Here is a 72,089-nt window from a genome sequence, read left to right on the forward strand (position 1 = left end):
CAGAAATCCATTTCTGGTGACAGAGATGAAGTGAGAACAGTTTCTTCCAACCAAAAACTTGGAAGCTTCAATTTCCAATAGGAAAACCAATACTGAAGGGCGTAAAGTAAACTGGTTGAAAATGAAATGGCTAAGATACTGCAAAAACCAAGAAAATTCCATTTCTACAAAGAACCGTTACTGGAAGCTATCGTATTTTATTGTATTATTGTATTGTATGTTATTGTAATTAGATCAATATTGTTCGAGATCCCCTGTATCCAGATCATCGGCCTGTTAAAGAGCTGAAAAAAAAGCATTTGTTGGAACTTTTCCAATATATTCCTCCACATTACCACTCATTTCATCGATGGCAGCACTGGTGCAGATCGCACACGCTTGAATATTAAGTTTGTGAAGATTAGTAATTAATTCTATAATAACTGTCAATTAAGTTAATATTACACTGTAAAGAACTCAATTAGAGTCTGTTTTATGTTATCTATTGAAAATTTCACTCGTTACAAAGTATTTCTCGAAAAGTCTTGTAATCTGTAGTTAATAGAATATTACTGTTAATGCCTGGATAAGTTTTCTAAAAATATTGTAAACAACCATGAGAGAGCAGGGTTTGAGATGCTATAGGAAAGTCAGTTCTGGCTCTCTGTGCAGCTGTTGTGGCAGATGGTTACATTGGGGGGAATGTAGTGGCATAGGAATGAGAGAAGTAAATGGGTCTCTTCCATGGTATTGCAGATTATGTTCAAGGGATAGGAAAATAGCGGAACAGGAAGGGAGGATTAGAGCCCTTCAGGCTGAACTGGATAGTGCTAGGGAGGAACTAATGAGGTTAAGGGAGGAGAAGAGTGAAGAGCAGTGGGAAGTGGTAGCAAGGAACAAGGGGCCACAGAAAGAGAACAGTATCTGACACTTTCATTATTGGCACAAACAATAGATTTGCATTGCTGTCTCAGTCAACTAAGGAAAAGTCTCAAGTGGATGTGAGTGTAGTCAGCACTCAACAGACTTTCACTAGTAAACCACTGTTGCAAAAAAAGTAGAAAGTAGAAGGAAAGTTCTGTTGTTAGTTAGCAGCCATGGAAGAGGTGTGGGCCAGATCTTGCAGGAAAAATCAGGTGATAGGTACCAGGTCACAAGTATTTTAAAGCCCAGCGCATGTCTCAGCCAAGTGGTAGAGGATGTAGGATCATTGTGCAAGGGTTTTACAAAGCAGGATCATAATGTGGTAGTGGGTGGAGCAGAAAACAGTATTGATAGATATTAGGGCTAAAATATTGAGTATGACCTGGTAAAAATAGCATCAGCAATGAACCATAAAACTGTTAGCTCTGTTCCTGATTTCATGTGGCATGGTTGGCCCAAATTGAACAGCTTTGTCAGGAGGGTCAACATGGAGCTAGATCAGCTGCTTCAGGCAGCTACTTTATCAGGCATAGGTTTGGTTCCTGTTGATGGTATTGGTAGGCGGGACTTCACAAGACATGACCTGCATCTCAGTACAAAAGGAAAGGGTAAACTGGCTGGGATGGTACCAAAATCTTTAAGGGAGGCACTGAAGGTCATGGAAGTACTTTTTTAGGCTTTGATCAGTGTCCAATCATCCTGCATTGATTGAAATTAAGCTTTATGAGAAGTTCCGACAGGCAGGTACTAGAGATATGAAAATATCGTAAGATTCTCATAATAGTACACTAAAAAATAATGTTAGTATGTGATAAGATTCACATAAAATCACAGTGAAAATCAATGTTAATATATTGTATAAGAATATCAGGGGATTAAAAAACAAAGTTGATGAGCTTCTTGTTTGTTTAGGAGATTTAGAAACTGAGGGTGGAATAGATGTACTATGCCTGTCTGAACATCATATAGTCACTGGTATGGAAATGGTAAATGTAGGTGGATACAAGCTTTCACCACATGTAAGCAGAGACACTATGGAGAAAGGAGGAATTGATATACATGTTAAAATCTGCCATAGTATGAAAAATTTGGAAACTAAAAAATTTTGCATTGAGCAACAAATAGAAGCATACACATGTGAGCTTAAACTAAATACTGACACTGTTATAATTTTATGCATGTATCGGTTCTATTGGAAAATTTTCAACTATTTTTGAAAAACTTGGATTCTTTGTGGCGCTATCTGTCAGACAGAGGAAAGCAAATTACTGTTTGTGGGGATTTCAATGTAGATTTTCTCAAAGAGTCCGTTAGAAAGCTTGACTTAGAAGTATTACTTCGTTCTTTCAACTTGACATCACTCACTGACTTTCCTACTCAGGGGGTACAGGAAAGCAGCACACTGATAGATAATGTTTTCATAGACCAGGATAAATTTAATCAAATAAAAACTTTTCCTGATAAGAATGGTCTGTCTGGTCATGATGCACAGCTAGTTACAGTATATGATATAGCTCCATACAGTAATGCAAAACAGTCCTCCAAAATGGAATGTTCAATTAACAAAATAACAATTAAAAATTTTAAGGAAAGCTTGCAACGGTTTGACTGGAATGAGATGTACAGGGAACAAGATGCTAATTTAAAATTTAACCTATTTCATGATACCTTTGCGAGTATATTTGAAAAACAGTTTCCCCAAGAAAACAGTGAAATATAATCGTAAGAAACTATGTAAAAAGCCATGGCGTACTAAAGGGATAAAAATATCTTGTAAACAGAAAAGGGAAACGTATCTCATAGCTAGGAGGAGTAATGATCTCAAAACTGCGAAACATTGTAAAAGCTACTGCACTGTATTAAAAAGTTATTAAAAAGCCCAGAAGTATGTCCATTATGTCTGAGATTAGCACATCTGATAATAAAATTAAAACAATTTGGATTATTGTTGAAAGGGAAACAGGGCAACAGAGAGCACAGGAAGACTGTATTTCTATGAAACACAATGAGAAGTTTGTTAACAAGAAGTCAGAAGAGGAAAACATTTTTAATAATCATTTTTTAACTGTTGTAGAGAAAATAGAATCCAGTTATTCATTAGAAAATGCAAGGCAGTATGTGGAAGAGGCAGGACCTATGAAATTTGATAAAATTGAAATTCAACCCACCTCTCCTACTGAAATTAGGAAAATAATAAATTCACTCAAAAATGAAAGCTTGCATGGAATTGATGGAATTTCCAACAGAGTACTAAAAGCTTGTTCCCAACAAATAAGTAGGATTCTCAGCCACATATGCAGTAGCTCACTGTAACAGGGCATTTTTTCAGAGAGAGATGGAAAAACGCTGTTGTTAAAAGCATTGCATAGAAAAGGGGATAGAACCAGTGCTAACAACTACTGCCCAATCTCACTTCTGACAGCTTTATCCAAAATTCTTGAAAACGTTATGTATTCAAGAGTAGCATCACATATTCGTAAAAATAAAGTACTAACAAAATGTCAATTTGGTTTTCAGAAAGGCTTTTAAACAGAAAATGCAACATATGCCTTCACTGATGAAATATTAAATGCATTGAATAACTGAACATCACCTATTGGAATATTTTGTGATCTCTCAAAGGCTTTTGATTATGTGAATCATCAAATTCTTCTATATAAGCTTAAGTATTGTCATATGAGTGGGACAGTGCACAAATGGTTTAATTCATACTTAACTGGAAGAATGCAGAAGGTTGAAAGTCTGCAAAAACCAGCAGAGTCCTCTAACTGGGGAGGTATGAATAATGGTGTCCCACAGGGTTCAGTCTTGGGTCCCTTATTGTTCTTAATATATATTAAGGACTTGCCACTCTGTATTCATGAAGATGCAAGGGTAGCTCTTTTTACTGATGATACAAGTATAGTAATCACACCCAACAAGCAAGAATCAGCTGAGGAAACTGCAGATAATGTCTTTCAGAAAATTGTTGAGTGGTTCTCTGCAAATGGACTCTCACTAAATTTTGAGAAAACACAGTTTATACAATTCTGTTCAGTAAATGGCATAACACCATTGATATATATAGACTATGAACAGAAGTCTGTTGCTAAGGCAGAATACTCAAAATTTCTGGGTGTGTGCATTGATGAGGAATTGAATTAGAAGAAACACATCAAAAATCTGCTGAAAACGTTAAGTTCAGCTACTTATGCTATGATGGTTATTGCAAATTTTATTGATAAACATATCAGTAAGTTAGCCTACTATGCCTATTTTCATTCACTGCCTTCATATGGCATCATATTTTGGGACAATTCGTCATTAAGAGGCAAAGTATTCATTGCACAAGAGCGTGTAATCATATAATTGCTGGAGCTCACCCAAGATCACCTTGCAGACATTTATTTAAGGTTCTTCGGATATTAGTAGTACCTTCACAATACATATATATTCACTTATGAAATTTGTCATTAAAACTCCACCCCAATTCAAAAATAACACCAAGTGCATAGCTTCAACACTAGAAGAAAGGATGATCTTAACTATTCTGGATTAAATCTCACTATGGCACAGAAAGGGGTGAATTATACTGCCACAAAAATCTTTGGTCGTTTGCCAAATAGTATTAAAAGTCTAACAGATAGCCAACCAATATCTAAAAGCAAATTAAAAGAACTTCTGAATGACAACTCCTTCTACTCAAGAGATGAATTCTAAGATATGAAGTAGTAATTGTAAAAAGAATTGTGTAAAAAAAACTTATGTTAAAGTGACGTGTTTCACATCATTACAAAATGTCTTATTCATGATTCATGGATCAAGGATTAATGTATGTACGTATGCATGTATGTATGATGTTTACCTTCAATAACCAAAGCACACATGCATCATCCTCAAAAACAAAAGAAATCGAGAATACTGCAGAGTATGGCAGCAATAATGATGAACATGTAGATTAAATTCATCAAAAGGTACAGTAGGCAGTGACCATAAGTTACAGTTTTTGTGTTAAATTATAGTTATGTTGTAAATTATTTAAGTCACTTTCTTCTGTATACTCAGAATAGGTGAGTAGTATTAGGTTTCGATACAAAAAGTCTTATCATTGTATGAATCAGCTGTATTTTTCTGTGTTATGTTTTGAAAACATCTAATTATCTTCAGTTTCATTGTGGACTGACATAAACTGATTGGAATCTGGACCTTCCAAATATCAAACATTGTTCAGTTGTGGTTTCCTGTGAGACCTCACAACACGAACACAAATTCCACTATTTCTACAGACTGAAACCAGGCTCCAGCTTTTGTAGCAACCACTATCAACTATTCTTGCAAAACAGGACACAAATTTTCTACTCGCTATTTTCCTGCTGAGAAGTTACTCTTTTCGATAAGGTAAGGTGCTGAAAGTGTGTGAATGATGTTACAAATACCACCACCAGAAGTTAACTTTTTGTAAGACTACCTAGTATGGCAATTTCGTTCAGTGTGGTATGTACTTATTCTAATTAATTGTTTCAAATTAGTCAAGCTAGGATAGTATTTCTAGACTTGTTCAGTTTCACAGAGTAGCAAATGATTCTCTTTTAAGAGTATTCAGAAGAAATGTTACTAGATTCTATGTGAGATAAGATACCATTGATGGTGTAGCAGTGGTGGTGAGCTCTGCGTAGGGTAGACAATGTTTTCGAGGAAATGGAAGAAGCCCATAATGATAAGGAAAATTCCGACATGTCATCCTTGGCGTTGTCCAGCAGCTCAAAATGGCTCTGAGCACTATGGGACTTAACTTCTGAGGTCATCAGTCCCCTAGAAATTAGAACTACTTAAATCTACATAACCTAAGGACATCACACACATCCATGCCTGAGGCAGGATCCGAGCCTACGACTGTAGCGGTCGCGCGGTTCCAGGCTGGAGCGCCTAGAACCGCTCGGCCACTCCGGCTGGCTCCAGCAGCTCATTCAGAAGTAAAAGGAAGTTTGCTTTCAGTTCTCTTTTAGGCCTGTGAAAAAGTTTACTGACGTAGGGAACATAGACTGAAAAAACATTCAATCAGTTTCATCAGCTGGTGGTTCCCAGTTTTTTTTTATACCAGTAAGTTTTTCATTTCCAGCTTTAGCTTCTATCAGCAGTGAACGAAAAAAAAACCCAAGGCTTTGTAGCTCCAGACACAACCATAGTGTCGAACAAGGCATGTCATAGCTCATCGCTGCAAATGTCAAATTGTATCACTCATTTAGACAAGACTGGAAAGAGGTATTACTCTCCTTACAGCGTTCAAAACAATTTACATATGTTGGCTACATTTAGTAGGCAGAATTATATGCCCTAATATTTTACTTTACTTCGAAGTATCACAATAACTATACGTAATAGCAAAAAACAGGGTCATTATCAAGCTGTGATATCAGACTATAATATGTGAAAAAATCAATTTTTTACCCGATAGTTTCTTCAAAATCAAATGAGAAAGATCACATTGCGAAGAACACACATGAATCCCAAAACACTGGAGAAGCGGGATATCAAATTCATTATGCAAGGTAATTAATTGATCAAATAATTACCCCCACCCCCTGATGACGTCATGGGTTTTCCCCAGCCAGCACATGGGTCCCCTTCAGGGAACTTCTAGCCCCCACCTCTCCCCTCCCCTCGAATGATGTAATCCAACATGGTGTCCCAGGGAAAAAATGGCTGGAAAAGGACACAGTCTTTGTCAAACTGCTGGACAGGGAGCACCTCATGATGGTAGGCTAATATAGTGTGCAAAAGGCATTGTTTAAACAATGGGCGCTGATGACCACGCTGTTTAGCGCCTGAAAACCTCAAACCACACACACACACTGTTTAAACAATTTGTTTCAGAATATTGTTTATTTATTTCTGCAATCACAATACACTTTAAAATAGACGCTGGTGTTTAAACAATTTTGATTATGTTAAACAACTTTGGTTCTTGCAGTATGCGATTTTCACTCTGTAGCAGAGTGTGCGCTGGTATGAAAATTCCTGGCAAATTAGAACTGTGTTCCAGACTGAGACTCGAACTTCAGACCTTTGCCTGTCACGAGCAAGTGCTCTACAGACAGCTACCACAGCACGACTCACAACCTGTTCGCATAGCTTCAAATGTGCCAGAGCCTCGTCTCCTACCTTCCAAACTTCACATAAGCTCTTCTGCAAACCTTTCAGAACTAACACTCCTGGAAGAAAGCGATTTGTGGAGACATGGCTTAGCCACAGCCTGGGGGATGTTTCCAGAATGAGATTCTCACTCTGCAGTGGAGTGTACATGGTTATGAAACTTACTGGCAGATTAAAACTGTGTGCTGAACTGAGACTCGAACTCGGAACCTTTGCTTTTTGCGAGCAAGTGCTCTACCGACTGAGCTACCCGAGCACATAGTGATACACACTCCGCTGCAGAAAGAAAATCTAATTCAGGAAAAATCCCCCAGGCTGTGTCATGTCTCCACAATACCTTCCCTTCCAGGAGTGCTAGTTCTGCAAGGTTCACAGAAAAGCTTCTGTGAAGTTTGGAAAGTAGGTGACGAGATACTGGCAGATTTGAAGCTGTGAGGGTGGGTCGTGAGTCATGCTTGCGTAGCTCAGTCAGTAGAGCACTTGCCCACTAAAGGCAAAGGTCCCGAGTTTGAGTCTTGGTCTGGCACACAGTATTAATCTGCCTGTAAGTTTCAACTCTGGTACTTCTTTTTTTATTCTGATAGCGAAAGGAACCATGTAATTACACTGTCACAGACCACACTAAAAGTATCTGAAAACTTCCTTGCGCGTGCTCCATCCACCAGTGCTGCAGCTGCTGGAAGGAGCCAGGTGCTGGGCTCACGGCACCGGCCAGTGTCCAACAAGTGGCACCCACAGGGCTGTGCTAAGAACTTCATGTCACGCAGGGCAATACCTCTGCCTTCTGCCTCTGTGGCACAGTTTCTTCATTGTGGCACACGGATACCCCTTGTCATTGAACACAAATGGCTACAGGAATTATTAAATCTGGTGTTTAAGCAGTGTGTGGAATATTGTCACATATATATCTTGAAGAAGTCACAAAACTCTGCAAAAAGCTGCTGCTTGAGAAGATATGCCACAGGAAATATGAATTAGACAATTCCCTCGACAAATATGAATACATCACAAAAGTACTCGAAACACAATTGCACACAAAACACTGTGACAGCCATAGTGAAAATGTTTAAACAAAAGGACTTTGTGTGGAATATTTCACACAGTTGATAAATTGAAGATGTCACAGGAACTAAATGCAACACTGTACAAAGAGAGGGAGCTTTGCATATGACAAGAATATTTAAACTTTTTATTCTGAGGAATAGCGCCACACTTGAACACAGACTCTAAAAAGATTGTGGCAGGTTCTGGCACACTTGTGAAACGTCCCAGTCTTCATCCAGACTTCCTCCTGAGACACTTCACACTCTTTTGTGGGAAATACCACAGCCTTCCCTTGTCTTTGAGCACAAACTGTTTCAAGAGTTATTAAACCCAGTTGAATATGTCTCTAAATACACTTTCAAAGTGATCGCTTCACAGTAATGCGCATCAAGATGTGTCATAAATAGATCGTTAGACAATCTGCCCAGATGAATTTCACAAATTCAATATATAGTTGCATAGTAGGATATATTAATTACAACTACAGGTCGACACTGCTTTGGAATATTTGCATGCATAAACAAATTAGGTAAAGTGTTTGATGCCTCAACACATATGCAAATATTGCGTTAAACAATTTGTTTCAAATACACTTGCACACGAAACACTACATTGTCTTCTCAGATGCACACTGAAAGTAAATACATCATAACAATAAATGAAAGCAAATACACTCGAAAACACATCGTACAGGAATACGGTTTACAAACTGAAACTAAAGTAAACGAGCACAAATATGTCGCGACGAAACTCTAAATACGATCCTATATCTCATAACAATATTGATAAATACACTATCACAGTAGTTTGCTTCTTGGGGCATGGTTGTAACCTAGGACCCACAAAGCGGCGCGCCAATCAGTGGCCAGAGCTCGAAACAGAGTGAACCAGCTACCGGAAGTGGGCTCTCCCGCTGGATCGACGAGCACGTCCGGCACAAAGAACGGATCGGTGGAAAAAGTGGGTATTTGCAGAGTGCAGTAGAACCCTCATACAAAAGCTCGCGAAATCCATGGCAAGCAGAATAACACCAACGTTTCCTGCGAGCTCACACCAGAATTCATCAGCAGGAGATGAAGAATGTTCGCTGCCGGCCGGAGTGGCCGTGCGGTTAAGGGCGCTATAGTCTTGAACCGCGTGATCACTATGGTCGCAGGTTCGAATCCTGCCTCGGGCATGGATGTGTGTAATGTCCTTAGGGTAGTTAGGTTTAAGTAGTTCTAAGTTCTAGGGGACTGATGACCACAGCAGCTAAGTCCCATAGTGCTCAGAGCCATTTTGAAGAATGTTGTACTCATTGGCTGTCTGGGTGAAATGGTAGGTGCCTGGAGTAGAGGTTATATAAACCATCAGCGTGGTGCAGTCACTGTAATTCTGCTATCGTCAGTTCGCCTGTGTGGTTGCTTGTGTGTTCTTATGCCAAGTTTCATTTTTTTCAGGAAAAAACAATGAAGTGCGCAATTTCCAACAACAGCATCAGCAGCGGTAGCAGCAGCAGACGCCTTCGCCAGGACAGCCTGGCATTTAAATTAACTGTTCTAAGCACTCAATGTTCCTGTGAGCCTCATAATTTTAGTATCTCACACAGCAGCTGTTCAGGTCATAGTCGGTAGAGGCTTGCCTCTGTAATACTGAGCTTTTGAACTGTTTGCTGCTGTAATTTTAGTGTGTAACGAATTTTTATTCAATAGCAGGTATTACAGTCCTCGTTTTTTTTCTTGTCATTGTAGCCTTCATCTCTGAGATGTAGGCAGATCTAGATCGGCAGGTGGAACCTGAGAGAGTATTGCAGCAACAACCTCCAATTGGGGCCGCAAGAACGTAAGTGCAGGAATGAAACAACTGTTACAGAATTTTTTTCATGTAAACCACTGCAGTTCTAATGATGAAGACTGGGGAATGTACATACTTTTATTTTTCGTAATATGTTTTGTTCAGTTGTCTGAGACATATTCTTTGCTTTTCTGGACGAGGAAGGAGACGTAGAAGTATGTGTCGAACCTGAGAGCCAGCCTTTTAAGTGACAAAATACGATTTTCAAATTCGGTGTGTGTGTGTGCTATAGAATACGATTTTCAGTGTGCATGTCACTAACATTTTCACAAAATAACTATGTTCAATAAATTATTGTTGGAGGTAGTGTCAGTGAGCAGATAGATGGTCCCAAGGCGAGGGTGAAATGCCACAGTGTATGAGATGGCGGATTCTGAGGAAGCTGAAAGGCAGCGCCCTTGTGGCGGCAGCACCGTCCAACGCATGAAGGGCTGAACTACAGCATTGCCGACACAAGTAGGGGCAGCTGTAACGTTATGCAGAATTTCGGCAACGTTGCGTCGCACACCGGACCGCACGGGAACAAAGCAGGCGGGCAGTGCGAGCTAGTCGACGCGACGCGACACACGTCTCCCAGTCCTTCCGCTGCGGACCACGTGCGTCGAGTCAACGTGACTCCGCCGTAAATGCGTACGCGAGGTCGTAAACGCAGTCGCCGTTAAAGTGTCTTTCGCTTCTACGCGGACGTTACGGCGCCTCCGGTTGCACCAGGAGCAGAACATTCAGTGACGCGGCCTTTTGTCTCGCTGGGTCCACGCGGTCGCGCCACGGCTCGTCACTGGATTGTACACCCTCCGGGATCGGTGATCGAGCCGTGCCGCCAGGGCAACGCACCTGTATGGACGGACATTAGCGAAGAATGTTATTTGTCATTTATTGTAACGGTAGGAAAAATAAATGTGTCCTGTCCCGAAATCGCTTTAATCGTTTGTTGCCACAAAGCCTCTCCCTTGAGCATAGTGCGTGGGCGCGGCGATAAAGCCGGTTCACTGCACATGAGTGACTGTAAGCGGAGATACAACACGTTCCCGCTTCACTGGTGACCCCAAAGTGATCTGAGGCTAAAAAAAGACGTGGTGACGAACGTTCGTCGGTACGAGAGACGTGGAACCGCGAGTAGGCTTGCGTGTATACGCCCACGTCGACCAGTGCTCCGTAGTAAAATTTTTTTTTAACTAACTTCTTTTGTATTGTTTTTGTGCGCGTATGTTTTGATCGCGGACTGCTTAGTGTTACTTTTTTTCGTGTGTTTCCCTTGCCATGTTATTTTCACTGTGTACTTTCCTCTAGTACGAGGATTCGACTCTGAACAAAGATGGCGACACTAGAGGAGTTGCAAAAGACCGCGAAGAACTGCTCGCACGCAACACGAGGCTAGAGAGTGAGCTGCAGGCACGGACTACACGCGCGGATGCCGCGCAGCCACAGACAGCTCAGGACAATGTTGGCGCGCAAATCCCCGCCACACCGACGCCTCCTACGACCGCCGGAACGCCGACAAGCGCTGGCCAGGCATTGATCAAGCTGCCTCCCTTTTGGCCGCGCGACCCTGTAATGTGGTTCAGCCAGGTTGAGGCGTTATTTATGAACAACCACGTGACCTGCAACCTGGCGAAATTTGGGCACGTAGTGAGCCAGCTGGACCAGAACTATGCGGCCGAAGTGCGGGATATAATCCCCGCCCCGCCAACGCAGTCAAGCTACGAACGGCTTAAGGAAGAGCTGATCCGGCGGATTTCGTCGTCAGAGGAACAGCGAGTGCACCAACTGCTGCAGCAAGAGGAATGCGGCGATCGGAGGCCCTTGCGGAGCCTCGCGCAGTCCGATATGGTGCCAGATTTGCTGTTATGCACTATCTGGGTGCGCAGCCTCCCAGCTCAGGTGCACGCAGTGAAAGCCGCACAGACGTAGATGCAGCTGGACGCCGTCGCTGACTTGGCCGACAGGGTGCACGACGCGCTGACAACGGCGCCTAGCACCGCGGCTGTGGCAGCTTACGACTCTGTCCCCCCACCTTCGTGGTGACAAGCGCCTCCCTCACCCGCATCGGATGCCGACCTGCACCAGCTAGTGCAAAACTTGACCACACAGGTGGCAGCTCTCTCGACGGAAGTCGACCGGTTGGCGCGCTCACAGCAAGAGGGCAGCACGCGCCGCAGCAGCAGCAGACCGGGCAACAGGCGGCGCGGCTCACGCAGCCGGCAACGCAGCAACAGCCGCTCCAACGGAACCCCGCCGACGCCACAGCACGCACAAAGCGGCTACTGCTGGTACCACGCTCGCTTCGGCAACGTAGCAACCAGGTGCCGCGCTCCTTGCTCACACCCAAACGCCAGCTGCGACCGGACCTAGGCGCACCTGGCTGCAATACGATATCGAAGTGTCTGTTTGTTGCGGAACGGGGGGCAGGCGTAAGGTACCTCGTCGACACGAGTTCGGACCTCTCGATATTCCCCCATTCTATGTTACGAGACCGCAGGCGGGCCGAGGCACTCTGCCTTACAGCAGCGAACAATTCCTCTATTAAAACTTACGGCACACACAGCCGCAATATAGATCTAGGCCTACGGCGCACGTTCTCGTGGTCTTTTACCATGGCCGACGTCAATGAGCCGATCCTGGGCGCAGACTTTCTCGGCCACTACGAGCTGCTAGCCGACATCGCAAATGGCCAGCTCATCGATGCCACAACGAGTTGAAAGATAGCGGGACAGTGCCGGCAGGCTGCATACTACAGCGTTAAACCCAAGAAGTGGCCCGGACCGTGCGCTGACATTCTTGAGCAATTCCCCGACCTCACACCCCCCAGCCGGTGCACCGAGAGACATCAAACATTCGACGGTGCACCACATAATAACCACACCCGGACCCCCAACATCGTGTCGCCCACGTCGACTCGCGCCGGACAGACTCGCAGCAGCAAAGGCAGAGTTCGTGGCCATGCTGCGGCAAGGCATCGTGCAACCATCGAGCAGCCCATGGTCATCGGCGTTGCATTTAATGCCCAAAAAAGACAATTCGTGGCGCCCGTGTGGGGACTATCGTGCCCTTAATTCGCGAATGGTGCTGGACCGATACCCAGTCCCACACCTTCAAGACTTCAGCTACGCCTTGGTGGGCTGCGCGGTGTTCAGCAAGATTGACTGCGCAAAGGCGTACACCCAAATTCCGGTGGCGCCCGAAGACATCGAAAAAACAGCCATCGTAACACCCTTTGGGCTTTTCGAAAGCCTGTTTATGACTTTCGGTCTTCGGAATGCTGCCCAGACTTGGCAGTGGTTCCTGGACAGCGTCTTGCGAGGCTTGCCATTTTGCTTCGCTTACCTCGACGACATCCTGGTGCATTCCAAGTCGCCTGAACTCCACCGCCGCCACCTAACGACCGTCTTTCAGCGCCTGAGTGAAGCCGACATCGTTATTAACCCTGCTAAATGCGAGTTCGGTGTGACGGAAATCGAGTTCCTCGGCCATTTAATTACGCCCACCGGATCGACATCGCTACCGGAGAAAGTGAAGGCAATACTGAACATGCCGCGTCCGCAGAGGCACAAAGAATTACGACGTTACCTCGGCATGTTGAACTTTTATCGTCGACACCTGCCCAACGCCGCAGCCGTGCAAGAGCCGCTGACTAAGGCGTTACAAGGTCCTACCTCAAAAGGAAAGACCCTCGTGAACTGGACAGATGCAATGGAGCAGAGCTTCACAGACTCAAAAAGGAATCTCGTGGAAGCGACGCTGCTCGCGCACCCGGTACATGACGCAGACTTAGCTGTAGTTGCGGATGCCAGCCAGGCAGCCATCGCGCGGCGTTACAACTGCGTGTCGGCAGGAGTAGGCAGCCTCTCGGTTTTTTCTCTAAAAAGCTTTCCGATTCGCAACGTGCTTGGAGCGCTTATGACTGGGAGTTGTTTGCGGTATACGCGGCGGTGAAATACTTCCGACCGTCCATAGAAGCCCGACAATTCGTCATTTTCACTGACCACAAACCCATTACACACGCATTCGAGAACAACCACACTAAGTGTTCACTGCGCCAACTCCAGCAGTTAGAATACGTATCGCAATTCACGACTGACATTCGACACATTTCGGGGATAGACAATATCGTCGCCGATTGTTTGTCCCGAGCGTGTGCCGTTATTTCACCCCCTGTGAACTTTGAGAACGTGACCCAAGTACAGGAGAGGGATGAAGAACTGCACCGCTTCCGTCACGACACTTCCAGTGGCCTGCAACTGGAGCTGGTGCCTGTCCCCGGCTCTGCACGGAAGATTTGGTGTGACACCTGAACCGGCACGCACCTACCGTTCCTCCCGGGGAAATTCCGGCGCAGTGCCTTCGACCATGTCCACGGACTGTCACACCCCGGCACCAACACCACAGCGACGCTCGTGGCTGCGCGTTTCGTCTGGCCCGGGCTTCGGAAGGACTGTCGCGAATGGGCGCGCACTTGCACCGCATGTCAGCGCGCCAAAGTCTGGAGGCACACCCACACACCCGTGGGCACCTTCCCGGACGCGACACGCCGATTTGCACACGTTCACATGGACCTCGTCGGCCCGCTTCCTCTCTCACAAGGCAAGCGGTACCTCCTAACTATGGTGGACCGCTTCACTCGCTGGCCGGAAGCAACGCCCGTCGTGGACGTCACAGCCGGGACCGCCCCCACCGCATTCGTCGACACCTGGGTGCCACGCTTCGGATGTCCCAGTCACGTGACAACTGATCGCGGCCGCCAGTTCGACTGCGCGTTGTTCACGCACGTCGCCAGACTGTGTGGCACCCGGTTACACAGGACAACCAGCTACCATCCGGCGTCGAATGGCATGGTTGAACGGTTCCACAGGAGTCTCAAAGCCGCTCTAATCTGCCACGACACCTCATGGCCAGAGGCGCTCCCACTGGTGCTGCTCGGCCTGCGAGTCACGCCGAAGGAAGAGATGGGCGCGTCATCCGCCGACCTCGTTTACGGGCAATCTCTGACAATCCTGGGTGATTTTGTCGAAGATGTAAGACTCCTACGCGACGCCGTGGCACCCACTCTGGCAGAACGTCTGCTCAGTCACATGGCCGGCCTCCAAGCGCACGCACTGACGTGGCACCGCACCGGGAAGATATTCGTCCACGCTGACTTGCAGCGCTGCACGCACGTCATGTTGCGTACCGACGCAGTACGGCCACCTCTCCGACCGCCCTACAGTGGACCGCACCGCATGATCGCCCGAGGAGACAAAACGCTGGTCATCGAGTGCAATGGAAAGCCATCGACAGTGTCAGTCGACCGCGTCAAACCAGCCTACATCTTGCCCGCTCCATCAGCCACGCATTTCTTCGACCCGGCAGAAGATCTGATTATGGACGACACTCCCTCTGCCAGCGGTCAGACGGAATCCGCACCCGGAGCCGCTGTCATTGCGCCGCCACGTGCGCCTCCCACCATCACACTCAGGCAGCTGGCACGGCCACCTGGACCGCGCCTACCACAGGCGCACCGGTCGCCCCCACCACAGCCGCCAGCGGACAACGTCACGCGCGCCGGCAGCCGCGTCAGATTCAAACGGCCGTGCTGCGTCGCCAGCGCGCCACGACACCCAAACCGACAATCACGCACTCGACCCGCTGAACGCCGTCAAAATTCGGCGCCCACGAGCCGCCGTCCGTTGTAGAGACCCGACCTCCAGCTGCAAGTGCCTTCGGCCGGTAACTCCAGTTGAGCCCCGGACACCGTCTCCTGCATTCGTCACAGCTCCCGGACCCGCGTTCGCGTCGTTTGCCTCCGTCGCGTCGGGCGTTGAGTCCGGATCGGCATCCACGCCAGCTTATCGCATTCGCTTCTCCGTCGAGCTCCGGACATCTCGCTCCACACCGCCCGGCTTGTCTGTAGTAGCTCCCAGACCCGCGTTAGAGTTCCAACGGCAACGCACTCGCGCAAGCGCCTTCGAGACGTCACCACCAATGACCTACAACACGCGCCTTCACGCGCATCGCTACGGACAGTCGCAGCCAGTGCCTGCTGCCGCTGTCACTAGCCGCCAGCGCGAGGACATGCCCACCGCACGCTCGCCGGTCCGGCGCGCTGACGTCACGGGCCGCCGCCCTTCCGACGCCGACCGACCCCCACCAAAGCTGCCGCACTGCCATCACGCAGCGCGCGAACTTCAAACACACGCGCGCCACTGAACGATCGCCGCGTTTTCGCAGCTACGGAGCCGGCTCTCCAAGGGGGGATCTGTGTGGCGGCAGCACCGTCCAACGCACGAAGGGCTGAACTACGGCACTGCCGACACAAGTAGGGGCAGCTGTACCGTTACGCAGAATTTCGGCAACGGTGCGTCGCACACCGGACCGCACAGGAACAAAGCAGGCGGGCAGTGCGAGCTAGTCGACGCGACACGACACACGTCTCCCAGTCCTTCCGCCGTGGACCACGTGCGTCGAGTCAACGTGACTCCGCCGTAAATGCATACGCGCAGCCGTAAACGCAGTCGCCGTTAAAGTGTCTTTCGCTTCTTCGCGGACGTTACGGCGCCTGCGGTTGCGCCAGGAGCAGAACATTCAGTGACGCGGCCTTTTGTCTCGCTCGGTCCACGCGGTCGCGCCACGGCTCGTCACTGGAGTGTACACCCTCCGGGATCGGTGATCGAACCGTGCCACCAGTGCAACGCACCTGTATGGACGGACATTAGCGAAGAATGTTATTTGTCATTTATTGTAACGGTAGGAAAAATAAATGTGTCCTGTCCCGAAACCGCTTTAATCGTTTATTGCCACAAAGCCTCTCCCTTGAGCATAGTGCGTGGGTGCGGCGATAAAGCCGGTTCACTGCACATGAGTGACTGTAAGCGGAGATACAACACGTTCCCGCTTCACCCTCTCACCATTGGTTGCGATTATCTCAAGTAATAAACACAAAATTCAAATATTAAAACAAACACGAAATACAAGTGATTATCGTCCACCACCTCTATCTCAACAGTTGGTTATATCATCCACAAAAACTTCCATTGTTTATGGAGAAAAACTTGATGTACTTGAAGAAGCGCTTATATCACTGCTGCGCATATTTTTGACAAATGTGCAGGGTACTTGGTTGACTACATTAATAGTAATAGAATTTCTGTGGAGATTCCCACTTTCTCCTAAAAATATGATGTAATTAACAAATTTTTTTAGCCAGTCTTTTTTGGCCACTATCCATACTTTGTAGCTTAATGGCCTAAGCTTTTGTTAACAGAGTGCTTTCAATTTCCATGTTTTTGATGTGTTCCTTTGCCAGTTGCATCAATTCTTACTACATATCTTCTGTCTACTTCTTCTTTCTGTGTAGCTGTGTAGTGTCAGGAACTTTGTTGATGGCTCTGTTGGTGATTCCTGCAACAATAAATCAAGAAATTTGTATGCAATATATTCATGCATCTATTAATTTATTTGTGGATCTATTTGTTTCAGCTACCCAAATCAGGAGACAGTTGGAAGAATATATCGAAAGAATTTAGAAGTTGTTGGAATTTCTTTAATTTCGTTCGAGCTATTGATGGGAAACATGTTACTATTACGAAAACTCAACATTCCGGCTCCTATTATTATAATTACAAAGGGGCATACAGCTTTATAGTAATGGGTATACTCAACGCAAAATGTGAGTTATGGTGGATGTTGGTGCTAATGGCAGAATATCTGATGGAGAAGTAATAAAAAATATTTAATTTTGGAATCTACTGGAAAACAATCAATTGCAGAGTCCACGGCCATCGGAACTGCCAAATGCAGAAAAGATGTTTCCATATGTGTTTCTTGCGATAAAACCTTTCAGTTGCCTACAAATTTTATGAAAGCATATAACAAAAATGTGTTAAATGACAAGAGAATAATTTTAACTATCATTTGTTTCGTGCTCATCTATGTATTGAAAATACTTTTGACATCCTCATAGCAAAATTCAAGAGTTTTTAAAAAATCGATTAATTTGTCACCAGAGAAAGCAAAAATTGTCGTATTTGCTTGTTGCCATTTGTACAATTTATTAATAGCAATTTGTTCAGCATGGAGAGGTAGACATGGAAGATTGTGATACAGGTACCATTACATCTTGTGTCTGGAGGAATGATCACAGTGTGATGTTTCCACAGTCATCCAAAGCAGGGAATTCTTTATTGCTAGCAAAGCAAGCACGGAAAGACTATTGTGAATATTTTGTGACAGATGAAGAAGTTTCCAATTGTGTCATTATACAATGAAGAGCCAAAACATTATGGCCACTGCCTACCGTGAGATTGAATGACTCTTGCTGGTGTTGCGGGCATGTGGTGCAGTAAGAAAACAATGTAAGCAGAGCAGAGACGAATGGGCTGTCGTTATAGCAAGGTATGAGCCACAAACGCGGAAATCCGCTGATATAAGCGTTTTTGACAAAGAGCACATTGTTGTGGTGCTGCGACTGGAAACGAGAATCTCTGCAATGGCGAAGCTGATCGCTTGTTGCTGTACTACTGTCGCCAACACATATGGTAAGTGGGTGAAGGATGGTGAAATAAAGAGTGGGCAATAGGCTTTTGGCTGACCACCTCTCATCACAAAATACAGAGGTCAGAGGATCCCCCACTGTGTGATCCAGGATATGCAGAGCTCTGTGGCAGATCTGACAACAGGGTACAATGCTCGTGCAGGCATAAGTGCTTCAAAGCACACCATTCAAAGGTCGTTGTTGACAATGAGGTCCACATCACACAACCCCTACATATTCCTGCGTTGATCCAACATCATCAGGTATGATAACACTGGGCACAGCATCACTGAGGTTTCACCATGAATCTAGAAAATGTGTCGCTGTCGAATGAATCCCATTTCTTGTTACACAAAGTCGTTGGTTTGGTCCTCACACGCCATCATCCAGGTGCATAGGTGCACAAGACAAGTACTGCACCACAGATGCAGACAGTGAAGGCAGAAATATACTATGGGGTACACTGAGTTGTGCTTCCATGGGTTCTGTGGTGGTAATCGAAGGCATCACTACAGCAGTAAACTATCTAAACATTATTGTGAATCACGTGTATTGCTTCATTCTTGAAGTCTCCCCTATAGCGGTGACATCTTCCAGCTGGATAACTGTCCATGTTACAAGGTCAGAATCTTGCTACAGTCGTTTGAGAGGCATTTAACTCACACTGACGTCTTGGTCAGCAAATGTGCCTGATTTACACCGATTGGAATACAAATCAGCCGCTGCTATGTGCCCCTAAATCACCATCCCATAATTTGTGGGAATTGCTTGGCCGGTGTGTAGATACCTGGTGCCACATACTTGTGGAATCCTGTCAAGGACTTGTAGAATCCATGCCAAGCGGAATCTTTGTTATACCGTTTTTTGAAAGTTAAACAACACGCTGTTAAATGGGTTGTCATAATGAGGTGTAGAAAATGTGACAAAACACAAATAAACATATTTGTAAAATATTAGTTATCTGATTTTCGGGTGTGGTAATTCCAACCTACTCTTCCATTTGGTCTTCTAAAGAAGATAGTTCATTATAGTATCACGTGAGAGAACATACACATCGTCAGCAGAACACTGGAGAACATTTATTTCATCATTTTATTGTTCTTTTGCCTGTACGATGTCTGAAGAATATTTCTTTTTTCTTCACATCTGCCTGCATGATGCTGGTCTCCAAAAGATGCAACACCTCCACCATTTTGTTCAGAGCTAGTATTCTTTTATTTTTATCCAGATAATCACTCGACCTTACTTTCCATAACTGTGGAAACTCTCGATACAGTGATATAAACTGCAGCACTAATTCTTCGAATGTTCGCGAAGAAACATCACTACCATGGTCTGTCATCTTCGAAACACGTCATTCAACTGCTATCTTTTCGGTGTTTGTTGCTGCTTGACTAATATAGGCATACACGATCAAACATGCTAATCACAACTTGTCAAACTTCTTTTAACGGTAACACTGACCACCTTAAACGGCAATCAGTGCTAACATTAGACCTCTGTGAGGAATTTTTGAGAAAGTTGTGACTGTGAGATAGCCTAATCAGACAAAACAATCAGACTGGGACTTGTTTTCGAAACACTCCAGCAGAGTGTAATCAACAGTAAACACGTGGGTCAGGAAAAGACGTTCTCCCAGCACAAAAGCAAGTTGTAATATTACATATTAATATTGGTCACCAGCCTAATTAGGCATTCTTGTGTCCAGCAAAACACACACACACACACACACACACACACACACACACACACACACACACACACACACACACACACACACACAAAAACTCTCTCTTTATATCTATTCACACTGCAACATAGTAACCTAACTTTGCGGATAAATTAACTTGGAAGACAAAAAAACTAATGACCAATGACATAGCAAGCAGTAACACATGCCTCTCAACAACACGTATCTTAAATGAACTAGATGCAGCAATTTATCGAACCAATCACCAACACAAGTGAAACTAATATCAGTACTAAACAGGGAAGAGCATGAAATGATTCTGATTTAAATCAGGGGCTATTAATGATCATACTCTACAACATCATTCCCTAGTACAGGGTCTCTATGCCTGTGCACTAACCAACTTGCATTAGAATAGCTAACACAGTAAATATTTCTTTCTTAAGCCAAGTTTGAAGCTATTAAACAGAATGCAAATCTAACTACACTGGCTCTGAAGGAGGCTTTGCTTTGCTTTGTTTACTAACTAGCCTAGCACATGAGGCCCCTTAAACTTTCATGGTTTGAAGAACCTTGCTCATGCAGAAAAGTAGACAAGTATGTATGAGAAATGGTAAGTATTCTCATAAATAATTATTAATTAAGTAAAGCACAACAAACCTTAACTTTTGAAATAACAAATGTGCTTTGATAAGGAGTCTTCAACCTACTCAAGATATAGTTGGCTGTGGAAATGCCAACACAACATTGAATTTAAGTTCAAACCCCTTCTCATGAAATGAACACTGATAAAACTTTGTAATTCTGATCACAGTGCATAAATGCAACAATTAATTATTGTTTTCACTTCAAATTTTAACTAACAACTTTACTATTTTCAGGTAGCCTTTCAAGTAAAGCAAATTATTTAAGAAAAGACTGTAGATTGATTTAAAAATGCACTAGAAGTGGAGAATTTCTCAAACCATAAAACTGAACTTTAAACATTATAGCTCCACACATTAAAAACCAATCACAACTATTTTTACAGCTGCTGAGTAAGCCTTTCCATAAAAAGTTAGGACACTCGGAATTAAATTCACTAGGATAGGATTCCTGTTCAGGTTTGTGATTTGGGATAATCACAGTTGTAAGATTCAGTTTTTAGTAACACCATGATTATTTCGCAAATACCTGGTTCATTTACAGAGTGCCAAATATAAACAATTTAGTGGAAGCTGGTGGCACTGGTGGTGTAATTTGCACTGGTTGTTAACATGGCAGCGATGCAGTCATGGCATTACTGTTGGCCTCGCCCTGTTGTGGATCTTCTTGGCGTTGGAATCATATTTTTACAGGACCTAAACCCAAGCCATGATAATAGTATCACCAAATGTAGCATCTGAAGCCCATATATGCTGCGCTTAAGGTCCTCTGGCCTCAAAACTCCAAGAATATGAGCCGCAACGAACCGCTATTGCTAACGAAATGTTATCCACAGCACTGTTCAGCCCAGACTCCTCACCTGTCACAAAAGAAGAGTTGCCACGTGCGCACCAACCACACCTTTACCACTCTGCCAGGTTACTCCTGCAGCTGCGGGACTTCTCCACATCTTTTACATTCAACCCTATGTTCCCTAACTATGGACCAAGTCATTTACAGTACATTATATAATAATCATTCCAGTAGTTATTTAAATCCACAAGCACAGCTTAAACAACTTCATTCAAAAAGTTCAAATAACTGAAATATTTATACATAGTCAAAGATTTCCATGACAGATACAACATTCTACATAAGCAACAGTACAAATTGGCACAGAAATATAGCTACAGATACAAAATAGGTCCAAATAGATGTTACATATTGTCAACCAGAATTCGTGTCAGACACCTCAAAAACGCTCTATGCTTGACAAGCACATCAAACAACACCATGCATGATAAAATATATGGCAATCATAGTTAAGTATGACAAAATTTTTGATCGTTTGTGGGATGCTTAAAGGCCTGTCCACACACAGCGATGTGTCTGCACAGATATCTGTGCAAATGTCTTCTCAAACAATAGATCGCTGCAAATGTTGTGTTATCACAATTTACTGTGCGCCCACAAGCTGTCGATGTAGAAAAGAACTTTCAGTGACAAGCGATTATGTTCTCACAACCGCAAAGTTTATTTCATTCATTCAGAAATGGAGGAAACTCTACAATGGTTTATATTCGCAACTTGTTTTGTAAAAAAAGTAATGGAAAACAACATGTAAGAAACAGGAAGAGATATCAATATGGTCTACGTAGGTAGTTTTCGCACATAAATTTACTTCATGAAGTGCAGGGGAAAACCCAGTGACTGGTGTAATTATATGCAGATCTTTTAACACTCAAAAGTCATTGTACAACATGGAAACGTATTTGTATGCGCATGCTCCGCTCTTAGTATTCCATAAACACATATAACATTTGTACATTTCGAAATGAAGGAAGGAAGATTGGATTTAGTGTCCCATCTACACTGAGGTCATCAAGATGGAGCACCAGCTTGGATTGTGTAAAGCATGGGGTAATGAAATCAGCTATGCCCTTTGAAAGCAACCATCCCAGCATTTGTTTCGAGCGATTTAGGAAAATCACGGAAAACCTAAATGTGGATTGCCAGACACAGGTTTGAACTGTCGTCCTCCTGAATGCGAGTCCAGTGTGCTAACCACTGCGCCACCTCGCTCGGTATACATTTCGATAAATTCGGAGATGAACCCTCTACACCACTGACATGTATCTGCCATTTTCCAATTCACTGTTCACACACAGACGAGGAACACTAGACTGAGCAAAACGTTGACTCAAATACGTTTCTCGTGCGCCATATCTGAGATGATCTACTGCCCACACGCTCCAGCTTGTTTGCGCGGATGTGGTTTGAACTTGCAGAATTCAACAATTTCGCTCAAAGCTCCAATCCCAACATTCGTGTTTCCACACATCTCTCATCTGCGCAAATATCTTGTTCACGCTGTACGATATATCTGCGCGGATGTGATCTGCACAGACATTTGCTTACAGAGATGGCTGCATATGGACAGGCAGTAAGCCAATCAGCATCGAACAGCTAGTCTCGTGGGAGACCCTCGACCAGGTCGAAGGGGGAGACACGTTAAGCCCGGTCCACACACAACGATCTGTCTGCGCAGACATCGGCACAGATGTCTGTACATGCAAAAGATCGCTGCAAATGTGGTGTGTTCACACGACACAAACCCCAATCTACTACTCGCCCGCCATCTGTCGGTGTAGAAAAGAAATATCAGTGGCAAGCGACTACGCTCTCCGTAAACGTCAAAAATTTAATTCAGTTATTTTGAAATATAGAAATGGAGGAAGTTTTGTTGTGGTCTGTGTTCGCAACTTGTGTTGCAAAAAACATTCAGACCAACCGCAGGAAACAGAGAAAGCCATAAAAATGGTGTAGACAGTGGCTGCTAAAGCGAAAGCAGTTTTGTCACGTAAATTTACTGCGAGAGTTGCAGGGCGAACCTAACGACTGTCGAAATTATTTGCGGATGGATGTCGAAACTTATAATTATCTCTTAAAGCTTGTAACCCCTCATATTATGGGAAAAAATACTTCATGAGAATGGCAATTTCTCCTCATGAACGGCTGGCAGTAACGTTAAGATTTCTAGCAACAGGAAGGAGCTACAAGGATTTGGAATTTTCAACTGCAATATCGAAACAAGCGTTTAGTGAAATAATACCCAACACATGTGAAGCTATTTACGCTGTCCTGTAGGATGAGTTCATGAAGGCAAGTCAAGTAAATTAAGTCTGCCAAGTTACAGATAATATTTTTGATGTTGTAGACGTGTTTGAAACACAGTAGGCCTATATTATTAGAGATTATATACCTACATGACCAATGAGCTATGGTTTACTTTGTTTCTGAGTAGGGATTTTCAGTTCGCTACTGTGTAGAAGCAACCTGTTACAAACTTTTGTTACAGGATGCAAAACTCCACTCTGAATTCTAGACAGAGTTCGCAACGATTTTTTTAATTTTTTTATTACTGTTTCTCTGTTTGCCGAGGCATCAACTGCCGGCAATTTTTCAATTACAGCATTGTATGCTGCTGTCTTTTTGTCTCCGTCACTGTATTCTTTACTTTTAATCTTCCACAAACATGGGTGGTTTATATATATTTCAATGAATTCATTTACAAACTCTCGAGAACACTGGCGAGTATCAGCCATTTTAATGCCCTGTGCGCACAAATTCAAACACTAGACTGAGCAAACAGCTGTTTCGCGCCAGATTTGCGGCGATCTGCTGTCCATACGCTCCAACTTGTCTTCGCAGATGTGGTTTGAACCCACAGATTTGAGTGGTTTCGCTCAAACCTCCAACTCCAACTTCGAGGTTTGCACACACCTCAGGTTGGTGCAAAACTCCTGTCCACACGCAACGATCTGTCTGCGCAGATGTGATGTGCGCAGACATTTGCGCAGACATATCGTTGCGTGTGGACGGGCCTTTATAGGGGCTGTTGCATCGTATACGTTATCGTTGCAGTACACCCCGGAATCTGTGTTGAGTGAACCTCTTTGGTGTTTGTTTTCTCTTCACGACGATACGAAAATCTTTGGTTAGAAAAGAAAATAATGCTTTCGTTGGATGCGGCTTTATTTTACGCTAGAGGTGGGCCAAACGGTTATTCTGGAGTAACCGTTATCACAGTTCCAGTTATTCTTTGATAACCGTTATCGTTAACGGTTATTAATAACTGCCAAGTTATTTTTCGCTAGCGAATACCGATAACTCAGACAGTTAAATAACGAGTAACGACATAGTTGGAATCCATCAGTTTAGTTATCAGTATAACTGCGAGTAGTGTGAAATAGCAGGAATGTCGTATGAATCGTGTCATAACCTCAGCTTATTAACTCCGGGTACATTTTAGTTGATGTTAGAACGATTATTAGTGTTTCATATTAAATGTATGTAGGTTATCGGCCGCTATAAGAAATATTATCTTCGCAGCTGCAACAGAAAGTACGCGGAACTTCGCCACAGCACTGTTTAAGTAAAATGTTAACAACGTGCGTTTTTAAGTGTGAAGAAATATGTAAACTGAATACTTTAGGTTAAATTCGGAGCTTAATTTCTTGTGTTGTTTACTTAATAGAATAAAGTGTACTGCCTTGTAATACAACACAAAAATATACGTAATGTGAAAGATTCGTTTACTCCTCTAAAAGATAGTCATATGGTTGAAAGTGTGAGTACGCCAGTTGGAAAACTGCTCGATTTCTCCAGCTGCAGCATGTGTATAACATAGGATGAATGGAAGCGTCCGATTCCACCCGTCTGCTTTGACCTGTGACGTAAGGTTCGGTAATCCCATAACATATAAAGACATGCAGATCGAAAAGATTTACAGTGTTAAATTTCTGGGATTATAACTCGATAATAAATTCAGTTGGGACGGGCTTACCACAGAATTGCTAAAGCTCCGAAACAAATCTGTATTTGCAGTTAGAATGGTGTCAGATGTAGGAGACACAAATGTAAAAAAGTTAACATACTTTTATTCTGTTATGTCATAAGGGATCATACTCTGGGGCAACTCATCAACGGAGCAAAAGTTTTTAGCATGTAAAAGCGTGTAGGCCTAATAAAAATCGTTTGTGGTATAAATAAAAGAACACCATGTTCTGTTCAAGGAACTTCATATTCTAACCACTGCTTTATAGTATATTTATTCTTTAATAAAATTTGTTGCAAGTATTTCCAACCAATAGCACCATACATAGTATCAATACTAGGAATAAGAACAGCTATCTACATAAAGATCTAAAATCACTTACCTTGGACCAGAAAGGGGTTCAATATTCAAGAACACACATTTTCAATAAACTGCCAGCAACCATTAAAAACTTGGTTTCAGATAAAGCACGGTTTACTGAGAGTTTGAAAGACTTTTTGATAGGCAACTCCTACTCTATAGATGAATATCTTAACAGGGACTGTTAGACCAGCTTAAGTAAAAATTCTGTTACCAGCATATTTCAGTTTTGACAGCACTTGGTCACAACAGTCAAGATCAGGTATTGTGTGTGTGTGTGTGTGTGTGTGTGTGTGTGTGTGTGTGTGTGTGTGTGTGTGTGTGAGATAAATTTATTAAATGTGCGTAACTATGTTTTGTTCTGGCAGTGTATTAATACTGTACATATTAGCAACTCCAGTTTACTGCAATATTTTGACAATCTCGTGACAGATGATGATGGTGGTAAGTATTATACTCAAATGCTTTATGTTATACTTTGACATGTTGCACATCCATGAGAATCATCTCATTTTTGTGTCCCTGGGACAAAAACAGGTTAATCTAATCTACAGTGAGGGTTTTGATTTTGTGGTGGGAGAATGACTAATGCGTATGCCCAAGCCTTCAGTTTGTTGTGTATCTCTCATGTTTGGCATTATTGTATACAGAATTCCAGTTCTGAATGATTAACATCTCATAAGGCTTAATGTATCAGATGTCATTACAATACATTTTCACTCTTTTATACAATTCTTCTTTGGATATCCAGATTGTGAGAGTATGAATTAATGGTATTGCGTAGGTAATACAAATTTGCAGTAATTTTTCAGAAATCTGATCTTGACTGTTGCAGTAAAGTGCTGTCAAAACTGAAATAATACTTTTTACTTAAGTTACTCTACCAGACCCTGTTAAAATATTGATCTACAGGAAATACAAAATTTCCTTTCCTGGGGAATGCTTTACCTGTGGATTCCACGTTTTGCTTTTTTTTTCTGTCTCACACGAGGCAATAACACGAATCCTTTCGAAACACTTCATCTGTCAATGCCAGCTGCTTGCTTTGATCTTTTTGCAGTTTAATATCATGACAGTTAACTGTCTGAATAGGTAAGACTAATTCATGAACAAGACAAGATTAGCACTCAAAATGAAGGGCTAAGTCTTGCATATAACAACCTCAACATAGCAATGAGTGCACCTAACAGAGTTTTTCAGTGTTGCTTAACATAACAGAAAATAAACTGACTTGAGCTCTTTGAAAACAAAAAAGCATATTTTATTCAAAAATGTTCATGTAGTATGCACAAGTGTTAATAGGCCCAAATGTAAGTAAATCTATACTTTTATTTAAATACACTGACAAAGTATCTGACGTGATTATTGTAAGCATATTGTATTCATGCCAAATATACCTCTGTGAAATGCTTCAATTGCAATACATATGTTTGAAGTGTACACTGGACAATGTTCCTGCATAAAAGTGATATGCTCCAAACTATGTATAAAATGTTTCAAAGTCAATGGCCAAAAACTAATGAAATGAAAAAAAGCCTATTTGCAATGGATGTGTACAAATTGAGGAAACTCATTTTTCTCTCACTAATGCCACAAAGCTAAGTCTCACCAAATTACTTAAGTTTCTTTGTATTCAAGTTGACCTGATACAGCACTGGCACTTTTTCATCATGATGCTACCAAGCATTAGTGATGGGGGTATACTTGGAGAAGATACTCAACTATGTTCCATTTTTAGATCACCGCCAATACTCAAGGCATTTCAGTAAGTTTAAAATCCCTAGAAAGTATTAACATGTTGCACACACACTACTACACTTCACTTCATAGCTTTCCATACTATGTATGAGACAGCAAGTGTTTGTGCTCACAGTATTGCCACAAATTGACATTTCTTGAGAAGGTAGGAGATGTGATACATGTATCACTTGAGATAAGTTTCCTATCCTGCTCCAAAATTAAAATATATTCTTACAAGATTACTGCACAGCTGTTTAATTTCTGTATGTTCTATGTAAGACACCTATGTTCATGAGACAGTAATATCACCTCAACAAAGACATTACCATGCCACATGAGAGATTACCATATTTGTATATAAAATATATCCTAAAATGGTAGTAAGTGCTCGTCTTTGAGCTCATGGGTTTTCAACAAATTACTTAAAGAGTACAGGGAACAAAAGGAAGGAAGATAAGTTAAAACAAAAAATGGTAACCAACACAAATGTATGTACATGTGAGATCAATTTTATTCTGACTTTTCCACAATGATATGTAACACTTAAAACATTGCAGCATTATAAAGAGAATGAATAAATAAATATTTAACATGTCAGAGACTGAGCAGAAACTCAGATTGGAAATGGCAGGTAATCTGCAATGGCCTATTCAGTGGAACCAACAAAAGAATTTGCCTAAAGGAATTTAGGGTACCCACATAAAATGTAAATCTGGATGTTCAAACAGGCGAAGGGTCCCAATGCACCTGAATGCAAATTCGGTGCCAGAACCACAGTACAATTTTCTCAGTAATTTAACATGTGACCACAAATACAAATGTATGAACTTTTTTATTTCATCCAAGAATATCTCAACATAATACAACAAACATCAATAATTCAAAATTTGGGTATACACACAATGTTTAAAGGATCTCTAAGGTTGGGACAGGTGGTCAGCCGTGGCCTTGATGAAGGAACCATCCCGGCATTTGCCTTAGCGATCCAGGAAAACCATGGAAAACCCGAATCAGGATGGCCAGACAGAGCGAACCCCATCCTCCTGAATATGATGGTCAGTGCTGTTAATAGCTACACTGCCTCATTCAGTTGTTACCTATTGTACAATGTTCTGATTTACATGAAAATAGATCTTACCACTAGCAAAAATAATGATTAAATATATATGCAATTACACTTTAACATTTTTCTTTATCACTTTACACAAACAGACCACACAACACTTTGTTCACGGAACTTCAATAAACTGCCAGAGGCTGCTTCAGCAGTTGCTGCATATATGAGAAGTTATCTGAAACAGAAGAGCAGGAAACAAACAGCAGAAATATCCTTGTCTAAAGACACTTTAGAAACAACATAAAAACTTGCAGCAACTACTTAGCTGACTCACATTAGTAGTAAACATATTCACTTAAGGCATGTCTAGCAATTAATTTAATATGTTCTTCAAACTTCTAAATGTATGCTGATAAAACTACACTAGAGTGTGACCACAATGAAACTAACAATGTAAGGGATATCTTTTACACAAATTCTGGGATGTTAACATCTGAATAGCTGTTCTCTGCAAAACACTTTTTTATAGTTGGAGGGTCCAGCATGTGAAGCAAGATACTGAAACTTGCTAAAGACTTACTGAAATTTATCTTTTGATGCAGTTTTAGATTTGAAGTTAACATTTAAATACCTCGCATAATGACTGACTTTTTAAGTAAACAAAATGTCCATGAAAGCCTCTAATAATAATTCCATGTCCCACAATGTAATTTCATTTTTTTAAAGAGTGGAGCCCCTCCACACTGCCACTAGCAAAAGTTCTACAATCACCTCTGCATTGATTAGTTTTTTAATCAATACAGGTCCATCAGGAGATAGAAAATGGATGAAAAATGTAACAAGAATTGAGATTTTAAGGGCAGAGGGCAAAACATGTCATGGCAAGCACCAAGGGTAAAAAATCCTCCACAACTGTTGAACAGGTAGTAAGAGCAGTAGTGGATATCTTGCTGTCTGCAGCAGATCATGCAAGGGTAGGTCACATTAGTAAGTGGGTACCATGCAGTTTGATACTAGTGTTATAACCACCTGCACATCAGTACAAATGCATGTTGGAGCACATCAGGCTACAGTGGGAAAGGCCAGTTGCACCCTTTCTGTACTCCAACGTACTTACATTTAATGCCCGATTTAATAAAAATTATACTCTTCCATTTCTGGCACCCTTTCTAGAATACAAACTAGCAAAATTGAGAATTTGTTGTGTTCCACCACAAAGATAGGAAAACTTCTGTGTTTTGCAAATGAAATTTAGTATTGAGCACAAGAGGTTTCACCAATTCACATTTGGCATTTTCAGTGGTATTCCTTTCGGTCCTATTCAAAGAAACCATTTCTTCCAGTAAATATTTCTCAGCAGGTAACCTATACTGCAAGTCTACAAAGGCTGAAGTGTTGTTATCATTATAATAAAACAATTTCAGTTAACATCTGAGGAAAATAGCATATTAACAATAATATATGGATTAGTGTTAACACACATGAAACTGATGTCAGTATTATTTTAAGAAACTTGAAATTCAAAATAATTAAATTTTTAAGTAAAGCAGAAAACAAAATGCTACTGTACTTACAAACTTTGAGGTGCCACATGCCTCGACACAGGCTACCAATAACCCACAAGTATTTTTGACATCTCATGCCTCACAGGTACTAAACTGGATTGCAATCTGATGATTGCTGCTATCAACATGAAAGATAATATAGTTGTATCCAGTGACCAAATTTCAAAGCCGATACTGAAATTAAGTTCTAAGTTACAAATTCCAGTATTTACATATACATCACTGGTAATCCATTCACGTGTCATAACATTAAACTCAGTGCAAATGTACCTCCATTTTAAGTGAAAGGTCAAGTTTGCCATTCTATGCAAAACGCTATTACCTCATACTTCAAGTTTGCCTCTATAGGACTGTGTAACATTTGCTGCTGCTGGAAGACTATCGGAGCCATAACTGGAACAAAGAGCTCCGAGTTACCACCTGCCAATATAAACAAACTTCAATTTTAAACTGAAGGTGAAATATGTCATATGTATTCAAACCACTACCACATTATTCTTCAAGCTTCTCGCATTATGGCTGTGTGATGTCTGCTGCTGCTGACTTCTGGAGCTGTAACAGGAACAAAGAGCTTTGAGTTACCATTTGCCAGTTTGCTCTTAAGGACTGTAACTGTACCATCATTTTAAGTGAAAGGTGAAATTTGCCAAATGTGTATCCAAACCACTAGTACCTTATTCTTCAAGTTTCCCATTTTATAACTGTGACATCTGCTGCTGGTGGCGGTTTTCTGGAGCTATAACTGGAACAAAGTTCTATGTGTTACTGACTGCCAAACTACATTACACACTTCAAATGTACCTGCATTTTAAGTGGAAGTTGAATTTCCCACACATGTATCCAAACCATTAGTACCTTGTTCTTCAAGTTTCCCATTTTATAACTGTGTGACATCTGCTGCTGGTGACTGACTTCTGGAGCTGTAACAGGAACAAAGAGCTTTGAGTTACCATTTGCCAGTTTGCTCTTAAGGACTGTAACTGTACCTTCATTTTAAGTGAAAGGTGAAATTTGCCAAATGTGTATCCAAACCATTAGTACCTTATTCTTCAAGTTTCCCATTTTATAACTGTGTGACATCTGCTGCTGGTGACTGACTTCTGGAGCTATAACTGGAACAAAGTGCTCTGACTTACTGACTGACAATATACATTACACTTCAACACAAAACCACTAGTACTCTTTTAATGTAGCATAACAAATATATGTTATGCCGTACAGTTATATCTCCATTTTAAGGGAGAGATTAAATATGCTAAAAATGTACCCAAACTAGAATTACCTTACTGTTATAATATCCCAAGTATTAAACTGAGACTCATCTGCTGGTGTTGGTGTGCCTCTCGAATCCACTACTGAAACAAACATCTAAGATAAGAAAACCATATTTTGGGACCAGTAATCTCTCATTAAATACAATAAATAACACGTACCCTGTAACAGGAAATTCAGGAGTTAGTACTGTTCATATTTAGAAATATAAGTTTTTCAACTTTGGACGCCTTCAGCCGTGTTCGCCTTTCATTTATAATGATACCAGTTTTAGAAAATATTCTTTCGCACGGCACAGAAGTGGCCACTATATTGAATTTTTCCCTCACCACTTTAGCAATATGTGGGAAAATATATTGATTTTCACGCCACCATGCCAGTGGATCCTCACTTCTACTAATAACTGGGCTGTCCATGTACCTTTGTACTTCCACAATAGCAGCTGACTGAGGAGTGCCCTGGGGCTGTGTTGATTTTACAATTGCATCATAGACACCCCATACTGACAAGGGATCAGTGGTGGTTGAAGTTGACACAGTTTCATGGCTCTGGCCTGTGTTTGTCAGTCTTCTGTCACCCATCTTTTGTGCTACTAGTTCAATAAGCTGTTTCTTTGCATTATCTGCTGCAACTCGGCTTTCAAACACAAGAGATTTAAACCGTGGATCTAGTAGAGTGGCTACTCCTATAGATTTGCTCATCTCTACATTGTGGAAACGGTCCTTCAGGCCTTTTGTTAATTCTTCAATGATAGTCCTTGTCACACTGTTAAATGGCCGTTTCAAAAGTTCTGCACACATTGATAATAATCCCCTTGTCAGAACAATAACCTGAAAATTGGAATAAGTTCAATGTAACACAAACAGTACAGTATCTCAGAAATGATTATGCCATAATACCACAGCTAACATTTTAGCAAGAAAAAAAGCTGCTTAACTTACTTGGCTGCCAGTAGGATATGACTCAGCACTAAGCTGTGTTGAAACCTGTGCAAATGGCTTCAACACAGAGCAGAGTTCTGAGCAGATGTTCCATTCCTCGTCGGTAAGTTGTTCAAAATCAACTGTGAATAGTACAAGTGAAGTCTTCACTGCATCTTTAATTTCAACTATTCGCTCCAACATATACAGAGTAGAGTTCCACCTTGTTGGCACCTCCTGCACCAGTTTTTTAACATGACCTGCCCCATTATTTTGTTGGTATGTCAGCAGTCTTTCTGTTGCCTTGCAGCTTCTCTTGAAGAATGCTACAATAGTTTTCACTTTCTGCTGAATTGACACAAAATGTTTTAGTGCGTTCTGAACAATAAGATTCAATGTATGTGCATAGCACCCAAAGTGTTTCCACTGTAAAATGGATACTGCATTTTTAATATTTGGTGCATTATCCGTCACAACCAGCAAAACTTTGTCTGTCAGCCTGAAGTTATCTGTCGTGCCTATTAGAGATGCCGACAGATTTGGAGCAGTATGTGCACCAGACAATTGGGAACATCCTAACAACACCGATTGCAAGGTGAAATCTTCAGACACAAAATGCCCTGTCACCGCCATGTAACCTTCATTTGCTGCCGATGTCCAGCAATCTGTGGTCAAACAAACTGTCTTCGCAGCTGACAGTTTGTCTACCACTTTCTCCTTTGCTGCTGTGTATGCTGCTTGCAGCATTACATCTGAAATATGCTTCCTGCTTGGTAACTCATAACCAGGATTAAGGGCCCGCACAAAACCCCGAAACCCTGAATCTTCAACGACTGAAAATGGTTGGAAGTCTTTAGTGAACAGCTGAAGTAGTTGCTCATCTATCTTCTTTTTCTGATTCACTCCGATCCTTTTGGAGAGGTACGATGTCATAGAACTTTGAACACCTTGCTGCATTGAGGGGGCTGGAGCAGCTCGCTCCTCTTCCACACTACTGGTGCCAAGGATCACCTCTACAGGAAGGGATTCACCTAGAGAAAAATAGGTTTCATATCAGCATAAGCACAATAGAAATGATGCCATATTTTTGGTGATATATATTACATTGTTTGCGTACAGTATTCTACATGGTACTTGCAGCTTGAATATTTACTTCATGCAAGTTGACAATTGACTCAGTTTTAGTAATGACTATAGCTTCAAGTTTCTTCTTTAATCCTAGCAACACCAACACATTTTCATTTTCAATAATGTGTATTGGGGGGAAGGGAGGGTACTGTATTTCCACCCTAAAAAATATCTTAATTGTTGTTGACATATCATATTTTAAACAAATACTGATGTATAAGTAGGGCCCTGAACTTCAAAATATTCAATATGACTGTCACTGTGGAAAGTCACATGTACTATTAATGTGTCAAATTTTTGGGTTAAGTTTCACCACAAAATTTAAAACATTTATGGAATTCAGTTGAAGACTCCATTAAAAACAATTATCCTTTTCAAAATTTTAAAATATGAAACGGTATCTAATTCTCTCCCCTCCCCCCCCCCCCCCACGGGCATCGTCAGGGTTACAAACAAATGATACACAGGAATGAGTGCTGATACAATCCGCTATCCGATTAGTTACTAATAATTGCGAGACGACAGTTCATATATCACACAGTGGAATTTTATTAGCACTATCGTTATTACACCTGTAACAATAACTTCGAATTAAATAATTAAGTATTCCGGCACCATATGCAACATAATTTAATGTTTGAAAATGACAAGGCAAACAGGTGCGGTGGTATCGACAGCTTAAGTAGTCACGACAAATGAAAACTTGCGTGTAAAAATGCACAAAGCACCACACTGTATAGCATGCTCTTATCTTAAAAAAATTAATAAAATAAAAAAATAAATGATTATGCATGCACTGAAATAACCGTAATTGCAATAAATATATTTTTTCATTACTCACCCAAATCTAGCTCCGAAGGTCTTTGTGAAGAGAAATCCACAATTAAATGTGATTTCTGGAGATGTTTCTTTAAATTCGTCGTCGTCGATTTGTACGATAATTTCTTACCGCACAAAGTACATTTCGCAAACTCTCGATCAAGAATTTCGAAATATGACCACATTTCGCTTGTCCTCGACCTCTTCATGTTGGCAACTATTGGTAGTAAGCAACAACACAAAGAAAAACAAGAACGCGGAACGAAAGTCAATACCCTCTAACGCAACCAAAGGCCGGAAAGAGAGTGACACCTGTTCCAGTGTTCCGGAACACCAAGAATTGCAGAGAAATGAGACAATAGATTCCCGTTATTTGCCATCCCCTCTCCCCGATGGCCCAGTACGAAAATATTTGTTCGCTCCAGTTACTACCCTCTCTGGAAATATCACCGGGATCTACGACCCTTAACTGAAGTCACCGAGTCAGGAACGTCTAGACACACAGTTATTCCGTTACCAACTTCCAGGTTATCTGTGGTGGTAGCCCGATAACTGCCAGAGAACTAGAACTGCGAGCCAATAACGATAACGTCGATAACTGTCAGAGCAGAGGAGAATACCGATCTCTGACAGTTATTTCCATAGTCGCTCGAATTCCTTAGTAACTCTCCTTGTACTACCCCTCCAAGCTAAATTAACACGTAAGGCGGTGGCTCAAGGTATCGACTGTACTTGTTAATGCCTGTACTGCAGCTCCTATCAGCCACGGCTCGGACATTAACTTTATTTAATTGTTTATACTAAAAGTAACGAAGGCCCACGAAATACTACACAGTTCCTATCAACAGATGGCGCGCAGTCTCACAGTTATTCCCATGGTCTATAGAACGCCTTCCAAATGCGCAGTACGATCTTCGGTCAACAGATGGCGCGAGGCACTGTTGACACTAAACAGTTATTGAAATAACTGCCAGAATCAGAGGAACGGTTATCGCAGTAACCGTTACTTCTCAGTAACCGGTTATTTCTATCAGTTACGTTATTTTTTGCCCACCTCTATTTTACGCCACGTATCTGAAGTAGGCTTGTGAAGCCTTGGTGTTATAGGTTAACTAGTAACGTAAGTGTACGAAATATTTGTTTATGAATTTCATGTCGAAGCGGATGCTGAGTAATTATGTTAGGATCGTATCTTCGTGCTGAGACACACAACATTTGCTAATTGATCACAAATCTAACAATGTGTTTACGATAAAGAATATTTTTTTCTACACATATGTAAATGGAGAGTGTTTGTCTACCTACAGAGAAAGTGCTTTAGCGTTGTCGTTGCAAGTGATACGTCCGTGTAGGCCAAAGAAGCATGTCTCGTTAAGTGTCAGCTTTCCACTTTCCATCAGTACATTTATACCGGCGCGGAAACTGTATAATGAGTTGCAACTGATTTGATGCAAGAATATTTTTGCAAGTTTCATGTAGATCCGCCTGCCTCATCGTAACTTAAGCCTGCATACAAGGTCACTAAATTTGATGTAGAGCACCATCACTGTGTTTGATGTTAAATATTAGCTATCTCTTTATTCCATTGAAAGGATTTAGTCTGTAAAAAGACTCTGCATATATCAAACTTAGGTTAGGATAAAACAAGTTTCCTGTCACGCTAGTTGTGACAATTATTGTTCGTAAGTGATAGTTTTGTTTGTAGCGACAATAGCTTCTCGTGTGTCAGGAAGTCTGTAGGATAAAACAAGTTTCCTGTCACGCTAGTTGTGACAAGTATTGTTCGTAAGTGATAGTTTTGTTTGTAGCGACAATAGCTTCTCGTGTGTCAGGAAGTCTGTGTATTATATTAAATAAATGTCAGCTGCCTCCGTTATCAGCTGACATTTACGTATTCCTGCTATTAATTTTCAACTAATAATTTTGTAGTTTCATAATGCATATTCATTAAAATGCGTAGTGTTTATACCATAATGTAAAGAAGAAACTGAACGAAATAAAATTTGTGTGTGTTTCAGGATGATCACAGACGTTCAGTTAGCTGTGTTCGCCAACGTTCTGGGTGTGACACTGTTTCTGCTGGTTGTTCTGTATCATTACATTTCTGCAAACCATTCGAAATCCTGACTACTGCGATCAGGTGGTGAGTTGAATTCACTCAGTTACCTAATTGTGATTAAGAAATAAATACTCATTTGCTTTTACCCTTAAAAACGAAATATTACTGTCAGTCAGGAAAGTGAATTGAACAATTTGAAAATGCCATAAGTTTAAGTTCCAATTTCACCACATATTTTATATTGTTGACGTTTGATCGGTATACATACAATGCAGCAAAATATCTGTCGAATTTCTATATTATGTTAATACGCTGTTTCCCAGTGTACCTTGCTGTTTGTTAATCTTAAAGAAAAGTGTATTAAGTGTTGATTGGTTTGCAAAGTGCGAGTTGTATGTAATTGACTGAGTGTCATTGGGGTTTCAAGTAACCAATTACATGGTGGAAAACGGACAGTGTGGATTTAGCTGTGAAATTTCTGCTTGCCTTTTCTTGGGGTATGCAGTATGGTCAGGAAGACACAGAGATTATCTTAAGTTATCATCACAGAAGTGAACCCTGATAAATTGTTTTACTGTAGCTGGAAAGTGTTTCCGAGACCCATCTTTCCAAAGCATTCCACATACCAAGTTTGTGCTTGTATTGGAATACGAAAAAATAACTTAATTGCTAAAATAGCATACAGTATATCGACATCTACATGACTAATCACAATTCTCAATTAAGTGCCTGGCAGAGGGTTCCTTCAAGCAAATTGTCTACCATTCCACTCTTGAACAGTGCACAGGAAAAACAAATGCTTAAAACTTTCCTTGTGAGCTCTGATTTGTTGTTTTATTAAGAACATCATTTCTGCCTATGTAGGCTAGTGGCAACAAAGTATTTTTGCTTTAGAAGGAGAAAGTTAGTGACTAGTTCCTCCATCATTCACACACTAGTAAATGAGTGATTAGTCAGTCCTCAGATTAAATTGCTTTTATTCTCAAAGTTAGGAAAATGCGACTTAAGAACTGCAAGTAAACACAAAAGTGTCAAACTCAAAGAGAAAACATCAGCAACTACATCAAAAGTCCAGGGAAGAAATATATTAATTTTTAAGCTGTACCTATGCTTCCCACATAGTGTCTCCCCCCCCCCCCCCCCCCCCCCCCCCCCGATTTAGAGTGTAGCTCCTGGAATTGCAAGTATTCAAGGTTGACACCTGAACCTGTATTGGGATGTCTGTTATCAGCAAATACGCCAGGTTGACCTGCTCTAGTGACATTGTCGTTGCGCATTATCTGCACTGTGTGCTTGACATGTTGAGCACCTATACAGGTCCAGAATATGGTGGTTGTAACAGTGGGTGCACTGTATCCATTCTTAACATGATGCGAGAGCATATGTTAAGATCGGAAACTGGTGAAGAAATGAAATTTATTTTATGTAACCATTTGCTTATTATTTCATTATATATGACTACAGTTGCTGAAGATTGATAAAATACTAAAGATTAAGTACTGTTTTAAGATCCTTGTGTACAACTACTTTGTTCTCCATGGCAGACACTGCTGAAGGGCATAACTTGGAAATCTGAAATTTGACTTGCTGCAGCAAAATGGTACTTCTGTCTGCATTGGTAGGATGTGTGTCAAAGAAACAGATGCCAGACAGTCTATCTCCATTAACCATATTAGCTGTTGATGCTCAATGTTTGGCTTAAAATCTGTACGAAGGCCCAGTAAGACCAGCTGCTTGCAGAGGTCAAACTTTTTCAATGACACATAAGAGCAACCTTTAATGTTCTATGATAGCATTCTTCCATCCCATTGCTTACAAGACGGTCTCTTGTTGTATGGTGGTGCGGGAAACAGCAGAACTCGGAGAGCTCATGGAAAAGTGTCAAATCGAGTTGCAGCCTGTGATCTGCAGTGACATAAGCTGGACATCAGAAATGGGAAATCCAGGTCACTTAAAAGCTCATTGCTGTTGTATCAGCTGAGATGTCACTGGTTGGAATTGCCTGTGCCCATTTAATGTGTCTGTCAACAGCAGTAAATATACTATGATACCCCTCTGATGGCGGACTCATGGTATCTGTATGGCAACGGGAGAAATGCCCTGTTGTCTCTGGACATCTGTAGCTGGCTTGTGTACAGACCTGTTCTCTTTACATTGCTGACATGCTACACATATTCTTGCTCACTGGCAGCAGTCCTTTATGCTGGACCGCAAAAACCTCTCCGCCATTGGTTTAAATGTGGCTTAGGTGCTTGAGTTGGGCACGTTATGGAAGCAGAAACTGCTCTGCCTAGCGTTTCAGCAGGTGTGAATGGTCTGGGTGTGGGTCCAGACGCATCACACCAGATAAGGTCCTTAGCAGTTAACAACTGCATTTGTTTAAGCTGTAGGCCAGTTGACTTATTTTGGTAACATTCTTGTAGCTGTTTATCTGTAGCTTGCACAGCACCGAGCTGACTTAATTACTGCTACACAAGATGGCACCAGTTTTTGAGAAAAATCAGCTACCGGTATTACATTTTCTGTTTTTCTTAATGTCTTATATCTGTTGTAAACTGACCAATAAAATCTAACTGGCAAAATTGTTGGGGAAGGCAACTCTCCTCGAGTTTGCTAAAAAGCAAATGTGATTGGTTTGTGATATGTATTGACTACAGATGGTGCGGCATCCACATAATGGCAGAAATGGTGCAAAACTTCATAAATTGATAACAGCTCTCAGTTGTATGTAGTGCAGTTCATGTGACCCTCCGTCAGCGTACATGGGGAAAAAACCTTCTCAGCATACTGGTGAATAGCTGGGCTGATTCACCTGTTGGCTAGCATCTACCATTGCAGCTAATGGTGAATCCTACACTGGGTGGGACAAGAGAACTGCCTTTTTTAAGCTTGCATTCATCTTTTTAAATGCATTCTGCATATCTACCATCCGTGGAAGGATGCATTGACCCATGTCATTGTTACGTGACAGTGCTGCTGCCAGCAGTGCCTTTATCTCTGCTGTTCCCAGTAGGTGTTGTCAGTAAAAGTTAATGATCACCAGGAATCTTCTTAATTGCAGGAAATCTGTTGGTCGTGGTATGTTTCTAATGACCTTGACCTTCTCTTTTAGCAGACAAATGCTGGCCGGTGAAACTGTATGACCGAGGAATGTTACATGCTTCTGGTGTAGAACACATTTTACTTTGTTTACTGTTAGATCCTATGTATATATGCTGATGGACCCTACAGTAAGGTGCTCCTCATGTATTGCATCTGCTACGGAAAAGATCAGTATGTCATCAAGGTAGCCAAAACAAAAATTCAGTCCCATTAGAACTTAGTCTACAAAATGCTGCTATGACTGGCAAACCAAATGGCATGCGTTAATATTCATAAAGATCAAATGGTGGTATTACTGTGGTCTTGGGGATGCCCTCTTCCGCAACCAGCATCTGATTATAAACCTTCTTACAGTCAGTCACATTGAAGTTCGTATCTCTGATAGCATGTTTGTGAAACCATTGTTAGGGACTGGGTAGCAGTTAGGGATGGAACATGTTCAGGGCTTGGCAACCTCCACGGAGTCTCCAGTAGCTGTCCTCCTTTTTCACCAGATGCCATGGTAATGCCCATGGACTGTCTACTCTGTGTATGATGGCAGTTTGCAACATCTCTTCAAATTCTGCCTTTGCTGAGGGGGTGGGGGGGGGGGGGGAAGTCAGATGCCAATCTCCATGGGGATTGAGAGACCAGCTGTCCAGGTGTTCTCTCAATATGTTGCACTGTGTTATGCAGAGTTTCACCTAATTGGCTGCAAAGTTCCTGTCTGGTTGCATAAAAATTTCTCTGTTCACGTACTGCGTCAATTTCGGATAAACTTCCAAGCTTTCAACGATATCCACTATCCTCTTCATCAGGGACTAGTCAGTTTTAGTTCCTGATAAAGGTGATGGTGCCTACCATCAAAAGCGTGGAATTCTATTTAAATACGATGTGTCAAGTGAACTGAGAAATTACTATGCAAGGATTCTGCTGTAAAAAAACTTGGTGGCCATATTCCTGTCAGGTTGCTGGTAAAATTGAGCTATGGGGTGAGGCAATGGTATTGGTAGCACCTCTGCCTACAGTACCTGTGATCTCCTCATTGTTCCCCTTAATATGTGACGTACAGCAGTTTATTTCCAGTCTTTGGTGATGAACAAAATCTGCTCCCAATATTAGCTCAACCACATTTGTCGACATGAACTTCCACTTAAACATTCTACTAAAGCCTAAGTCAACTTTCACCTTACAATCACCATATGTTGTTAAGGGTGAATTGTTGGCTGCCGGAAGGTGGAGGGGCGTGGCTACAGTTGGTCTCCCTAGGCATGAATAGTAGCTACTTACTTCGAACTTGAATTGATCAAATAGCAACGTTTTGCTTTCTTGCCCTATACACACAAACAGTGTTACTAGTCAAGCAAGCATGACTGGTTCAGCACCTGTGACATTTCCTTCATTTGTAATTTGGCGCACTTGTATAAACTTGTGGCCTGCTGTGCTACTGCAGGCCACTGCCTTAGTTGTACTCTGCCCAGCATTAAAGTCTGATGTCAGTTCCGCCTGTGCTGTTTTACCAGTCTGTCCAGCCTTTTAACATTTTTGACAGCGATTTAAAGCATGAAGTAGACGTAAAACCTCCCCCCCCCCTTTTTTGTTTTATACAAGGGTTCTTACTTGAGATTCGCAGCTGATCATCTTATCTGGCTGCTGGAAAACTCTGTTGACTTCGTCTCCGTAGAATGATGCCAGGTACAGGAATGTTTAAGCCTCTCTCTGTAATTGTGAAATAAGTAGATACGCAAACTTTACATTTCGTTAATGAACAGTATAGTTGAACTTGCTTTCCACATACCTATATGACTTACAGTAAGTCACTTACTCCGTCCAACATCAGAAACAAATTTAATTACCTTTATTAAAGAGCAGGCTTAATAACCATGACTGTATTTCACATGAATCATAAAATAGGTCTTGCCTCTACCAAGGCTGGATTAAGAGTTTTTAATATTACTTTTTTCAATTGTTCTTTTCACATAACAGTAGTCAGTGACACAATACGCACAGAGCTCCATAAAAACTCCATGGTTCTCCCATAAACATGGAATAACACATCTATGGATTGTCTGACAGGTACTCATTGGTGCCATTCGACCGCCGCCTCGACCTTCTTCTCGCGACTGATTTTAAACCTGCACATACAGCCATGTGATGCACAGTATGTAGGATTTTACTATCCCACACTTATATCTAGAATGAGTTCGAGACGGTAGAAAGCTGAGTGGTTCTAGAATTTCTCGATTCACTACAGCCTTCGCCGTCTGTTCTGAGGGGTGGCCACCAAGCGCCACAACGTGGTTTCACCTTGGGCTCGCCAAGTGTTGAAGACACTCACCACACCACGCATGGAGAACACCCAACAAGTTGTGCAGTTTCTGAAATGCTCATACTAAGCCTCTGGACCCTCACAATCTGCCCTTGTACAAACTGTGCACCTTCTCTATCCCACACATGGACAGCATGCTCACTGATACTACATGCACCATGCATGTATGTGACTAGCAGACATTCCTCTCCAGGTGATGCTGCTATTGAAAGGGTTTATATTGATAGGTCGGTGGTCATAATATTCTGGTTGATGGACATATTTCTCAGAATGCTTAATTTAATAACCTTTGTTCATAATTAAGTGTATTTGAATTTGTGGTTAAAAGTTTGTAATTCTGTTTCCAATATATTCTATATTATACCAATATATATTCAGTAGGCTGTTCTAACTTCAGTGGTCGTGTGCAGGCAGGACTGGGCAAACAGCTGGTGCAGAGGCAGGCAGGTAGGAAGCTGAGTGGTTACCTAAGTAACCTGGTTGAGCACCAGTGACTGTTGTGGGCAGGTGACACACACACACACACACACACACACACACACACAATGTATGTGGATTGGTCTACTTGTCGAGTAATCTGTACTACCTGTACCTGCTCATGAAGGAGCTGATAGAGACTTGCAGGCCCCACAGGATAAAATAGTAACAGCTTAATCTAGAGCTTTTGAAATAAATCCAACGGCCTTGCAGTGGTAACACTGGTTCCCGTCAGAGCACCGAAGTTAAGTGCTGTTGGGCTGGGCTAGCACTTGGATGGGTGATTATCTGGTCTGCCAAGTACAGTTGGCAAAGGGGGTGCACTGAGCGTTTGTGGGGCAAACTGAGGAGCTGCTTGATTGAGAAGTGACATTCCAGTCTCATAAAGTGTGCTGACCGCATGCCCCTCCATATCCGCATCCAGTGATGCCTGTGGGCTGAGGATGATGCAGCAGCCAGTCGGTACCATTGTGTCTTCATGGCCTGTTCAGGTGAAATTTATTTTTTCTTAGATAAAGATTGACATTCATGATAATTTAACAATTGTTATTTTTCTCTCCAAAATAGTTTTTCACCTCAGTCATTTCTGGTTCCAAAATTTCCTGTTGATAAAGCAGTTCAAGATTTCTATCCTGATATTATAGTGCCTGTTGTTGGCATTAACTTTGGTTTACTTCTGTTTAGCTGTTTAAATTTTTTCTAAATCATCATCCTATTAGGATAGCAGGTTGTGTTTTATTGTGAAGGAGTATCTGTCATTTATTTTTGAAACTGTTCTGCCTGTTCTGATGTGTCTTTAATATCAATACTTTAGGTACTGTTAATAACAACATGTAAAACTGTTGACCTACATAGATCTGTATATGTAGATTAAAATATATGTAATTAAAGCTCTCTTTAATTTTTCTTTCTCCATATATCTGATAATCCTATGGTGGTTACTAGTTCATACTTTGTTCAGCTTAAAGTTCCAGCGTTCTAGTATATAGTCCTAATATGGAGAGTGACAGTACAGGTTTTCTAACAGTGGGTAATCCAGGATGGAACAATGATAAAAGTATCGGACCTTTCCAAATGCTCTACCTTTGTTCCCATTCCCAATTTCAATCATCAGCTTGTGCCATCTGGATCCTTCCTACTAACACCACCTTTTCTGAATTGCACTGATGGGAACTCTCTTAGCAATACATGCTACATTCTCATGACCCTCCTGACCTCAGTCTTGGTTAGTCATTGCCCTTACCCACCTACCCAATTCCGTGTTCCCGTTCCAACACTACATAGCCTTCTGTTCCACCAATGCACTCAGTCTTTTTACTTCTCTCCTTTTCCACTGCCCCGCTCGCCGCCTTGCCTTCCGTGTAAGCTGCCGACCACACCCAGCTACTCTACCCTCTCTCCATCCCATCCCTGTTTGCTACCACAAGCTGTACTTTACTGTCCCCATCCCTACCTTGCTATCCCTCCCCGACCCAGCCTCCTCCTTACCCCCAACACACAGATCCCTTCTCAGTCATGTATGGTTGCTTGGAATCTGGCCTTGGCAGCCAGAGGTAGTGGTCATTTGTGTGAGTTGCATTTGTGTGGGATGTGGGGGGGGGGGGGGGGGGTTCTAGTTCAGAAGAAGGCTTTTTGGCTGAAAGCTTACATGTTTAGCAGTCATTTTCTTGTACCTCTCTGTAACTCAAAATCTCCACTCTATGATGAGCAGCTATCTATCCTTTTCAGAGTGCATGTTTTCTTTGTTCCATTGTATTTTACTTTAATCAGACAGTTCAAAGATGCATTCAAAGAATTGATGGTGTGGGATCTGTATTCAGGCACATTGCCAGAGTTCCCTCAGTGCGCCATCTCCAGTATACTTTCATTGATATCAAGACACCATCATTTTGAGAGAGTTAACATAACAGTAGTGCCTCAATCATACCCATGGTGTACTACAGTCTTTGTCAACTGCAGGACCAGCACTTTTGATCGGGAAGTGGCCTCTCGTGGATGAAAGATACAGTCGTCATACTGCATAACTACGAATTAGTTTACCTTCTAGCAGTGCAGTTTACTGTAGACAAACTAGAGTGTTTCCGCAGTTAGTGATAACTTTACACAATTTCTGCTTTAAATGCCTACCTAATCTGGGCATCTACATAATTGATTTATGTACTAGGCATGAACTTGTAAAGAATCATGTCATTATTAGCACAGTTTTATTCTGTGCAAGGTGTATTTATATGAGGTTGGAGACATATTGTGCCCATAGTATCTGCAGTACTGGTTTGAGAACTACATTTTAATGTTTATTTTTCATACAGAAATTTAACAGTATCTGTAATATGAAAGCAATGGGGAGGGGGAGGGTGTATTTTGTGGAAGCATGCTATGTGGTTGATACGCAGTAAATTTCATAGAGGCTTGCACCATTTGAGGACTGGTCATAAGGCTTCAGTTATCACCTCAAAAAGTAAATTTGTTATAGTAAATTTTGTTTATCGTGTCAGTCCTCCTCTACATATTCAGTCTTTAACACCTCATATTAGTCTTCTACATATTCATACTTTAGTGCAAAATGTTTTTCCTGACAATGGGTGACTTGCCGAAGACCTTGGTTATGGAAGTCTGCATTTTGTCTGTTCTGGTAAGAGTCGAAATTTGATACCTCAAAGAAGCAGCAAGCGTGAGCTAGGATGTTGTCCAGCAGAAACACCCCCATGGACTGCTTCCCGTGGCACTTTGTCTTGACAGCCTTCCAGTGCTTGTTTTGATTATTCATGTTGTCATCAAACACCCACCACTCATTCACGGTGATGAGGCAATTAAAGAAGTCATCTAGATTGACAAGACAAGCCTGCTACATTTCTAATGTCTCAGTTTGGTGGATTTAAAAAAAAAAAAAAAAACTGAAAATTGATTCATAACTGATTTTCACTTTTTCACTATTGTCTTGATTGTGATACCTTGGGAATTCTATCACCAGGGCCTTCACTTCTTTTTGCAGTTTTTCTCAGAGAAATGGTCTGCTACTTAGTTTTTCGTGCTGGAAGCATCTGCACCACTTGACCACTGCGTCATATGTTGATGCATTGTTGCTGTAAACTTTCACCAACTCAGAAAGGATTGCTGCAGCGTTGCCCACCTTCAAATGCAGAAAACAAATAACAGCATGGTACTTCAGCTTATTAATGGGCTGCTCTGTTTTGTTTCAGCTCCTCTAGCAGTATTATGCTACTGTATTGTGCTGGGGAAATTTCAGTGTATATCAGGACTGCAGACACGTACCTCTAAACAAACAAGAAATTATTAATGTAACCTTCCTTACTGCCCCAAGATTATAATGAAAACTTAAATTACCCTCATGTATGTAGCACCGTTGAGTCCTGTTTGACTCAGGGGTACTATATCAGTATCTGCACTACTGCCAATACAGGTCTAAGCTTCCCATGAAATTGCCAGTCTCTCCATCTACATATCATTTCATACTAGGGCACTAATGCCACGAAACAAGATGTAATGCACAACTGGAAAAATATATATGTGGGAGCCAGTAATATGTACAATTAGTTACTTGCTCCAAAGATTATAATCACAGTAAATAATTGTGATTGTCATGTATTAAACTTCCACACACTTGACTAAAATTTGACAGGAAGAAGGAATGGGTAACAATTGCTTACTATTCCAAATGCTGCTGATACACATGTGGAAGTAGAAAAGCTGTATGTTATGTTAACAATGTAAAGTGTTAGTTTCTTCCTCAGGGAGTAAAAAAAAGATAGTGTACCTTGTAGTTGGCATTTTTTGTACATTTGAAGTAGAGCTGTTATTACTGTATTTAGATGCTTATGCTATTTCATGCTGCTAATATTTTTACTTTGTCTGTTTGCAGATGATTACGACAGCGAGTACTTCGTATATCACACACGGACACGTATCTCTTCATTACCATGTCACTCGCATCCAAAGTCACTTTAGCATTTGCCTGTACAATTTCAGTGGGAATCATTGGGTATGTTCATTACAGGCAGCAGTATGACAGAGAGAAACTGCATGAGGGTGTTATTCGAGATGTGCAACAACAACAGCGAAGAAAGACTGAAAATTTATATCTCTTGCAGCAACAAATAGAATTGACAAAACAATTAAAAAAGGATGAAAAAGCATAATCAAAAATATTAGCAAAATTAGTCATTTCCATAGAAAAGCAATGTTTTGTATCCTACAAACAAAGGAATAAAATGATCTAAAATAAATATTATTCAACTTCATATGTATCACTTGACAAAGTGAACTATTGACACAACCATAACAGTATCCAAATTTATCATGTGACTATAACAGATCTGGTGAAAGAAGATTCATTACAGTTTGTCAGCTTGGTACGGCTTTGTGCGTCTACATCAACTAGTCATGCGACACACATCCCTGTGGCAAAATGTCAGTGTTGTGGCGGCTGTACAGCTGACTTGTTCTTGCACACAGTCATTTACACTTTAGAACTGAAAACTGACAACAGCACTGCTAGCTATTCTGATTTTCTGTTGCCAACTCTACTACAGATACCATGATGTTCCAGTTCGTAGTAGTGCATGTTGTTACCTCAGATCATAAACACTGAAAGCAATCAAGGAAAGTTCCTTTGCTGGCAGCAGTAACAGCTCAGTGCTAACATCATTTTAAATTTATTGATAAGAAGCCTAAAGGAATGCCAGAACAGGCAAGCAAAATGTTAAAGTTTAGAAAGTATGCAAATTACAGGAGGTGGTTTAAGATGCTAAGCATACTTTAGTATCGACCTCAGAGAAAAGAAGCCAAGTGCATGTAATAAATGTCCCACAGATGGGATGGAATACTGTTACCAGTAACCCCCACCACAATGCTTCAAAGAATCGAACTTCCATGTATAAAGCAGCTTCAAACATCTGATTACCTCACAAATGAGTTAATGTGCTAAATATTCTATTTTTGCATGCAAACGAGAAAAAATAAAAGTTTGAAATTATGTTTAAAGTTTGTTGGAAGTTGCTAAGTGCTCTCATTACTAAACACTAGGTGAGTATAGTTTGAGCCCTATTTTAAGCAAAAGCTAGTTTTTCTTGCATCTCAATGTTTTTGATGTCATATCTCCTCAACTATGTGTTGCATGACATAATTTTCCAGGAACATTCAGTGGTATATGTGGATATGGTGTGCAAAATGTGTTGCAAATAGAGTTAGAAGTAATAAATTAAAACATCGTGCATGCTGCTGAATTTGTACTGCATGAAGAGTGAAAATTAAAGAGAGCGATAAACTTTTTTCCTTTCACCATTCTTCGGATGTCAGTGAGGAAAAGTTTCATAAATGTTTATAAATTATGTGTAAAGCTCATTAGAAGTTCCCAAATTCTCTCATTCTCAAATGCCGGCTGAATATAGTATGGGTAATGTACACGCCATGAATTACACTCATTTTAAATGCAGTCAGTAATTGTATGAAGTACTGAAAATCAAATTTCTGTTGCTCCTGGAAAGCTCTAGATAGGGAGCCTGCAACTCAGTCCATGCACCATGTACTGAGTTAGGCATTTAGAGATGCAGATGAGGCAGTAATTTCTCCAACATTACTCATAGTGTAAAAAAATAAAAGAATTCATTGCTAAGCGGAAACTTAATAGCTTTTGTTGCACAGAATTAGACATCAGGACCACAAGGAAACTGAGAAAGTTTTCTGTGGGATTGTTGTGTGTGAATAAGACGGCAGTTTCAAAAAGGGTGTACTGTATTAGGTTTGTGTGAAAAAAATGAAACATCAGAATTAATGCAACCAGTGGTTTCTTCAGGTGAAAGATGGATTCATACACTTTAAACCGTGAACAATTGTCAAAAGTGTGAGAGTATTATTGGCAAACCCATACACCAGTCAATTTTTAATTGTTGTGCTATGTATTGCTGTATTGTGTGATGTTGCTCAGTTTTTGAGAATAGTGAAGAGCATGCTGTTACTGTCTTCCCTCCCTGTTTCTTACATGTAAACATGATGGTGCTGCCACCCTTCCCATTTTCCAGTTAACTTTTGTGGCAATAGATCTATTGACAAATCTTTGTATTTTCTGTAATACAGAACTACCTGTCATCACTTTAGACAATGAACTTTTTAAATATTTATATTATGTTGGTCATCATTGTAAAATATTTATTGAATGCATTTCCATAGCTACAGTAAAAAAGTGAACGCAGTGCCTTTTTCTTGGGTTTGGTAAAATTAGGATTTCATGAACTTTAAACAGTACTCCTGGAAGTAACTATCTGGCAGAGTCTAAGAGTAAGACAGTACCTGGTGTGTGGTTTTGGTAACAAGAATGTTATGTATTAATAGTAGTAACAATATTTATTCTTTTTTGATAACTTTGAACAGTCTTTTCTGTAGATATCTTGTCTTTTCCCACACTGGATTTTCCATTGTTTCATTTTCTATACAGTCTGGCACACAGAATGGAGATATTAGTACCTAGAAGCAAACATGTATAATTTCAGTGGAAATAGTGCATTATAATCTTTCTACTCATGAGGATCACCCAGTATGGAGCAGGAAGTGCAGGGTTTATAATAGAGAAAGGAAAACCCAAGAGTTGAAAATTAAGATACGCATACCCTACGATGAAGCTGAAAACACTTTCTAAGTTATGCAACCTTCGGGGTTTGCTGCTTCTTTCGCGTAGGCCCTCAAGAAGCTAGATGCCGAGTCTGATGCCTTCACATAAACTTGAACCACAGATTCAAGTATGAGTACAAGCATTTGTCCATTTAACTATGGAGGAAAAGCTACATCTGTTCCTAATACATTCTCTACACATGCAATCAACTCTTCCTGTAAGTTATAGAGAAGTCACACAAAGTCAGTAGAAATCAAATAAAAGTGGCAGCAAAATCCTTGGATCAGTGAACGTTCTCCTTTTCCAGTTGTGACTTTATGGTCGAGGAAACTGACATCCACATACAAGTACCACAGAGCTGGGCATTGTCTAATGTTCCCCATGAACCCTGGGGTAAATCACCACTGCCTACAAAGAGGGACAAGGACAACCATTGCAAATCAGTGGCTCCCTCACAGGCTTCTGAATTTGCAGTGGAACTTACGTTGATACCTATCACACTAGGAAAAATTAAAGCTGTTGACCCAAGAGAGATAATTCTGCTATTGCTTACAGGATGGCTTATGACCTTTCGTTCACTATGTGGGGGTTGGAATTGGCTCTGTCTGCAGCCAGAACAATGCTGTAGGCCACATAAAATTCAATATGCCATGCTCCATCATCTGTACCCTGCAACCAAAGACAATCTCATATATTATTTCAATCAGATATGGTTTCATGGACAGGTCCCCTATCACTTGGAAGAAGCAATATTAATGCTCTTATTGAAACCGGGCAAGAGTAATACCAGCCCTAATAGTTACTGGAGTAGAGCCCTCACCAGCTGTATGAGTAAGACGCTAGAGCACATGATCATACGCCATCGCATCTTGCTTCTCATTCAGTGATCACCTGTGCTGTTCCCAGTGCTGTTTCAGGTGATACCATTCTGCATTAACAACTTAATTGTACTGGAGATAGTGATACAGGAGTCTTCCTTGTGCTGCAACCATTTAGTCGGTGTGAGTGGTTTTTATCTTGAAAAAGCATAAGACACCATCTTTTTTTTAAAAAAAAAAAAAAAAAAAAGATAAAATATCTTTGCCAGTTTCCGAAATGGGGGCCATGTGGATGTGTGTCACATCTTAATCAGTCCTTCCATGAGGACGGGTGGTTTCACTATCACATTGGTGAATCCTTGCGCGATTGCTTTGTTCAGATGAATAGGGTCCCCTGTGGAGGTGTACTATGTGTTACCATTTGCAGTCACAATCAGTGGCATCTCCTCTGCAGTCAGATGCCCAGTTAAAAGTTCTTTGTTTGTGGATGACTGCAATCTTCTACGCCTCTTCCAATCTTACTGTGTGACTGAGGCAACTCCATCTGATAATGAGGAGGCTGCAAAATTGGGCCAATAAAAATGGTTCTAGATTTTCACTTGAGGAGACTGCATGTATCAACTTTAACCATGCTCGTGCAGCTTTCATCCACCAGAGCTCATGAAGGGGAACACTATTTTAATGTTTAAGGACAGTACATTTTCTAGCCTACTATTTGACCCAGAATTAACCTGAGTCCTTCTCCTAAAATACGTGCGAACAAAGGGATTCAATCATTGAACATTGAAAAATCTCTCAGCAGAAAGATGTGGAGAGCTAACAGGTCCCACCTCTTGCAGTTTTATGGGTGACTTGTCATATCACAGATAATCACAATGTGTTTTAGAAACAGTCCATATTTCCTACCTCAAGATGTTACACACTGTCCACCTTGAGGGCATTTGGACGTAAACTGGAACCATTTGGACAGTGTAGTTCAGAGTTTTTTTGCAGAGACTGGTGAACCACCACTCCGAATTTGGTGGCACCACCTTGTTGCTCAAAGACCCTGAAAATCTGAGCATTGATTCAGTCATTGGGATTTAGTGTTGTGGTCCACCCCAGTTCTCAGCAGCTGTTGAGGAATCGGTTCCAAGTGACCAAGGCACTCAAGTTAGATGCTACCAACTTATGGATCTGGACGCATCAGGAATGGAACAAATTACCTCGAAGTCTTCAGAGGCCCAAAGCGATTTTAAATCTGATGCAATACAATAAAACTTTTACTCTAGATTACGTTTTTAGGACTTCTTACAATTTTATCAATGTTTATACGGATGGATTTCAGTAAGGGAACACCCCCAGTTGTTCAGCTGTTTCCGCTGAAAGGTTTAGCCAAGTGTGTTTTGCGGTACAATTTACAAATTATGATGTGGAGTGAAACGCTATTATGACAACAATGGAGGGGATCAGAGGCAGACCCACAAAAAAATTGGCTTCGCTATTGATGAATACATATGTTTCAAGTGTGTGCCTTGCCCCTTTGTCTAGCTGTCATAATAATACACCAACATTCGACCATTGTGACTAGGTGGCTAAAGGGGTCGTCGTGTATTGGTCACTGTGCTTCGGAGGGCTATTTGAAAGCATGTGAACAGATGCAGAACACAGTGAAGGTGGCCCCATGTTCAGAATGTCATCCACCATGTTAAAATCTGATTCGTGATTGATTTTTACGGTTTCCTCTGTAGCCTCAGTTGTGGTAAATTACCAAGTGCTGCTGGTGTAACTAACTGTACTCGACATCTCTAGTGATTCCCGATTCTTCACAGAGAGATGTACTACGTACACATGAGATACGATTTCTGTAAGACAAAAACCAAATTTAAGAAACCGTTTTTCACAGTTGTGTTCACATTTTAACACTTGAAGCGGTTTTGTTAGACTGGTCAAATATCTGTTTTCCGATCACCAGTTATTTCTGACAAGTGGCCTCATGAAATCAGCTGTTCCAGTTTCTCATTTAGTCAACCCAATGGCTGTTTCTCTTCAAGTAAAAGTTTGAAGTAGACAACTTTGTGCTCATTTCAGTATGTCAGTATTGGTACAAGGGTGCTAGGAGATCATTCTGCATCGTTGCCGGATGTATCCAAGATGGCGGTGACGACTTCATCTAAGATGGCATTGTGTATACTTGGAAGCAGCGCATGACGTCATCCAAGATGATGGTGGTGACGTCATTCAAGATTGCGGATTTGGCAGGAAGTTTGAATTTTGGTGGGAAAGTGCTACTCCCCCAGAAAAAGGCGAGAAGTTCAAATTCCAAAAGGATAATGCACCACACCACGGTTACCTCTACTAAGCAAAGAAAATCGCTCGAAGATAGCTGACTTGGGTTACCTCCATTAACCGAAGTCAACCGACCACTACTTTGTCCTACGAACTGGCGCCAACATTGAATTTTGGCAGTAAACAAAGCTCACTTGGCATTTCGCTGCTAAGGTAAAAAAATGCTGGCAAAGAAAGCACACTTACACTAACCTCACTTGCCACCTCCTCTTAATGATTTGTGGAAAAAAGGGCTTGTCTTTATTATTTAACCAATTTCATGCAGATGTGTTCACCACGGACTGGACTCCAACTGGCTTAGTACATTTCACCACCAGCAGAGGACGCCCTATGACGTCAGGTGATGACGCAAGTACCGTTAATCAAGATGGCTGTATACATTTTGTTCGCCATGTGCTCTAGGACACAGCCACTGGACGGTCCCATTACGTAATCCAAGGTCGTCTGCTCTCTCGCGTGTGGGGCCAGCGACTGCTGGCGTCACAGCCTCCACCCTCCATCCTGCACATTCATACTTGCGCCAGAGATGGGCTTCTACTACTAATCTAACTGAACACCTGTGACACCCACATTGCTCATCTGATGTATGAATTACCTAAGTACTTAATTCCAATTCAGCCTTAAATATTTTCAGTAACTGAATGTACCATTTCTATATTCAAGGATCAAATGAGAAGTTCCACATTTTCCCACTAGGAGCACAGTGTTCTTTCGTGACGTATCATCCCCCGTCCCCTAAAATGCTGCTCTCCTATTGGCTACTGCATTAGTAACGTGATTCGACTTCATAGAACCTAGGACTTGGAATCAATTTTCACAAATGCCACACCCACCTGTACTTGGAATAAAATAGTTAAATTCTCCACCACGATCCTCATCCGATCGCCACATCTCCCTACCAGTCCAAGTTGTTGCGCTAACGTGCATAGTGCATGACATGATAAAAGATGGTGGGGCGAAATTGTGAGAAAACGACTCTCTGTTATGGACATTAGTTTTTATTTTGCAAGAAATGTCTCCACCACTAGGTCTAGAGTCCAACTGACGTAGTGCACAGTACTGGGACCAGATGGTGCTGTCTTCCCTCATGTGACATAATCCAAGATGGTCTGGAGGGGAAAATAGCCCGAAAATGATTCAGCCTGCTCTTAGCTGCTGTATAGAGTAAGGAAGGAGTGCACTCCATTTATTTTGGAACATTTAGGGATGGAGTATATTTATCACACTGATACAAAACGCGCTCTGATATGCTTGGGTTCACAATACACAGTCTACAGACATAAAAACTACTTCTAATTTACCAAAATAATTTCAGTACAGACCTGCAAACTGCTCCTAAATAATGCATCACAGTGATGTTTAGACACATTCAGCACTCGTAAACTGACCAAATAACACATAGCACCGACTACAGACCTGCTCGCAAAATAAAGAAATCAATGCATGCAAACACCCTCCGCCACCCCCTTTCTAGTAGAGCGCACGTGCTGCCCAAACGAAGTGACGTGGCCGTCCGCTGCCAAACCATACACAGACGTCCGTTCACGACTGCGCGCTCCACCACACCTGGAAGCTGCCGCCGAACACAGGTGAAAGTTGTCTCTATGCAGTCTCCGTTATACTAATGTCACAGAATTCCAAGGTGCGCTCACATGAGACACCTCCAGACGGCACATGTCTTTATCGCTGATGATAGAATAGCACAGGGCGCATTGATCCTAGCGCGACAAGACACACGCCTTTAATCATACTTAACTACCCTCCGTGACTGATGAAACGCCAAGTGCAAGCGCATAGTTACAAACGCTTCTAACAAAGTTCCCTATGTTATTCTTACATCACATGGCTTTTGTAACAGAAATAATAGCCAAGTCGACCTATCGCGAATTGTATAGTGTCACAGAAATAGTCAACGCTCGCCTTCAAGATGTCTCAGCTTGTATGCACGGAAATTATTATCCTAACAGAACCTGTTTACAAGAATAACATCAAATCAACCTTCCGCAGTGCCTCTAACGTGATACCCTGTCTGCAAACGTTCCCTCCGCTAAGTAGAGGCTCCTATATCCCACCACAAATGATGTGAATGAATCGAGCATTCTGATTGGCTCTTATCGAATGTACCTGCCGAATTACTGACGCCGCCGGTATCAAAGCACCATCCACATTTTCTTTCTGGGGGCTTTCAGAGGTGAAATTATTTTGCACAGATCGCTGAATTCCATTGGCAGTTAAACCCGCAAAGTTGTCTTCAGATTATCAAATACATATGAGACTCACGAGAATATTGAAAGCCAGGAAGATATTTACCAGTGTAACTGCAATTAATTATGGCGATAGCTGCCACAGTCTGACACTGATCAATGTACGGTAATGTCTCCTCTTGACGACTGTGCTTCTGGAACGAATCTCATTATCTATATCGCATATAATTTTCCACGTAAAAAATCTCTCTCATACCCCCGCGGTTATCGATGTGCTGAATCTATACGTCCCTCACGATAGGACACACAGGCATCAGTCTCTAGTCACGCCATAACATAAACAATACTAACTTTACAATGCAATATATGCACATTTTACACAACATATGCCACAGTAACTTTACAATACAATATACACACATTTTACACAAACAGTGCAGTTATCTTTTATATCCGTAAAGCAACCGAAAAAATTATCATGTGCCTACACTCACATCGGCTATATCTCACAATGCTCCCCAGTCCTACGGAAGCACTGTCAGCCTTTTCTTTCTTTCTACAGATGCGACATTCAGCGGTAATAAACTATTTTTACACTGATCAGCATATTGTACCGACAACTAAAACTCGCAAAGTGCCATACATATCGTCAAATACGAGAACATTCTTACTTATTTACGTGGCTATCCCACTGAGGACAGTAGCTTGAATATTAGTCAGTGAAACCGAATTCCAACCAGGCAATATACCACCACCTACCGTATCGATCTACTAAACATACAGTTCATATCCTCCGCCGTATAAAATCATCCCTTTTACATCAGCGGACCGAAGTCGCTCTCAGAACTCTTCTACAAATTCAATATTGTTTCCCCTCAAACAAACGCGTTACTGTTTCTGTTTCCTTGCCTGTTCGCTTTTCTACACACATCTCCAGACTCGGGGATTACAAGAATGCACTATTATCGCCATACTATTATACCATTTTCACGGTACTTCTCCATATCAAGCACTAGGCAGCATCCTACCGATTGCTAGTGCAACATAATTCCCCTGAGTAACTAGAAACAAATACAGGAAACTAATATTTCCACTCTCAAATACCGAAGTCGGTCATGTAACAGATTCGAAATCATCTGTATAGTGTACAAGCCAACTAAGGTCTTTCCCATGTCTAGAGAACCGGCAAACGTCTCTTCCACACACCACAATAAAGCTTCCCTCAACTAAATAAAGGCGCGAAATGTGCAAAAGCAGTCAAACGAACAATTTACATGGGAGTGAATAACGCTCCATCGCAAACGCACCTCCATACACAGTCTTTTCAAATTTCCACTTGATCACGAAAGCCACCCAACACATACTAGGTATTAGTTCGCTACTTGGTCGTCTAGATGAGGGCAAAGTTAACTCAGATACATTCCTACACTCCAACAGGCCTCTGCATTCGGACAGTTGCTGCCATCAACAGGAAACGTGAATCGTTACCACCATGGACATTGCAAACACGGAATCATTGTGGAAAACCGTTCAAATATATCTTGTATCATTATACATTCAATTGAATGTTACGACCGCGGTCTCAATTGAACGGCATTCGGCAATGAGCGGAGTAAGAGAAATACACCCTGCTGAAGGCTGTGACTCTGGAAATGGAAATATCTGTACCTTCCTTACAACTGGACATACTCCTCCCTTTGCTATCACAGTACTCCAAGTCAAATCCATACCCTCCTTACGACTGGACATAGCCATCTCCTTTACACAAACACATACCATATAAACCTGATGCTCAAATGCGAACATATATTGCACCCACCGCTACTACTAAGTATAATACTTGGTCAATAACTGATTGCCTACGATACAAAATAATACTGACTGAAAATCAACGATGAGTGTGCATGTCTCTTAGGTTCTTCTTGCGAATCCTACCACCTCAGAAAACTAAGTTATAGGCGATGACTGTCTGAGAAGGAACACAAACAGTAGTAGCAGATGATGTGCCGATTGAGGTCGTAAGAAGAAAAATGTAGACTAGTTCTCAGATCTCTAGTTTTACGCTATCTGCTAGAAATGATGTCCATGATTTTGAATGGGGTCTTTGCTTTCAAGCACATACCTGCATCGGTCACAACCACAAGTGAATCGTATTTCGGGCACTCCCATATTTCAAAACGAGTCACCTTCCTCGAACCTGGCTGCTACAGTAAAATTACTACCTGGTTTTACCCAGTCCCTATGCATCTTGCACCTGATCCTATTTCTACAGCTTCGTGTATGTCATCGTTCCATTTTAAGTCGGAACTGAGCAGAAGTCGGAGAGAACCATATCCACCACCTTATGCAACCCATAAGAAACAGATCGATCTGAGTTAGTGCGACAGGAGCATGTCTTTACTATTCAGCGGAAATAATGCGCGTTGTGTTGCATCCCCAAACTAGATACAAGTACTACAGATCCCCAACATGCTATCATCGTTATTCTCTACCCCCAAACAGATAAAAATTACGAACTATAGAAGTTCCACTAACTTCATCCGATATAAAACTCACCTCGGCACAGATGCTGACGCAATTACGCAAAGCTGTGGTGGGACTCCAGCGTGGAGAAAGAGATTTCGCAATGCTCCCCCAGAATACCGCAGAGTGCTGCCATCCAAGGGTTCCTAACGGTTTACCAAGTCCCTCGCCGAATTTACACCTCAAACTGCTGCTGCTGTCTATTAAACATACAGGCACCGCAGAGGCCACTTTAAAGTTTGATCAACTTCTGATCACCTATACTAGAGGCGAATGACCGTATGAGACGCTCCCTCTGGTCCTGTTTAGTTGCTTCAAACACTGTTTTCTAACTTGCGTTTGTACAATGTCAAAAATTTCCTATTTATTGCCACGACTTCGAGATCTGGGCCAGGTTGAAAACTGACATTAAGAAGTTCTGATCCACGGTCTTTCGCAGGACACTATACATTGCACAGTGTAAATCACATTCTCATGGCGGATAGTATAACACTGGGTGATTTTAAATAAAATACAGTTACAATGTAAGCAAACTGAAAGAGTTTTACGACGTTGGTGTAGCTCACCAATCTACATTCTGGAGGTGATTCACAAGCTCTACATTTAGACTCGTCTCTCACCCTGATGGAATAGCTGACGGCTCTGCATTTCCTTTCGACTGATTCCTCATATTGCACTCATGTACGCGATCATTGTTTCGCTGCTAGCAACCCCCCAGAAGTTGCTGCCCATCCACCAAACATTTTTCCCCAACTCAAACAAGTGATATCAGTCAATCACTTTGTGGTAACCAGTGCACGGATGGGATGGAAAAGACACCATCTATATACTCTAATAATAAATATCACAATTGATAGTGGGTAGAATTTAACAGTAACTTCAACACCGGCTATTTATGTGACAGCAAGTTTCTTCAGTTTCAGTATCTAAACCAGCCCCTCTCCACTTTGCTAGTATCATTGCGAACATGGATAGATGACTGTACAGTACGTCCATTCAGTGTAAATTCTTAAACACATAAATCATCAAAAGTATACCAGACAGCGCTCCACATATTTCTGTCACCTTGAGCATACTGTTTAATTTACGATCTATCTCTCTGCATATGGGAGTCACAGAGCGTTCTCGCTGTCTTAGGGTAAAAAGACCTTCACACACTGTCATTGACCAGCCCACCCTATAGCAGCACCACTATCGATTTAATCTGCATCCGAGCAGAAATAAACAGCTACATTCCGCGTCTCATGAATGAATGGAGCTTTCCAAGTCCTCACCCATTCAAGTGCACAAGATTTCTCGAGATGCACCCATATTGGGGAGCTTAGCATTTCTCATCAATGTATAGTAACAGATTTCAAAGTGCCTTGATGTAATAGCAGACAGTTAAGAAGAACACGAAATGAATGATTTTAATACACAAAGGAGTCCAGACGGATGGAGTTCGAGGCATTTTTATGTAAATCAACTAAGCTATCAAGTCTAAAGTATTGTTCTAGAGTCTAGGATTGGTACCTGGAAGGTGTAGGTAAGAGAGAGAGAACATAAACATACGCACTCCTAAGGCTACAACATTCTGCACTTAAAATGGGCCTATAATGTTAGACCACATGCGTTTCCGAGAACACTGTGCTCCTAGTGGGAAAATGTGGAACTTCTCATTTGATCATTGAATATAGAAATGGTACATTTAGTTACTGAATATAATTAAGATTGAGTTGTATTAGGTATTCATACATCAGATGAGCGATTTGGGTGTCACATGTGTTCAGTTAGATTAGTTGCAGAAGGCTCTCTGGCGCGAGTATGAACGTGCAGGGTCGAGGCTGTGATGTCAGCGGTCGCTTGCTCGCTGGCTGTACATGCGTGAGAGAGAGAGAGGGCGACGATCTTGGATTACGTAATGGGACCATGCAGTGGCTGTGTCCTAGAGCACGTGGTGAACGAAATGTATGCAGCCATCTTGAATAATGGTACTTTTTTCATCACCTGACATCATGGTAGCGCCCTCGGCTGGTGGCGAAATTTACTAAACCAGTTGGAGTCCAGACCCAGTGGTGAACACATCTGCATGAAATTGGTTAAATAATAAAGACAAGTACTTTTTTCCCACGAATCATTAGAACGAGGTGGCCAGTGAGGTTAGTACAAGTGTGCTTTCTTTACCAGCAATTTTTTACCTTAGCAGCGAAACGCCAAGTGAGCTTTGTTTACAGCCAAAATTCAAAGTTGGTGCCAGTTCGTAGGAGGAATTAGTGGTCGGTTGACTTAAGTCAGTGGAGGTAGCCCAAATGAGCTATCTTCGAGTGATTTTCTGGATACACTTGTGTTTCGAGAGATGTGCAACTTTGTTTACAAATCCCTTGTTCAAACAGAAGAGGATCTGGTTTCACGGATAGTAGCAGCAGCAGTAGGAATTAAAGGCACCCCTACAGTGTTTGACCGTGATAGAACATGACCCACCGTTTACATGTCAGTAGAGGCATTTTTGAACCGCTACTGTAACAAGTAATTGTGTCGTGTTACTGTTCTCACTTGGTAATAAAGTTAAAATTTGTTTGTAGTACTTCTCGTCCTCACGCGAAAACACATTAGGAAAAATGTTTTCATTGTCCAGCGCAACTCTCAAGAGTCTGTTAGTTGGATTACTTGTCATCAAGAGAAAACTCCTCTATTTCTTTAAAAACTCATCAGAGGAAAATATGACCGAGAAGAATATTTGCTTCTGCCTCCCAGTATCCTTTAGCGGCGTGCTACGTTGCTTTTTCGCGAAGATTTCTGTGTATGTATCATGGCTACAGATCTGTACCTGCGAACCATAAATCTATTACTTTATTTTTTTGGAAATTATAATTAAAACCTTATGACTTCCCCGCCTACATACCTTTTTTATCACTTCCAGGAGGCAGTTACTAGAGAATGGTAAGTAAAGTAGTCATCAACCCGAAGATTGTTTTCAGCACTACAGTGCTTTACTAGGCATGTTCCTATCGCAGATGGTATGCATTTGTCTTCCTCCTACTTATGTACTGATTTAGCCAGCTGGTTACAGCAGAACCTACAGTTTAAACTGGATTCCAAAGTACTGTGTAACTCGGCATTTTGCACATCAGAAAACACCAGTGGTGAAAGAAGTGATAAGTGACAGATTAAGACGACGTTGTAACATAATCACGACACACTAGCCCATTTTTGTTGTACAGAAGTGGAAATCACGTATATTTGTAGGAAATTTAACATTGTCTTTTAGAACACTTGTGCAGAGTCTAAATCAATAGTTTGAGATCCAGCATACAGTCAAACGCAGTCAAATGATGTCGCGTTTGACATCAGTAGCACAGTATATAACAAGACATCAACGATTCAGATACAGGGTGGAACCCGGTACAAAGGCAATATGTCTTGTGCGGTGTTATTGCTTACGTGCGCGCCTTTACTGCAGATGGGAAACAAGGCACCAGTAGAGTGCACTGCGTGTTGTTTACATAACCTATGACTGTGACAGTGCCAAGCGGAAACTGATATTATGTGATGAAAAAGCTGAAATTGGTGCGTAAAAGGAAGTGGAACAGTCAAATCGCCAAAAAACTGAACCGTTCAAGTACAGTGATTGATAATTTCGTTAGATTGGGCGCACGATACGAACAGGACGGAAAACATGAGCACAGCAGAAAATTATCTGAGGCGTCGAAGCGGTTACTTTTCCGCAAAGCAAGGGCCACAAACCTTTATTCTTCTCAGCTCGTTGCTGACTTAGAGCTGACATAACTGACAGACATGAAAAGCAAAATTGCTGAAATGACAACTTCCATTCAAGAAACCCAAACATAAACAGACTGGATTGGAGTGTGCCGAAGAACATATGTTAGGAACTTAAGAATTGCATAAAGTGGCATTCAATAATGAGAAGTAGCTTAATTTAGATGGGCCCGATGGATTTCAGTATTATTGGCATGATTTGAGAACAGAGCAACAGATAAGAATGAGTAGAATTTGTGCTGATTAAGGTGTTATGATTTAGGCAGCCGTCTACGTCAAAGATATATCACACATTGCTTGGCTGAACACTAGAATGAACTCTTTAATATTTACACTGAGCTGCTAGAGACAGAACTGATTGTATGTATGAGGACCTAGCGGACGAAGGTCTAATGTTTCAACAAGATAATGCATCTGTGCATGTTTCTGCTACATCCAAAGTATGATGATAAAAGATATCGGTTTTGCCCTGGCCTGCACGTAGCCCGGATCTGAACCCCGTGGAAAACCTCTGGGGAATACTTTCAAGGCGTATTTATCGACATGGAAGGCAGTTTGAGAAAAACAGCGATAAGAGAAGAGTGGGCAGCAGTTTCACTGCAAAAACTAGAAACCCTAACAAAATTAATGCCGAAGAGAATTTTTGAGGTAAGTGGGAAAGACAGAGATTGGAGAAAGCACTAAAGCAATAGTTCAACAACAAAGTGAGTGCCTTCATACCAGTCTCCATTCAGCAAATGCAAACGTCTTAGTATGTTAGTAGTGTTATGAAAGAAACTATGTAATTCTGTTACCATTGATGTCATATGTATCGACTACTTTCATAATAAATTAGATAATGTACGCTTCTGACATTGTACTATTACTTTCGAAGGAATCTTTCCCAGGGAATTTTCGCTACTGTAGAGTGCGACAGCAGCGACCCAAGCGGGCAGAAACCTTCACTTCTGGATGCGATAGCTGGTGAGTGCGAGTAGTGGTGTTTATATTGATACGTAACATAATTGTTTGCAGTTAGGAGTGTATATAGTGACATAAAAATCGACGCTAACTAAAAAATGACACCACATTCGTCTTTCTTTAATTTCATAAAGACTTACGAAGTATGTAATGCCACATTACAGGATAGCTTATTTATGTGTCTCTTGTAACACAGAGATATTTATTGAAGATTTTCGTTCTCTTTTAAGAACAACAAAATTGCTAGTAAGCTGCAGATCTTTTGAGGAAAGAAGCTGTACATCTACTCAATAACGTTAGGTTCTCGTCACTACAATTACAGTCCAAGCTGTGAACGTGGAACATAGGAAGCTTGTATGGAATGGAATACTTACATTATTTAATGTACCAAATAGGCCACCACAGCTGCGACAGATGGAAAACCACACTGATGTGATGATAAAACGTCAAAAGCAAACAGCTTTTTTCCAGCACAGAACTAACCAGTTCCACAATGGTTGCTACATTTGGCCACAAATGGGAAAAATCTAAACACATTCGCTTTTGAAGTGAAGGTAATTTGAACCATGGACCTTGCCGTTGGTGGGGAGGCTTGCCTGCCTCAGCGATACAGATGGCTGTACCGTAGGTGTAAACACAACGGAGGGGTATCTGTTGAGAGGCCAGACAAACGTCTGGTTCCTGAAGAGGGGCAGCAGCCTTTTCAGTAGTTGCAGAGGCAACAGTCTGGATGATTGACTGATCTGGCCTTGTAACACTAACCAAAACGGCCTTGCTGTGCTGGTACTGCAAACGGCTAAAGCAAGGGGAAACTACAGTCGTAATTTATCCCCGACGGCATGCAGCTTTACTGTATGGTTAAATGATGATGGCGTCGTCTTGGGTAAAATATTCCAGAGGTAAACCAATCCCTCATTTGGATCTCCAGGTGGGGACTACTCAGGATGACGTCGTTATCAGAAAAAAGAAAACTGGCGTTCTACGGATCGGAGCGTGGAATGTCATATCCCTTAATCAGGCAGGTAGGTTAGAAAATTTAAAAAGTTAGATATAGTGGGAATTAGTGAAGTTCGGTGGCAGGAGGAACAAGACTTCTGGTCAGGTGAATACAGGATTATAAATACAAAATCAAATAGGGGTAATGCAGGAGTAAGTTTAATAATGAATAAAAAATAAGAGTGCAGGTAAGCTACTACAAACAGCATAGTGAACGCATTATTGTGGCCAAGATAGACACCAAGTCCACGCCTACTACAGTAGTACAAGTTTATATGCCAACTAGCTCTGCAGATGATGAAGAAATTGATGAAATGTATGGTGAGATAAAAGTAATTATTCAGGTAGTGAAGGGAGAGGAAAATTTAATAGTCATGAGTGACTGGAATTCGAGAGTACGAAAAGGGAGAGAAGGAAACATAGTAGGTGAATATGGATTGGGGGTAAGAAATGAAAGAGGAAGCCGTCTGGTAGAATTTTGCACAAAGCATAACTTAATCATAGCTAACACTTGGTTCAAGTATCATGAAAGAAGGTTGTATACATGGAAGAATCCTGGAGATACTAGAAGGTATCAGATAGATTATATAATGGTAAGACCGAGATTTAGGAACCAGGTTTTAAATTGTAAGACATTCCCAGGGGCAGATGTGGACGCTGACCACAATCTATTGGTTATGAACTGTAGATTAAAACTGAATACACTGCAAAAAGGTTTTAAGGAGATGGGACCTGGATAAACTGACTAAACCAGAGGTTGTACAGGGAGAGCATAAGGGAACAATTGACAGGAATGGGGGAAAGAAGTACAGTAGAAGAAGAATGGGTAGCTCTCAGGGATGAAGTAATGAAGGCAGCAGAGGATCAAGTAGGTAAAAAGACGAGGGCTAGTAGAAATCCTTGGGTAACAGAAGAAATATTGAATTTAACTGATGAAAGGAGAAATGGAAGAGGATGTAGATGAAGATGAAATGGGAGATAGGATACTGCGTGAAGAGTTTGACAGAGCACTGAAAGACCTGTGTCGAAACAAGGCCCCAGGAGTAGACAACATTCCATTAGAACTACTGACGGCCTTGGGAGAGCCGTGCCTGAAAAAACTCTACCATCTGGAGAGCAAGATGTATGAGACAGGCGAAACACCCTCAGACTTCAGGAAGAATATAATAATTCCAATCCCAAAGAAAAGAGGTATGAAAATTACCGAACTATCAGTTTAATAAGTTACAGCTGCAAAATACTAACACGAATTCCTTACAGACAAATGGAAAAACTTATAGAAGCCGACCTCAGGGAAGATCAGTTTGGATTCCGTAGAAATATTGGAACACGTGAGGCAATACTGACCTTACGAAAGACCTTAGAAGAAAGGTTAAGGAAAGGCAAACCTACGTTTCTAGCATTTGTAGACTTAGAGGAGCTTTTGACAATGTTGCCTGGAATACTCTCTTTCAAATTCTAAAGGTGGCAGGAATAAAATACAGGGAGCGACAGGCTATTTACATTTTGTACAGAAACCAGATGGCAGTTATAAGAGTCGAGGGTCATGAAAGGGAAGCAGTGGTTGGGAAGGGAGTGAGACAGGGGTGTTGCCTCTCCCCGATGTTATTCAGTCTGTATATTGAGCAAGCAGTAAAGGAAACAAAAGAAAAATTCAGAGTAGGTATTAAAATCCACGGAGAAGAAATAAAAACTTTAAGGTTCGCCGATGACATTGTAATTCTGTCAGAGACAGCAAAGGACTTGGAAGAGCAGTTGAACGGAATGGTCAGCGTCTTGAAAGCAGGATATAAGATGAACATCAACAAAAGCAAAATGAGGATAATGGAATGTAGTCGAATTAAGTCGGGTGATGCTGAGGGAATTAGATTAGGAAATGAGACACTTAAAGTAGTAAAGGAGTTTTGCTATTTGGGGAGCAAAATAACTGAAGATGGTCGAAGTAGAGAGGATATAAAATGTAGACTGGAAATGGCAAGGAAAGCGTTTCTGAAGAAGAGAAATTTGTTAACATCGAGTATAGATTTAAGTGTCATGAAGTCGTTTCTGAAAGTATTTGTATGGAGTGTAGCCATTTATGGAAGTGAAACATGGACGATAAATAGTTTAGACAAGAAGCGAATAGAAGCTTTCGAAATGTGGTGCTACAGGAGAATGCTGAAGATAAGATAGGTAGATCACATAACTAATGAGGAGGTATTGAATAGAATTGGGGAGAAGAGGAGTTTGTGGCTCATCTTAACTAGAAGAAGGGATCGGTTGGTAGGATATGTTCTGAGGCATCAAGGGATCACCAATTTAGTACTGGAGGGCAGCGTGGGGGGTAAAAATCGTAGAGGGGGACCAAGAGATGAATACACTAAGCAGAATCAGAAGGATGTAGGCTGCAGTAGGTACTGGGAGATGAAGAAGCTTGCACAGGATAGAGTAGCATGGAGAGCTGCACAAACCAGTCTCAGGACTGAAGACCACAACAACAACACAATTACATTTACAGAAATATTCATGAATTAGAAAGCTGCGTAAAATGTAAGACTGTGCGAATCATTGGACTCCACACAAAATTGTTATGTATTACGGGAAGTGACTATCATAATAAGAACAGAGAAGAACAGAAATACAGCTTCTCGTGCATGAAATACGTGTTTATATTTTCTTTCTTTCAGTAAGGTAAACTCCAGTTATACACATATTCTAAAGTATTTCTTCATGAATAAGTTGTAGCTTGTTTAACTGAATTATTGAGATTCGGCTTTTTTAAGTTTATTTCATGAACATGCACGGTCCCTCATAATTTATTAATGCTTGTTACGGAAAAGTATAACTATTTCTTTCATTAATTAAAAAAAATTAAAATCAAGGATCAATCTCATGGCTGGTTTTCTCACCGCTAGGAGCACTGGAGTTGTCAGGCGGTAACAATAATTTTCGTAGCAGTGAGTGTCACGACTGAGCGCAGATCGAACTCGACACCTCAAAATTTGTAGTCTGGCTCATTACCACTGAGCCACACTGCACTGAGGTGACAACCGTCATATGACAGCGATATGCACATATGTGGTGGTAGTGTCACATACACAAGATGTGAAACGACAGTGTATTGGCGGAGCTGTCAGTTGTCCTCAGGTGATTCATGTGAAAATGTTTCAGACCTAATTATGGGCGGACGACGGGAATTATCAGATTTTGAACGTGGAATGGTAGTTGTAGCAAGAAACATGGGACTCCCAATTTCAGAAGTCGTTACGGAATGCATTATTCCAAGATCTACAGTGTCAAGAGTGTGCTGAGAATACCAGATTCAGGCATCACCTCTCACCACGGACAAAGCAGTGGCAAAGGCCTTAACTTAACGACCGAGAGCAGCAGCGTTTGTATAGATCTGTAAGTCCTAACAGGCAAGTGATGCTGTGTCAAACAACCGCAGAAACCAATATTGGACGTAAGACGAACACATCCGTTAGGGCAGTGCACCGAAATCTGCCATTAATGGGCTACTGCAGCAGACGACCGACACGAGCGCCTTTGCTAGCAGCCCGACATCGCATGCAGCGCCTCTCCTGGGCTCGTGGCCCTATCGGTTGGGCCGTGGACGACTGGAAAACCGTGACCTGGTCAGATGAGTCCCGATTTCAGTTAGTACGGGCTCGAGTGTGGCGCAGACCCCGTGAAGCCATGATCCCAAGTTGTCAACAAGGCACTGTGGAAGCTGTAGGCGGCTCCATAATGGTATGGGCTGTGTGTGCATGAAATGGACTGGATTCTCTGGTCGAACAGAACCGATCATTGACTGGAAATAGTTGGGGATCATTTGCAGCCATTCAAGGGCTTCATTTTCCCAAACAACGAAGGAATTTTTATGGATGACAATGCACCATGCTACCGGGCCACAGTTGTTTAAGATCGATTTGAAGAACATTCTGGATAATTCGAGTGAATGATTTGGCCTCCAAGATCGCCCAACGGGAGTCCCATCGAACGTTTAAAAGACATAATCGAGAGGTCAGTTCGTGCACAAAATTCTGCACTTGCAACACTTTCGCAATTAAGGACGGCTATAGACGCAGCATGGCTCAGTATTTCTGCAGGGGGCTTCGGAAGACTTGTTGAGTCCATGCCACGGCGAGTTGCTGAACTACGCCGGGGAAAAGGAGGTCGGACACGATGTTAGGAGGTATCCCATGACTCACCTCAGTGTATTAGAAAATGTCAACCAGGAAACTTACACGGGCGCAGGATTCAAGGGACGTCCTTCGCGAGGGTACGTTTGCCGACGACGGTTGGTGCAGTGACAGGTGACGAGGTGAAGAAGCGGGCAGACGCCGTCGGTCCCGTTGACGCGCCGTTAGTTGCTGTAGCTGGAGGTATGTAGATGGGATGCGTGTGGCGCGCTGCCGCGACCGGTTCCTCCGGAGCCCCGCAGCAACGGGTCATCGCCGGCCGCCTCTCCTCGTTGTTTTTGCTCCCGCCGATGGAAAACATTGGGGGGAGGGGGAGGGGGGGCTGAGCACGGCGTCCTCCAGCAGGTCTTCGGCTGCCGCCCGGAAAGTAGTCCAAGTTCAGAGGCGGACGGAGGAGCATTGTCAAGACCGCGCCTGCCTGGAAGCTTTCTTTCGCCCCTGCGCTGGTGCCAGTCGGTACGTGCTTTCGGACAGGAGGAAGCCCTTCGAGAATGCTGCGAACGAGAGTCGTTAAAAGAATATAGAGAGACCTGTCTTCTGAATAACAAGAACGCCGAAAATGACGACAAGGTAAGCTTCAACGATGGAGCGTAATTCTTCTGTACTTTTGGGAATGTTATTAATAAGTTCTCCTTTTTGAGATATTTCATAACGAAATTAGCACTTGATCACATAATGTAGGCGTTCATGGCCAGTATTCATACACAACCAAGAATGAAATCAGTATATTTTTTACTCTTGTTTGTGTCAGATCTTCTTCGGCACTTGGCCGAATCTGTAGATATTAATTCAGCTCTTAAGATAGTGCCTAGGTTGGTATCGAGTTCCTTGACTACCAGAAGGCATTCTATACAGCCTACCACTGTCACTTAATATACAGAATCCGATATTATGGAATCTCGGGCCATCTTTATAATTGGATTCAGGGCTTTTCAGGAGATAAATCTCTACCGACATTCTTTAGAGGAGACTCCATCCAAAAATTTAACTTTTCTTCAACTTTGCAGATTTCATAGAAATTTAATAATCATGTCTATCGTGTAAAGATGTAACAATACTCAAGGTGTGAAGTCCAGAACTAAATTGGTTTTTGAATTTTTAATTTTTAATAAGTTCTTAATAGTATTCTTGAAAACCAACTTTTGGTACTCAGATGTAAATTTTTACATTCCAAATTTTTTAAGTACATTCACACGACATTGTTCAATAGTTCTATGTATACATTTTATGAGAAAAGTTATTACTTAGCTTTAAGTTTCTTTTCAAATTTCAAGCGTAAATTTCCTTGCAATATCGATACATAAATGTGGTAATCCAATAGACAAATTACATTTTCTATAATGTTAATGCCAGAAGCAGAGTTCGTTATGTTTGCAAATGACACAAGTATTGCAATAAATAATATGTCGAGTGTCGTGTAGTTCTAGAAAGATCTGCTAATGATATTTTCATGGATATTAATAAACGGTTTAAAGCCAACTCAGACATTAAACTTCGAAAAGACTCACTATATGCAATTCAGAACCTGTAAGAGGTTTCCACCCAACATATGCATAAAGTATGAAGAAGAGCAGATAGAAGAGGTTGACAGTCTTAAATTTCTGGGATTACAACTTGATGATAAATTCAGTTGGGAGGAGCACACCACAGAACTGCATAAACGCCTTAACAAATCTGTATTTGCAATTCAAGTGTTAGCTGACATAGGCGACATAAAAATGAAAAAGCTTTCATACTTTGCCTACTTTCATTCCATAATGTCATATGGTATAATATTTTGGGGTAACTCTTCAAGTCAAACAAAAGTTTTCAGAGTCCAAAAGCGCGTAATACGTATTATTTATGGAGTAAATTCACGGACATCCTGTAGAAACCTCTTTAAAGAACTGGGTATACTAACTACTGCCTCTCAGTATATTTACTCCTTAATGAAATTTGTCCTAAATAATATATCTCTTTTTCCAACAAACAGCTCAGTTCATACATACAATACCAGGAACAAAAACGATCTGCACAAGGACTAAAAAGCACTTAATTTAGTTCAAAAAGGGGTCCACTACTCAGGAGCACTCATCTTCAATAATTTGCCAACAAACATAAAAAATTTAGTTACAAATAAAGATCAGCCTGAAAGACTTACTAGTGCCCAACTCCTTCTACTCCATTGACGAATTTTTTAATAGAAACAAATGATGTATTGTTATTTCAGCTTTAAAAAAAATAAAAATAAAAAAAACCTGACATGTTCCACATCCACGAGGATCCCCTCAGCACGGATCCATGGAACGAAAATCTAATCTATGTAAACACCTAGGGATCAGATCCTGCATAAGGTTCATTGAGACTGGTTGATATTTAGGACAATAAGTTGGCATTGAACTTAGGAAAGCAACATTTTGGGAAAATGGATTTTTAAATATTATTGAAAAACGAATGCCAGTGCAAGACACATACGTTTTACCTTCCTGCTCCCGTAAGACGGCTTCTTCTCGTAATTCAAGTTCAGTGTAATCTTTTACTTGAATTTTTGCTTCTCCAGGCAGTGTCTTGTGGACTCCTTCGTTGACCTCTAGATAAGCACACCTTCTTCTGGGAGAATGATAAAGGACTGCTGGGACCCCTGCTCTCTTTAGTCTTCAGACATCACATACTGAACTGTAAACAGTTTTTGCAAGACCCAAAAGCATCTTCTTTTTAGACACAAAAATTTCTTTGGGACGTTTGGACCATATGACACTGTGCAAACTTTCATTGGCATTTTGTGTCTTGCCATCAGTGCATCTTGCCAATAGTGCATCAGATGTAAGTCTCTAATAGATAGGTACCAGTTTGACAACAACTTGCCATCAGTGCATCTTGCCAATAGAGCATCAGATGTAAGTCTCTAATAGATAGGTACCAGTTTGACGGCCGGCCACGGTGGTCTCGCGGTTCTAGGCGCGCAGTCCGGAACCGCGCGACTGCTACGGTCGCAGGTTCGAATCCTGACTCGGGCATGGATGTGTGTGATGTCCTTAGATTAGTTAGGTTTAAGTAGTTCTAAGTTCTAGGGGACTGATGACCACAGCTGTTAAGTCTCATAGTGCTCAGAGTCATTTGAACCAGTTTGACAACAACAGTCGTTCTAAGATGAGCGTGTTATCTCTGTGACGTCCTGGTACTTGACCTAGTACGTGCAACTCGAATACAGCCAAATCGTTTTGCGATCCAAGAGTAAACTCTCCAAAGATGTGAAACAGCCTTTAAATTTTTTTAAAATATTTAAGTTTTAGGGTGTTTTCTCCCATTAACAGCGTGAAATCGTCGGACGTAGAACCAACTTCTGGAACACCACAACAGAATATTGTGGGATCGTTACTGTTCTTGATGTGTAGAAGTGTAAGAGTCATTACCCCCCCCCCCTCCCTCCCCCAACTTTTTCTGTTGTTTCGACAGATATTTGCAATTTCATGTTTGCAAGGAGTAACTAGAGGCAGCCCATACAAACAGTGCTCACGTCTTTCTTGCTATGCCCAGTGTCGGCAGAAACCATCGTTTCGTGTGTTTAGGAAAAATATTTTCATTACTCCTCATAATTTCCATCCCTCTCAACTGCCTTACGCCATCTTGGAACCAGCGCCTGTATACCCACACGGTAAAATTCTGGACCAACCTGTTGGACCCACTGTTTGGCAGCGTGCACAAGGGAGTCATCATCTTCAAACTTTGTTCCATGAAGAGAGTCTTTCAGTTTCCCGAAGACAAGGTAGTCACATGGAGCCAGGTCAGGACTGTAAGGCGGGTGTTTCAGTGTTGTCCATCCGAGTTGTGTGATCGCTTCCATGGTTTTTTGATTGACGTGTGGCCGTGCATTGTCGTGAAACAGCAAAACATCCTGCTTTTTCCGATGTAGTTGAACACGACTCAGCCAAGCTTGAAGTTTCTCCAGTGTCGTCACATATACATCAGAATTTATGGTGGTACCACTTGGCATGATGTCCACAAGCAAGAGTCCTTCGAAATCGAAAAACACCGCAGTCATAACTTTTCCAGCAGGAGGTGTGGTTTTGAATTTTTTTTCTTGGGTGAATTTGCATGAAACCACTCCATTGATTGCCTCTTCATCTTTGGTGAAAAATGATGGAGCCATGTTTCATCACCTGTCACAATTCTTCCAAGAAATTCATCTCCACCATTCTTGTACTGTTCCAAAAGTTCGCTGCATACCGTTTTTCTTGTTTCTTTGTGAGCCACTGTCAACATCCTGGGAACCCAACTGGCACAAACCTTTTTTCACTCCAACACTTTCAGTATTCTGCAAACACGTTCTTCCCGTATCCCAAAGCAGCGTGACAATTCGTTTACTGTGATGCGTCTGTCAGCAGTCACCAATTCGTTAACTCTTTGCACATTGTCTGGAGTGTGTGCAGCCCGAGGCCTGCTGCTGCGAGGACAATCCTCAATATTGCCGTACCCGCTTTCATCATGTAACCTACTTGCCCACCGACTAACTGTACTGCGATCGACAGCAGCATCTCCATACACCTTTTTCAACCTCTTGTGGATGTTTCCCACTGTCTCGTTTTCCCAGCACAGGAATTCTATGACAGCACGTTGCTTCAGACGAACGTCAAGTGTAGCAGCCATCTTGAAGACATGCTGTGACGGCGCCACTCACGGGAACAGGTTGAACTAAGTTTGAAAACAAGCGGGAAGGATGTCTCTACACACCGTAAAACTTTCACACATGCAGAATGAAAACTGTATTTTTATAAAAATAGTGTGCATTTCTTTTGGTGTGACCCCCGTGTATCAACAGGGACAGTAGAACATGAAGAGTAACCAGTACTCCGGCAGCGACTGAGCAGTGCTGATGCATGGCAGTAGCGGCCAGCACGAGTCAGAGAGGTGCTTGGCTCTGAGCACTATGCAACTTAAACTTCTGAGGTCATCAGTCCCCTAGAACTTAGAACTACTTAAACCTAACTAACCTAAGGACATCACACACATTCATGTCCGAGGCAGGATTCGAACCTGCGACCATAGCGCAGGGAGGTGCTCTCACTACTGGAGTACTGGTTATTAAACTGGTTATACACCAGAGAAAACGCACTTGACAGCACTTAGAAAGGTGTATTAACAATCTGGTGGATAACTTCAGATGTTCCGTCAGCCTGCTCATGGAGGATGCGGTTGTATGTAGGAACGCTGTAAGCCCAGGGAATTGTAGCGTAATTCAGTTATCTTGCAGAGGAACGACACTTCTGCAAGGACTGTCAGCAGACTCTCGGTGTAAATAAATAAAGCGTATTGCTCACGAATACGCGGAAAAACCCGTCATTT

General features: G+C 41.7%; 1 protein-coding gene and 2 long non-coding RNA genes across 3 annotated transcripts; 1 reads left to right on the forward strand and 2 right to left on the reverse strand.

The window, feature by feature from the left end:
• Positions 1 to 31,150: 31,150 nt before the first annotated feature.
• LOC124615816 (E3 SUMO-protein ligase ZBED1-like) lies at positions 31,151 to 32,850 on the reverse strand. The gene is made up of 5 exons (XM_047143958.1): positions 32,505 to 32,850; positions 31,984 to 32,393; positions 31,574 to 31,646; positions 31,333 to 31,403; positions 31,151 to 31,211 (listed from the first exon to the last, which is right to left on the reverse strand). The coding sequence occupies exons 1-3, from the start codon at positions 32,685 to 32,687 to the stop codon at positions 31,610 to 31,612; spliced, it is 630 nt and encodes a 209-aa protein (XP_046999914.1). The 5' UTR covers positions 32,688 to 32,850; the 3' UTR covers positions 31,151 to 31,211; positions 31,333 to 31,403; positions 31,574 to 31,609.
• A 528-nt stretch (positions 32,851 to 33,378) lies between these two features.
• LOC124615818 lies at positions 33,379 to 34,853 on the reverse strand. The gene is made up of 2 exons (XR_006979811.1): positions 34,453 to 34,853; positions 33,379 to 33,514 (listed from the first exon to the last, which is right to left on the reverse strand). It is a non-coding gene; the product is annotated as an uncharacterized LOC124615818 (long non-coding RNA).
• Positions 34,854 to 35,487: 634 nt separating this feature from the next.
• LOC124615817 lies at positions 35,488 to 46,271 on the forward strand. The gene is made up of 3 exons (XR_006979810.1): positions 35,488 to 35,550; positions 36,449 to 36,573; positions 46,257 to 46,271. It is a non-coding gene; the product is annotated as an uncharacterized LOC124615817 (long non-coding RNA).
• The last annotated feature ends 25,818 nt before the right edge of the window (positions 46,272 to 72,089 follow it).

The sequence above is a fragment of the Schistocerca americana genome, chromosome 5 (genome assembly GCF_021461395.2).
Source record: "Schistocerca americana isolate TAMUIC-IGC-003095 chromosome 5, iqSchAmer2.1, whole genome shotgun sequence".
NCBI lineage: Eukaryota > Metazoa > Arthropoda > Insecta > Orthoptera > Acrididae > Schistocerca > Schistocerca americana.

What these genes read in the sequence shown, in the direction of transcription:
- LOC124615816 (XM_047143958.1), bottom strand. Translation starts at nt 32,687, where the DNA reads ATGTTGGAGCGAATAGTTGAAATTAAAGATGCAGTGAAGACTTCACTT. An exon ending in CATATCCTACTGGCAGCCAA is followed by an intron (nt 32,394 to 32,504) that starts GTAAGTTAAGCA and finishes TCCAATTTTCAG; the next exon opens with GTTATTGTTCTGACAAGGGG. An exon ending in GCTATTGTGGAAGTACAAAG is followed by an intron (nt 31,647 to 31,983) that starts GTACATGGACAG and finishes TGTTTGTTTCAG; the next exon opens with TAGTGGATTCGAGAGGCACA.